This window comes from Amphibalanus amphitrite, unplaced genomic scaffold, assembly GCF_019059575.1.
Source record: "Amphibalanus amphitrite isolate SeventyFive unplaced genomic scaffold, NRLGWU_Aamphi_draft 000693F_arrow, whole genome shotgun sequence".
In the NCBI taxonomy this organism is placed as follows: domain Eukaryota; kingdom Metazoa; phylum Arthropoda; class Thecostraca; order Balanomorpha; family Balanidae; genus Amphibalanus; species Amphibalanus amphitrite.
In genome coordinates, this window is record NW_024882187.1 from 306,153 (window position 1) to 370,055 (window position 63,903).

Below are 63,903 nucleotides of genomic sequence, written 5' to 3' on the forward strand. Positions count from 1 at the left end.
TTTTAATCTTATTTTTTTTTTTAGAAATGTAGATCTCGTTGAGCCAAATCGAATGCCGTTTGAATTTTGAAAATCGGCCCGTTAGATCTCGAGATATCAAGGGGGGGTCGTAAACAGCCCCCCCCCCCTGCCACTAATATGGGGTAGCCAGGAGCCTGCCACTAATAGGGTTAAAACTGATGTGAGCTCTTGAGAGCGTTTGCCGTAATTCATTATTTTGCATGAAAATCGGCCGACATGACGTCACTCTGACGTCATTTCCGGCCAAACTATGGTAGCTAGAAAGTTGAAATTTTAACACAAGGTGTCAAATTGATGCCTCTGAGGGTACCGCAAGTTTCGTGTTGATCCGTCAAACGGTTTAGAAAATATTGCTGAAAAACGGGAGGGGGCTCTATAGACCCCCCCCCCCCAGTCATGCGCGGGTTAAGTGAGGCATTGAGACTGAAAACTGCTGGACTCATTCAATAGCAATATTGCCCTGCGAAGCGACACCATCCTTGTTACCCGGGCATGTCCCGAAGAGGTCGCCTAAAGGCAACCTCTATTTTTCATATCTTTTTACATTCACAAGTGCATCTTAAAGAGTTTAAAGTCCAAACGTTCACAAACCTAACATACATAATGTAACTACGTGAACGCAAATAGCCTTTTATTCCTCCGAACTGGAAACGAAAAGATGCTCATTTTGCAATAGGCTTTGTCTGTGGCAGACCACTACCTATTCAGCTGTGATCATCAGCTGTCGGGGAAGCTTATCCTCACTTAATGGGAAGCTCAATGTCCCAAAAACACCCATTTATGTGGCTTGAACACTTTTTTTCCCGGGGATAATAAGGCCAGCGCGTCTAGTCATCTTAGTGGACGATATACCTACATAAAACGTCGTTTTTAGCCAGCGTTTCATCAGCGTCGATGTTAGTAGCGACGGTGAATTTCTATTGATAGAAATCCCCAGAAATTGAAAACCACGCCGAGTAAAGTCTGTTGCTGAGATGGAGCTGTCTGATTTCGAATTTAATGTCGTGCCAGCAAACATTAGGGTGCTTACACTGATATTGTAAGTTTTAACATCCTCCCGTGTTCGGCTGCTAGGTAACGTGAAACAAACTAGCGGTAAGCAGCTCTCGAATCGAAGTGTGATTAAGGGACGGCCAGCCCGTTCAGGTGCCCGGTCCGGTCATGTCCGTCCGGTCCGTTCATGTCCGTCCGGTCATGTCCGTCCGTTCCGGTCCGGTCCGGTCCGGTCCGGTCATGTCATGTCCGTCCGTTCCGGTCCGGTCCGGTCCGGTCCGGTCATGTCATGTCCGTCCGGTCCGGTCATGTCCGTCCGGTCCGGTCATGTCCGGTCATGTCATGTCCGTCCGGTCCGGTCATGTCCGTCCGGTCATGTTCGTCCGGTCCGGTCATGTCCGTCCGGTCCGGTCATGGCTGATCGTCGCCGATCGTCGCCGGCCACTCGGGTAGGTACCGTCTGTGAGTGCCGAGGCGCCCCATCCTGGGCCAGCAGTCCTAGCCGTCGGCGGCCCGCCCGTTCAATGTCAATGGCGCAAACCAAATAAGTGATAGGCTACATATAACACGACAACGGTACCCATGTACAAATGCCAGATCAAGTCCGACGACAAACGACCTGTGGAACAATGGGCTGATGGTAATTCAGGGTATGAACTGAAGGGTGGATGCTTGTGTTTTGGTGATCTCTGCACGCTGTAGCTGAAAGGTAATCGAGCCGGCCGCACGTTTGTAGATTAGTACTGCGGATACTGATCATTGCTAGGTAGATAGGAAGGCGTATAATGTGAAAAGCGATAATGTGAACACATATATATATACATATATTGCACAAACCGGTTTCGATATCACTTCATCAGTGTGCAAATATATAAATAAAACACACAAAACGCAAAACGGAGACGAAAAATGTCATTTTTCGTCTCCGTTTTGTATTTTGTGTGTTTTATTTATATACTTGCACACTGATGAAGTGATATCAGAACCGGTTTGTGCAATATATATGTGTTCACATTATCGCTTTTCACAAACGTCAAACTGTCATACCACAAGGCGTATAATGTTCATGTGCACTGTGTAGGATGTTTAGAACTGCATTAACCGAAACAATTTGCAAGGATTGCATTGGCCGATCATTTGTAGGTAGTTTAGGACTGCGTTTGCCGTTTAGTGATCATTTGTATATACAGGTAGTTTAGGACTGTGCGTGCTGACACCCCGGCGGTGGAGGCGGGAGGGGCCTGCTGAGGCCCCCTCCCGCGTCCGCCCGATAACCGCACAGCGACTCACGATCTGATCTCAACTGCGGACGGTGCTATGGGACCCTGAGCAGTGTTACTTGGCCCCCGGTCAGTGTTACTGGGACCGCGGTCGGTGTTACTGGAACACCGGTCAGTGTATGGTACCATCTGTCCGTACCTCGGTAGGTATATGTTTTGTGGCATAGGTGTTACGTGTTACTGCGGCTGGACACGTGTCAGTGTTACTGTGACAAAGCCTGTGGCAGAGTCTTTTCGTAGTGTGAACAAGTGTTGGTATGCGGTACTTTGACGGGAGATTTGTAAGTGTTCCTGGGACCGCGTCCCGTCGGATCACAGTCAGTGTTACTGTGAACAGTAATTCCCGATCAGTGTCGCTGTGGCTGACGTCCCGGTCGGCTCACAGTTAAAGGGACCCTCCCACCTTAACATTAGATTTGAGTTGAGATAGCCAAAATGGGGTCCCTGGCTCACAATTACCGGTTTTGGCACTCACAACATCAAGAAATGCCTTAAATCGGAAATATTGAATTTCAAAATTGCAGCATTTTGATTCAGAGGGGCTAGTGCATAGGAATACCCCTCTGAATGTGTGACGTCAGCGCAGATATCTAACGATTTTTAAATGTTTGACTAAAACGTTTTGTAGCACGCGGTGGTATATGCTGCTTTGCGCGCAACAAGTGCCGCACTTTCAGCTGCCAAACTATTGCTTCCAAATAAAGTCGCTAGGAACAGCGGAGATCCCAAAAAGTATGCAAAAGTAAAAGTCTAATATCTTGAAAACCGGTGAATATTTTTCGGTGAAATTTGGTAGATATTCGTTTTCGCTCTTTCTGAACCGAGCGACATCACTTTCATGCCAATTCATAAACTTTTTTGAAGGTGGGAGGGTCCCTTTAACCCTCGCCCGTAAACGGCGATCTGCCACCTTCGCCCATGCAGGGGGGGGGGGGTTGGTGCGACCCCCCCCCCCTTGGCGTTTGAAAACGAAGCGTCGTAGAGCTTAGCGGAAAAGACCAACGGATTGCTCTCGCCGAGATCTCGCGATTGGTGGTATATTTTTTGGTCCTAGGTCAACATTTGACCTACTTTTGACCGGTCAAAGGTCAAATTTTCGGAAAAATAGACTTTTTCAAATTTTCCGCGGCGATTGCGGCAAAACGGTGGGAGATATCGACTTGAAACCTTCACTATCGTGTTCCTTGATCAATTCTCTATCGTTTGGTATGTATTTCGTTTCTCTAGCTCTAAAAATGGCGCGTTGGGAGCGCCGGAAGTCGGCAAGGTCACAGTCGGCGGCAGAAATTCGAAAAATCAAAATTTAAATTTTTGAAATCTGAATGTATTTTTGGATTTGGGAGGTCCATTTGCTCCCTATAGAAGCTAATATTGCTGCATATTCCCATTGAGGTGACAAGAATTAGCAAAATAGTGGTTCGGGCGCTTTTCAAAAATAGTACCGGACGCTGTTCCTCTTGTGACGTCATAACTCCGTGACCTGACCTGACCCGGTCAAGTTTCTTATACCATATGATAGCCAATACTTGCCCCAACATGCATGGGAAGTTTCATCACGATCCATCAACCGATGTCCGTACCACCGGCAGGAAACCTCGGGCGTTGGCACTCAGTTTGTGAAAATCCGGCCGGAGGCTGTTCCCTTTGTGACGTCATAACTCCGTGACCTGACATGACCCGGTCAAATTTTTTTTTTATCAAAAGATGCGCAAGGTTTGCCCCATAAGGTACCCAAAATTTGGCGGCGCTGCGCGCCGCCGTTTTTGCACTATTTCCGAAAAACCTCAGGGGGGGGGGGGTTGCACCAACCCCCCCCCCCTACATGGGCGAGGGTTAATGTTTCTGTGTATGGCTTATCGCCGTCCGCCCCGCGATCAGTGCGCTCCATACAATAGGTCCGGTACGCGGCTCTGGGCCGTTTGTGTGTCCACCGGTCGACTAGGTGTCGCGGGACTTGCCCGGCGGACGACTACCCTATAAAAGGCTGGCCTGTGGCTGCTCTGTGCTCCGCCCGCGTCCGTTTATGGACTGTATCAGCTGGCTAAGAAGCACCACTATACTACGCGCTGGTGCCGGACAAGGAACCCGCCGGTGTGTCGATATCAGGAAGATGCGCACAATATGTATACATATTGTTTGTATACACTTTACAGTATACACTGCACAGCAATTGTTCCTATCGTGTGAAATGTGGCACTCAGTGTGATTACTGTTCAATGTAATAAATAAAACAGTTTGTATGTATTTAAATACTCTACAGGGTGTCCCATAAGTTCGTTCTCACCTAAATTTTAGATAGCCTTCCTCCCATCGAGATCGAGAAATGCCTAAAATCGAAAATATCTAATTTCAAAGTTGCAGCACTTGGATTCAGAGGGGCTAAGGCATAAGAATGCCCCTTCTGAATGTGTGACGTCAGCGCAGATCTAACGATTTTAAATCATTTATTTAAACGTTTGGTAGCACGCGGTGGTATATGCTGCTTTGCGCGCAACAAGTGCCGCATTTTTAACCCGCGCCCCACTGGGGTCTGCGTATAACACGCCCCCCGGGGGGGCTCTTTATAGCCCCCCTCCTAACTCCGAAACTACTGGACCTATCGTCAAAATTCAAACGGCGTCTGATAGCCCAGGAAAAACTGTCCAGCGAAACCTAATTTCATTGACCTCGAGGTCACCGATGACGTCACAGGTTAGGTCAAAGTAAAAATTATTGGCATTTTGACTTGTTCACATTTTGGGCTCTGGCCGCCGTCTTAGAAGTCAGATCAGGCTCATTTTTGATTACACACTCGTGAACAGATGCTTTAGATACCCTGAGGGTACCAAACTTGTACTTTGATTTTCAGGTCAGGGTCAGGTCATCACAGGTCACGGAAATATCATATTATGCGTCGGTCACGTGACACATGTTTTATGGTCCATTTAGGCCATATATTTCGAATTTGATGTCGTTTGTGTCATTCGAGGTCATTTTGAGTTGAATTTAGCTTAGGTCAGGTAACTTTCAGGTCAAAAAGGTCAAATTTTGAAGTTGAAATTTTTCAACAAAAAAGGTGTCTATTTGATGCAGTTTGAGCTGAGGAACACGATGGTGCTATGTAGGTTTATTGGTGTACGATGTCAAATACGTACTGAAAAATTGATTTGGAAAATTTATAATTGTGAATTTTTTGCTATAATGCGTATAACTTGCCATTTTTGAAGATACTTAGCTAAAACTTGCTACAGTAAGTCATAAGCATGTGTTCTATCACATATATTCCGTTTTTTCGAAAAGTAAAAAAAAATTGAAAAAACATAAAAATATAAATTTTTAATTTTATTATGAATTATTTTCAAAAATTTCAAAATTTTGAAAATCCGAGATAGCAGTTTGATAGCGCAGTCTATTCTGAGTCCTCTCATGCAAAGAAACTGGATCTATGTAGCTTAAAAAGTGAGCTCTTGGGAGCGATTACCGTGGTTCAATGTTTTGCGTCGAAATCGGCCGAACATGACGTCACTCTGACGTCATTTCCGGCCGACCTATGGTAGCTACGAAGTTCAAATTTTGACACAAGGTGTCAAATTGATGCAGCCGAAGGTACTGAAAGTTTGGCGTCGATACGTCAAGCGGTTTAGAAGTTATTGCAGAAAGACGGGAGGGGGGCTTTGAATGGACAACACTATTCGACCGCCACCCTTGCAGCCATTCTATAACTCAGGAACTACTGGACCGATCGGAACGAGCGAAACACCATTCGAATTAGGAGGTACGATTTTATCAGCCGTTTCGAAGCTCGTGACCCCAGGTGACCTCGGTGACCTCAAGAGGTCAACTCGGCATTGACGCCTATTGCAACCATTCTATAACTCAGGAACTACTGGGCCGATTTTTTTTTTATAAATTTAGTCCGAACCTTTTGATAGGAAGGATTCACAAGGACAGAGCCACCGCTAAGCGATGCTTGTTGCGGTGACCCTGCCCTCTACCCTCCGATCGTGCAATTCCAGTTCTATGGCAGAATTTAGAGTCCAAAGTTTAACGTGCGCACATAGCCGCGCACGGCCGGTCCCCTCACTGACTTCGCCTGGCTACGGCCTGCCACCAACCGCAACCATACCTGTCAGGAGGCCCATAAATGTCAAGCGCCCGTCGCGCTTCGAACCCGGACTGTTTTAACCGGGAACGCGTGCTCTCACCACGCGGAGTCCAACGCTCTACCAATTGAGCTACGGGACCGGCCGATCGCGACGAAAACACCACCAGTCGAATCAGCGTGTGCAATTTCATCAGCCGTATCGAAGATGATGACCTCAGGTGACCTCGGTGACCTCAAAAGGTCAACTTTACGTTTTCGCCTATTGCAGCCATTCTATAACTCAGGAACTACTGAGCCGATCGTGACGAAAACACCACCAATCGAATCAGCGTATGCAATTTCATCAGCCGTTTCGAATATGGTGACCTCAGGTGACCTCGGTGACCTTGGGAGGTCACATGACCAATGTGGCCTATGGCAGTCATTCTATAACTCAGGAACTACTGGGCCAATCGTGACGAAAACACCACCAGTCGATTCAACGTATGCGATTTCATCAGCCGTTTCGAATATGGTGACCTCAGGTGACCTCGATGACCTTGGGAGGTCACATGACCAATGTGGCCTATGGCAGCCATTCTATAACTCAGGAACTACTGGGCCGATCGTGACGAAAACACCACCAGTCGATTCAGCGTATGCGATTTCATCAGCCGTTTCGAATATGGTGACCTCAGGTGACCTCGTTGACCTTGGGAGGTCACATGACCAATGTGGCCTATGGCAGCCATTCTATAACTCAGAAACTACTGGGCCGATCGTGACGAAAACACCACCAGTCGATTCAGAGTATGCGATTTCATCACCCGTTTCGAATATGGTGACCTCAGGTGACCTCGGTGACCTCAAAAGGTAAACTTTACGTTTTCGCCTATTGCAGCCATTCTATAACCCAGGAACTACTGGGCTGATCGTGACGAAAACACCACCAGTCGATTCCGCGTATGCGATTTCATCAGCCGTTTCGAATATGGTGACCTCAGGTGACCTCGTTGACCTTGGGAGTTCACATGACCAATGTGGCCTATGGCAGCCATTCTATAACTCAGAAACTACTGGGCCGATCGTGACGAAAACACCACCAGTCGATTCAGCGTATGCGATTTCATCACCCGTTTCGAATATGGTGACCTCAGGTGACCTCGGTGACCTCAAAAGGTAAACTTTACGTTTTCGCCTATTGCAGCCATTCTATAACCCAGGAACTACTGGGCTGATCGTGACGAAAACACCACCAGTCGATTCCGCGTATGCGATTTCATCAGCCGTTTCGAATTTGGTGACCTCAGGTGACCTCGGTGACCTTGGGAGGTCACATGACCAATGTGGCCTATGGCAGCCATTCTATAACTCAGGAACTACTGGGCCGATCGCGACGAAAACACCACCAATCGAATCAGCGTATGCGATTTCATCAGCTGTTTCGAATATGGTAACCTCAGGTGACCTCGGTGACCTTGGGAGGTCACATGACCAATGTGGCCTATGGCAGCCATTCTATAACTCAGGAACTACTGGGCCGATCGTGACGAAAACACCACCAGTCTATTAAGCGTATGCGATTTCATCAGCCGTTTCGAATATGGTGACCTCAGGTGACCTCGGTGACCTTGGGAGGTCACATGACCAAAGTGGCCTTTTGCAGCCATTCTATAACTCAGGAACTACTGGGCCGATCGTGACGAAAACACCACCAGTCGATTCAGCGTATGCGGTTTCATCAGCCGTTTCGGATATGGTGACCTCAGGTAACCTCGGTGACCTTGGGAGGTCACATGACCAATGTGGCCTATGGCAGCCATTCTATAACTCAGGAACTACTGGGCCGATCGCGACGAAAACACCACCAGTCGAAACAGCGTATGCGATTTCATCAGCCGTTCCGAATATCGTGACCTCAGGTGACCTCGGTGACCTTGGGAGGTCACATGACCAGATGTGGCCTATTGCAGCCATTCTATAACTCAGGAACTACTGGGCCGATCGTTACGAAAACATCACCAGTCGATTCAGCATATGCGATTTCATCAGCCGTTTCGAATATGGTGACCTCAGGTGACCTCGGTGACCTTGAGAGGTCACATGACCAATGTGGCCTATGGCAGCCATTCTATAACTCAGGAACTACCTGAGGTCTACCTCAGGTCACCTAAGGTGACCATATTCGAAATGGCTGATGAAATCGCATACGCTGAATCGACTGGTGGTGTTTTCGTCACGATCGGCCCAGTACTTCCTGAGTTATAGAATGGCTGCCATAGGCAACATTGGTCATGTGACCTCCCAAAGTCACCGAGGTCACCTGAGGTCACCATATTCGAAACGGCTGATGAAATCGCATACGCTGATTCGATTGGTGGTGTTTTCGTCACGATCGGTCCAGTAGTTCCTGAGTTATAGAATGGCTGCCATAGGCCACATTGGTCATGTGACCTCCCAAGGTCACCGAGGTCACCTGAGGTCACCATATTCGAAACGACTGATGAAATCGCACACGCTGAATCGACTGGTGGTGTTTTCGTCACGATCAGCCCAGTAGTTCCTGAGTTATAGAATGGCTGCAATAGGCGAAAACGTAAAGTTTACCTTTTGAGGTCACCGAGGTCACCTGAGGTCACCATATTCGAAACGGCTGATGAAATCGCATACGCTGAATCGACTGGTGGTGTTTTCGTCACGATCGGCCCAGTAGTTCCTGAGTTATAGAATGACTGCCATAGGCCACATTGGTCATGTGACCTCCCAAGGTCAACAAGGTCACCTGAGTTCACCATATTCGAAACGGCTGATGAAATCGCATGCGCTGAATCGACTGGTGGTGTTTTCGTCACGATCGGCCCAGTAGTTCCTGAGTTATAGAATGGCTGCCATAGGCCACATTGGTCATGTGACCTCCCAAGGTCATCGAGGTCACCTGAGGTCACCATATTCGAAACGTCTGATGAAATCGCATACGCTGAATCGACTGGTGGTGTTTTCGTCACGATTGGCCCAGTAGTTCCTGAGTTATAGAATGGCTGCCATAGGCCACATTGGTCATGTGACCTCCCAAGGTTACCGAGGTCACCTGAGGTCACCATATTCGAAACAGCTGATGAAATCGCATACGCTGAATCGACTGGTGGTGTTTTCGTCACGATCGGCCCAGTAGTTCCTGAGTTATAGAATGGCTGCCATAGGCCACATTGGTCATGTGACCTCCCAAGGTCACCGAGGTCACCTGAGGTCACCATATTCGAAACGGCTGATGAAATCGCATACGCTGAATCGACTGGTGGTGTTTTCGTCACGATCAGCCCAGTAGTTCCTGAGTTATAGAATGGCTGCAATAGGCGAAAACGTTAAGTTTACCTTTTGAGGTCACCGAGGTCACCTGAGGTCACCATATTCGAAACGACTGATTAAATCGCATACGCTGAATCGACTGGTGGTGTTTTCGTCACGATCGGCCCAGTAGTTCCTGAGTTATAGAATGGCTGCCATAGGCCACATTGGTCATGTGACCTCCCAAGGTCACCGAGGTCACCTGAGGTCACCATATTCGAAACGGCTGATGAAATCGCATACGCTGAATCGACTGGTGGTGTTTTCGTCACGATCGGCTCAGTAGTTCCTGAGTTATAGAATGGCTGCAATAGGCGAAAACGTAAAGTTGACCTTTTGAGGTCACCGAGGTCACCTGAGGTCATCATCTTCGAAACGGCTGATGAAATTGCATACGCTGATTCGACTGGTGGTGTTTTCGTCGCGATCGGCCCAGTAGTTCCTGAGTTATAGAATGGCTGCAATAGGCGTCAATGCCGAGTTGACCTCTTGAGGTCACCGAGGTCACCTGGGGTCACGAGCTTCAAAACGGCTGATAAAATCGTACCACCTGATTCGAATGGTGTTTCGTTCGTTCCGATCGGTCCAGTAGTTCCTGAGTTATAGAATGGCTGCAAGGGTGGCGGTCGAATAGTGTTGTCCGCTATGAATGCCCCCCCCCCCCCCCCCAGTGGGGCGCGGGTTAAACAAAGTCGCTAGGCACAGCAGAGATCCCAAAAAGTAAACAAAAGTATAAAAGTCTAATAGGGTAGAGTGGGGCAAAGCGCCCAGGGCGGGTAAAACGCCCACCCCTCTTATTTGTCAAATGCTCGACTTTTCAAAGAATTCTTGATAAAGTCAGGGTCATGACATTTTCAGGGTAGGTGTAAAATTGATCAATGCGAGAGTACTGAAAGTTTCGTCGCGATCGGCCGCTTTTTACGCGAGTTATTCGCGAAAAACCTTAGGGGGGTGCATCAACCCCCCCCCCCCTGTGCCGTCGAGGGTTAACCCGCGCCCCACTGGGGTCTGTGTATAACACGCCCTACTGGGGGGGGGGGCTATTCATAGCCCCCCCTCCTAACTCCGAAACTACTGGGCCGATCGTCAAAATTCAAACGGCGTCTGATAGCCCAGGAAAAACTGTCCAGCGAAACCTAATTTCATTGACCTCGAGGTCACCGATGACGTCACAGGTCAGGTCAAAGTAAAAATTATTAGCACTTTGGCTTGTTCACATTTTGGGCTCTGGCCGCCGTCTTACAAGTCAGATCAGGCTCATTTTTGGTTTCCACACTCGTGAACAGATGCTCTAGATACCTTGAGGGTACCAAACTTGTACTTTGATTTTCAGGTCAGGGTCAGGTCATCACAGGTCACGAAAATATTATAGCATGCGTCGGTCACGTGACACATGTTTTATGGTCCATTTAGGCCATAGATTTCGAATTTGATGTCGTCTATGTCATTCGAGGTCATTTTGAGTCGAATTTAGCTTAGGTCAGGTCACTTTCAGGTCAAAAAAGGTCAAATTTTGAAGTTGAAATTTTTCAACAAAAAAGGTGTCTATTGGATGCAGTTTGAGCTCAGGAACACGATGGTGCCATTTATATTGGTGTACGATGCCAAATACGTACTGAAAAATTGATTTGAAAAGTTAATAATTGTGAATTTTTTGCAATAATGCGTATAACTTGGCCATTTTTGAAGATATTTAGCTAAAACTTGCTAGAGTTAGTCATAATCATGCGTTCTGTCACATATATTCCGGTTTTTTCGAAAAGTCAAAAACTTTTTGAAAAAAATATAAAAATATAAATTTTGAATATTATTATATAAAATTTTCGAAATTTTCAACATTTTGAAAATCCGAGATAGCAGTTTGATAGCGCGGTCAATTCTGAGTTCTTTCATGCAAAGAAATTGGATCTAGCTTAAAAACTAAGCTCTTGGGAGCGATTGCCGTGGTTCAATGTTTTGCGTCGAAATCGGACGAACATGACGTCACTCTGACGTCATTTCCGGCCGACCTATAGTAGCTACGAAGTTCAAATTTTGACACAAGGTGTCAAATTGATGCAGCCGAAGGTACTGAAAGTTTGGCGTCGATCCGTCAAGCGGTTTGGATGTTATTGCAGAAAAACGGGAGGGGGGCTATAAATAGCCCCCCCCCCAGTGGGGCGCGGGTTAAGCTTCAGCGTTGCACGAATCATAATAAATCACGATTATATGTGTTTGAGATAGGATTAACGCATTTTTCACTTTCATGAATGTTCATGAACATTCACGAACTGTTCTTGAACAGAGACATGTTCGTGATCACGTGACCTTGAATACAGGAATTCGTAGGCTATCAGATAAACAAGCAAACATTGTTCACGAACTGTTCATGAACAAATTTACAAACACCAAACCTGAAAACTTCCACACAATGTGCTAGATTGACGTATGCTAAGCTATGCTAAGTTTCGCGGCACTACATGCCGTGGTTTCCTCTAAATACGCATAAATCTGGCGGGTGTGGCCAAAAACGCCCCCTCCCCTCCGCTACCAGAACGTTAGGATTTATGGCGGTGGAATTCTGTGCTGGACTGCTGGGCTGGACTTCTGGACTGGAGTCGCCTCAGCGAGAGACACCTGGAAAGTGTTGCGGCTTGAAAGAAAAAAATCGCCGTTCCCGGCTCAAGGAACAGTATTTGTGGTGTCAAGTTGTTGTTACGATAAAAATCACAAACAGATATCTAAAAGCATACACACATCCAACACCTTCAAAAGATACCAGCGTTCAACAAAACTAGATGAGTAATGATTAGACAATTGACTCAGTTCCACATATATTACTCACCGCACCAGCACACCACTTCGGCACAGCACGACCATCGTAAATTAGCAGCAACGACTGTCAGTGACGAACGATGCAATGGGATTGGGCCGAGCAACTATGGCATGACTCAACAAAAATGAGTGATAATTTTCCTCATATGCGTTCATCAATATTACAAACATAACAACCGGATAGGTGGGCATGTACCAAAATCCATTGATATTCCTAGTACAGCAAACCATACAAAGTAGTTTGCAAAAGAAATAAATACTATTGTTTGCAGACAATTATCAGATACTATTGCCACTACTGGTATCCATAGGGACTGATCAATAGGGAAACCAGTCCACCTGGGAAGCAGCCACTCAGAACAGGAGGAGGGGCGCCTCAGGCAGCCGCCGCGAGCCCCCACCGCTCAGCCCCTCACTCAGGGCGGGGTCAGGATACAGGGTTCACCTCAGGCGGCCGCGTGGCCCCACCGCTCAGCCCCTCACTCAGGGCGGGGTCAGGACACAGGGTTCTCCTCAGGCGGCCGCGTGGCCCCACCGCTCGGCGCGCTCGTTCTCCTTGATGTCGTCGATGATGAACTGCACCACGTTGGAGGTGGTTTGGCTGCCGCCGGCGTCCGGCGTCAGGATGCGCTCGCCGATGGCCCGGTCGATGGCGCTCCTGATGAGCGCCTCGTGCTGGTCGAGCGCCAGGTGGCTGAGCAGGTCGCAGGCCGCGTTCAGCATGGCCAGCGGGTTGGCGATGTTCATGCCGACCATGCCGCTGCCCGTGTTGCGGGTGCCCGGCTCGAACACGGCGTACTCGGTGCCGTAGTTGCGGCCGGACATGATGCCGGGCCCTCCGGCCAGGCCGCACGCCACGTTGGACACCACTGTGCCGTACAGGTTGGGCATCACCATCACGTCAAACTGCTCTGGGCGGGAGACCATCTGCATGCAGCAGTTGTCCACAATCATCCCGCTGAACTCAATAGAAGGGTACTCCTTGGAGATGCGCTTCATGGTCTCCAAGAAGAGGCCATCAGATAGCTTCATGATGTTGGCCTTGTGGATGGCTGTCACCTTCTTCCTGCCGTGCTCCATGGCGTAGCCAAAGGTGAAGCGAGCCAGGCGCTCACAGTTGGAGAGGGTGATCACCTTCAGGCTCTCAATCACCCCTGGAACATTCTCATGCTCCATCATGGCATACTCTCCCTCTGTGTTCTGCCTGATTATGACAATGTCAATGTCAGGGTGGCGGGTGGGAACTGTGGCATGGGAGCGGCAGTGCAGCACATATGCAAAGAGATCCAGCTGGTTGCGCAGCTCCACATTGTGAGAAATGGTGCCAGGCAGATTGGAGCGTGATTCAATGTTCCCCTTGATTGCCACCCCATTGCGGCGGATGGATGTGATGGCAGCCTTCATGGAGGCAGCATCATCACCACTGGTGTCCACATTTATCTCTTCAAAGTCAACAGGTACACCTGCATACCTGAACACTTCCTTCACATGGTTCATCATCTCTGGTCCGATTCCAGCTCCGGGAAGCATCGATACTGTGTACCGACCACCATACTTTGCCAGTACGCTTTTTGAGCCAAAATTCCTTTGATGTATATCACCTCCAAATGTGTTGATGGCAAGGGCCCGAGCACCAGAAAAAGTGCGCGACGATCGCAAAATAAAGCTACGAGCAAGCGATGCAGCCGCCATTTCCTGCCACTGCACAAATACTTTCAGAAATAAGTAGTCACTCAACACAGCTTACTCCTATTGTTTCCGCTTCCTACGCTCCTTATCACGTTATCTTCCCTGTGGTTTTGATTATCTGTAAGAATCTTGGTTTTGATAAAGCCTGTAAATATACCATACCAGTGATACACCACTGTGTGCAATGAAAAAGAAAAATTTGATTGTCCCTACAGCGCCGTTTATGAGTCGCTCGTGAATCTAAAACGCTGCAATTTTTTGACAATACTACTCGGCCGCCAACACGGACGCTGACGTATAAATAAATTGATGGACAGTCAGTTAATTGACTGGACTGACTGTAAGAATCTTGGAACTGACAATCTCAATAGGCAATGGACCTCCCAATGCAGTACAAATGATAGCAGACAGCAGTAGTTTCCCCTACCAAAGTGGTGGTTTTCAACCACAAATGCTCGTCGAGGTCGGAATTTCCAAATACGCCTTGCTGACGGCTATCAATTCAGCAGCAACGAATATCAGTCTCACAGCAGCATATTTCGGGGTCTTTCGATTTGGCTGAAAATCGGTATACAGGGCCTCCTCGATGCGCTGATTCCGAAAATGTACCTCTTTGGGGTGGTATTTTGCACCGTTAACGAGTTAACGACCAATTAACATTTTAACGGGAAACGGCGGGGTCTCTCGATTTGGATGAAAATCGGTATATAGGGCCTCCTCGATGCGCTGATTCCGAAAATGTACCTCTTTGGGGTGGTATTTTGCACCGTTAACGAGTTAACGGCCAATAAACATTTTAACGGGAAACGGCGGGGTCTTTTGATTTGGCTGAAAATCAATGTATAGGGCCTTCTCGATGCGCTGATTCCGAAAATGTACCTCTTTGGGGTGGTAATTTGCACCGTTAACGAGTTAACGACCAATTAACATTTTAACGGGAAACGGCGGGGTCTTTTGATTTGGCTGAAAATCAGTATACAGGGCCTCCTCGATGCGCTGATAACGAAAATATACCTCTTTAGGGTGATATTTTGCACCGTTAACGAGTTAACGACCAAATAACATTTTAACGGGAAACGGCGGGGTCTTTCGATTTGGCTGAAAACCGGTATACAGGGCCTCCTCGTTGCGCTGATTTCGAAAATGTGCCTCTTTGGGGTGGTATTTTGCACCGTTAACGAGTTAATGACCCGTTAACATTTCAGCAGCATATCGATTTCAGCAGCAAATTTTCGGGGTCTTTCGATTTGGCTGAAAATCGGTATACAGGGCCTCCTCGATACGCTGATTCCGAATATGTACCTCTTTGGGGTGGTATTTTGCACCGTTAACGAGTTAACAGCCAATTAACATTTTAACGGGAAACGGCGGGGTCTTTCGTTTTGGCTGAAAATCGATGTACAGGGCCTTCTCAATGCGCTGATTCCGAAAATGTACCTCTTTGGGATGGTATTTTGCACCGTTAACGAGTTAACGACCAATTAACATTTTAACGGGAAACGGCGGGGTCTTTCGATTTGACTGAAAATCAGTATACAGGGCCTCCTTAATTCGCTGATTACGGAAATGTACCTCTTTAGGGTGGTATTTTGCACCGTTAACGAGTTAACGACCAAATAACATTTTAACGGGAAACGGCGGGTCTTTCGATTTGGCTGAAAACCGGTATACAGGGCCTCCTCGATGCGCAGATTTCGGGATTGTGCCTTTTTGGGGTGGTATTTTGCACCGTTAACGAGTTAACGATCCGCTAACATTGCAGCAGCATCCATCGATTTCAGCAACAAATTTTCGGGGTCTTTTGAATTGGCTGAAAATCGGTGTACGGGGCCTCCTCAATGCGCTGATTCCGAAAATGTACCTCTTTGGGGTAGTATTTTGGACCGTTAACGAGTTAACGGCCAAATATCATTTTAACGGGAAACGGCGGGGTCTTTCGATTTGGCTGAAAATCAGTGTACAGGGCCTTGTCAATGCGCTGATTCCGAAAATGTACCTCTTTGGGGTGGTATTTCGCACCGTTAACGAGTTAACGAGCAAATAACATTTTAACGGGAAACGGCGGGGTCTTTCGATTTGGCTGAAAACCGGTATACAGGGCCTCCTCGGTGCGCTGATTTCGAAAATGTGACTCTGTGGGTTGGTATTTTGCGCCGTTAACGAGTTAACGACCAATAAATATTTTAACGGGAAACGGCGGGGTCTTTCGATTTGGCTGAAAATCAGTATACATGGCCTCCTCAATTCGCTGATTACGGAAATGTGCCTCTTTAGGGTGGTATTTTGCACCGTTAACGAGTTAACGACCAAATAACATTTTAACGGGAAACGGCGGGGTCTTTCGATTTGGCTGAAAACCGGTATACAGGGCCTCCTCGATGCGCTGATTTCGAAATTGTGCCTCTTTAGTCTTTCGGGTGGTATTTTGCACCGTTAACGAGTTAATGATCCGTTAATTTCAGCAGCAAATTTTCGGGGTCTTTTGATTTGGCTGAAAATCGGTGTACAGGGCCTCCTCGATGCGCTGATTCCGAAAATGTACCTTTTTGGGGTAGTATTTTGGACCGTTAACGAGTTAACGGCCAAATATCATTTTAACGGGAAACGGCGGGGTCTTTCGATTTGGCTGAAAACCGTTAGACAGGGCCTCCTCGATGCGCTGATTCCGAAAATGTACCTCTTTGGGGTGGTATTTTGCACCGTTAACGAGTTAACGGCCAATTAACATTTTAACGGGAAACGGCGGGGCCTCTCGATTTGGCTGAAAATCAGTGTACAGGGCTTTGGCGATGCGCTGATTCCGAAAATGTACCTCTTTGGGGTGGTATTTTGCACCTTTAACGAGTTAACGACCAAATAACCTTTTAACGGGAAACGGCGGGGTCTTTCGATTTGGCTGAAAACCGGTATACAGGGCCTCCTCGGTGCGCTGATTTCGAAAATTTGCCTCTTTGGGTGGGTATTTTGCACCGTTAACGAGTTAACAGCCAATTAACATTTTAACGGGAAACGGCGGGGTCTTTCGTTTTGGCTGAAAATCGATGTACAGGGCCTTCTCAATGCGCTGATTCCGAAAATGTACCTCTTTGGGATGGTATTTTGCACCGTTAACGAGTTAACGACCAATTAACATTTTAACGGGAAACGGCGGGGTCTTTCGATTTGACTGAAAATCAGTATACAGGGCCTCCTTAATTCGCTGATTACGGAAATGTACCTCTTTAGGGTGGTATTTTGCACCGTTAACGAGTTAACGACCAAATAACATTTTAACGGGAAACGGCGGGTCTTTCGATTTGGCTGAAAACCGGTATACAGGGCCTCCTCGATGCGCAGATTTCGGGATTGTGCCTTTTTGGGGTGGTATTTTGCACCGTTAACGAGTTAACGATCCGCTAACATTGCAGCAGCATCCATCGATTTCAGCAACAAATTTTCGGGGTCTTTTGAATTGGCTGAAAATCGGTGTACGGGGCCTCCTCAATGCGCTGATTCCGAAAATGTACCTCTTTGGGGTAGTATTTTGGACCGTTAACGAGTTAACGGCCAAATATCATTTTAACGGGAAACGGCGGGGTCTTTCGATTTGGCTGAAAATCAGTGTACAGGGCCTTGTCAATGCGCTGATTCCGAAAATGTACCTCTTTGGGGTGGTATTTCGCACCGTTAACGAGTTAACGAGCAAATAACATTTTAACGGGAAACGGCGGGGTCTTTCGATTTGGCTGAAAACCGGTATACAGGGCCTCCTCGGTGCGCTGATTTCGAAAATGTGACTCTGTGGGTTGGTATTTTGCGCCGTTAACGAGTTAACGACCAATTAATATTTTAACGGGAAACGGCGGGGTCTTTCGATTTGGCTGAAAATCAGTATACATGGCCTCCTCAATTCGCTGATTACGGAAATGTGCCTCTTTAGGGTGGTATTTTGCACCGTTAACGAGTTAACGACCAAATAACATTTTAACGGGAAACGGCGGGGTCTTTCGATTTGGCTGAAAACCGGTATACAGGGCCTCCTCGATGCGCTGATTTCGAAATTGTGCCTCTTTAGTCTTTCGGGTGGTATTTTGCACCGTTAACGAGTTAATGATCCGTTAATTTCAGCAGCAAATTTTCGGGGTCTTTTGATTTGGCTGAAAATCGGTGTACAGGGCCTCCTCGATGCGCTGATTCCGAAAATGTACCTTTTTGGGGTAGTATTTTGGACCGTTAACGAGTTAACGGCCAAATATCATTTTAACGGGAAACGGCGGGGTCTTTCGATTTGGCTGAAAACCGTTAGACAGGGCCTCCTCGATGCGCTGATTCCGAAAATGTACCTCTTTGGGGTGGTATTTTGCACCGTTAACGAGTTAACGGCCAATTAACATTTTAACGGGAAACGGCGGGGCCTCTCGATTTGGCTGAAAATCAGTGTACAGGGCTTTGGCGATGCGCTGATTCCGAAAATGTACCTCTTTGGGGTGGTATTTTGCACCTTTAACGAGTTAACGACCAAATAACCTTTTAACGGGAAACGGCGGGGTCTTTCGATTTGGCTGAAAACCGGTATACAGGGCCTCCTCGGTGCGCTGATTTCGAAAATTTGCCTCTTTGGGTGGGTATTTTGCACCGTTAACGAGTTAACGATCCGTTAACATTTAAGCAGCATATATTGATTTGAGCAGCAAATTTTTGGGGTTTTCGATTTGGCTGAAAAACAGTGTACAGGGCCTTTTCGATGCGCTGATTCCGAAAATGTACCTCTTTGGGGTGGTATTTTGCACCGTTAACGAGTTAACGACCAATTAACATTTTTACGGGAAACGGTGGGGTCTTTCGATTTGGCTGAAAAGCAATATACAGGGCCTCCTCGATGCGCTGATTACGATAATGTGCTCTTTAGGGTGGTATTTTGCACCATTAACGAGTTAACGACCAAATAACATTTTAACGGGAAATGGCGGGGTCTTTCGATTTGGCTGAAAATCAGTATACAGGGCCTCCTCGATGCGCTGATTCCGAAAATGTACCTCTTTGGGGTGGTATTTTGCACCGTTAACGAGTTAACGGCCAATTAACATTTTAACGGGAAACGGCGGTGTCTTTCAATTTGGCTGAAAATCGGTGTACAGGGCCTTCTCCATCGCTGATTCCGAAAATGTACTTCTTTGAGGTGGTATTTTGCACCGTTAAAGAGTTAACGACCAATTAACACATCAGACCCCGCCGTTTCCCGTTAAAATGTTTCAGACACTGCCGTTTCCCGTTAAAATGTTAATTGGTCGTTAACTCGTTACCGGTGCAAAATACCACCCAAAAAGGTACATTTTCGGAATCAGCACATCGAGGAGGCCCTGTATAACGATTTTCAGCCAAATCGAAAAACCCCGCCGTTTCCCGTTAAAATGTTAATTGGTCGTCAACTCGTTAACGGTCCAAAATACCACCCCCAAGAGGTACATTTTCGGAATCAGCGCATCGAGAAGGCCCGGCACACCGATTTTCAGCCAAATCGAAAGACCCCGCTGTTTCCCGTTAAAATGTTATTTGGCCGTTAACTCGTTAACGATGCAAAATACCACCCCAAAGAGATACCTTTTCGGAATCAGCGCATCGAGGATACCCTGTACACCGATTTTAAGCCAAATCGAAAGACCCCGAAAATTTGCTGCTGAAATCGATATAGGTATAATGCTGCTGAAATGGTAACGGATCGTTAACTCGTTAACGTTGCAAAATACCACCTCAAAGAGGTACATTTTCGAAATCAGCGCATCGAGAAGGCCCTGTACCTATACTGATTTTCAGCCAAATCGAAAGACCCCGCCGTTTCCCGTTAAAATGTTAATTGGTCGTTAACTCGTTAACAGTGCAAAATACCACCCCAAAGATGTACATTTTCGGAATCAGCGCATCGAGAAGGCCCTGTATACCGATTTTCAGCCAAATCGAAAGACCCCGCCGTTTCCCGTTAAAATGTTAGTTCGTCGTTAACTCGTTAAAGGGACCCTCCCACCTTCAAAAAAGGTAATGAATTGGCATGACAGTGATTTCACTCGGTTCAGAAAGAGCAAAAACGAATATCTACCAAATTTCACTAAAAAATATTCACCGGTTTTCAAGATATTATACTTTTACTTTTGTTTACTTTTTGGGATCTCCGCTGTTCCTAGCGACTTCATTTTGGAAGTGCGGCGTTTGCGGCAGATGTTGCGCGGAAATAGCATATACGCACCACTGCTTCACAAAGATGTTAGCATAAGGTTTTAAAATCGTTAGATCACCGCTGACGTCACAAATTCTAAGGGGGCATCCCAATGCATTAGCCCCTTAGAATCCGAAAACTGCAAGTTTGAAATTCCATATATCCGAATTAAAGCATTTTTCGATGTTGTGAGTGCCCAAACCGGTATTTGCAGGCCATGCCCAGTAAACATGCCGACGTCGGCCCAACGTCGGCCGACGTCGGGGTGACGTCGGCAACTCGGCATCGGCATGCCGACGTCGGCCCGACGTCGGTCCAACCTCGGCACGACGTCGGCTGGATGTCGGATATGCCTGCATGTTCCGACGTCCAGCCGAGGTCCAGCCGACGTCGGGCCGACGTCGGACCGAGATCAATTGCTGAGGTCCAGCCGACGTCGGGCCGACGTCGGGGCGACGTCGGACCGACATCGGCCGCTGTGTTGACCGTTAAAATAATATAAAATGCATGTTTCATGTTTCATAAAGAGCTTCTGTATTCAAAATATCCTCAGGAAACTCAAATCTTCCTCCACGCCGCAACCCCCTGATCCGGACTGGACGGGAAACTTTATCCCATTTGGGATTGCCCGTAAGCCGAGCTCGCCCGTAGCCGGGTGCGGTGAGTGCTTGGGGGCTGCTCGGCCTATCCTTTGGTCAGGCTCAGCCCCGGCAACTCACCAGGGCCGGGCCCAGTTCATATAGAAAGGCCAGTCGGCAAGTGTCACTTTGCCAAAGTGCCACTTATCAAAGGGACACTTTGGGAAACGTTGGTGCAGCCCTTTCCAATAAGTGTCACGTAACAGCAATGGGACCAGGGACTCTATATGAACTGGACCCAGGGTGCTCGCCAAGAAGACCAATGTCTCCATCCTATCATCCTTCCGGCTCTGAAATGGTCTTGTCAGACCGAAAGGGCATAACCCAACAAAACAAACTACATTTGCTATCTGGCTGCGTGGTGTAGTGGTTAGCGCACTAACCTCGCGTTCAAATGACACAGGGTTCGAATCCCATCGCCGGTTGATGCTTTTGGCGTGTTGACCCAGTAAACATGCCGACGTCGGCGACTGGGGGGCTCGAATCCCGCCGCCGGTTGATATTTTTTTGGCGCGTTGTCCCAATAAACATGCCGACGTCGGCCCCGTCGGTCCAACGACAAACGATCTCGTCAATCTCGGCAAACGACCTCGGCCCGACGTCGGCTCGACTTCGGCTGGACGTCGGAACATGCGGGCATATCCAACGTCCAGCCGATGTCGGGCCGAGGTTGAACCGACGTTGGGCCGACGTCGGGCCGAGCCTCGGGCCGACGTCGGGCCGACGTCGGCATGTTTACTGGGTGGCCACCAATTTGGCTATCTCAACTCAAAAATAATGTTAAGGTGGGATGGTCACTTTAACGGTGCAAAATACCACCCCAAAGAGGCACATTTTCGGAATCAGAGCATCGCGGAGGCCCTGTATACCGATTTTCAGCCAAATCGAGAGACCCCGAAATATGCTGCTGTGAGGCTGATATTCGTTGCTGCTGAATTGACAGATGTGCCTAGATGTGCCTTGCTGCCATTTTGCTGCCTTCAATATGGCAGGAATTTACTACAATTCAAAAACTGCGCAAAGACGACGAACGTGACGCAAGGAACCTTTTTTATATCAGGGCCCTGTTTCACCGGTGATAGCAGCACGCCACTATCAAATTGCGCGAGCTGACGTAATGTGATGACGTCATACTGCTGACGTAAGGGGCAATTCTGGCGCACGATTGCCGCAATATTGTTTTACGTCATCAGCTAAATGTTCGAAGTTAATGTCCAAATTTCTCCTAAACCCAACTTCTTTTAAATACATCATATTAAAAAAATATATATCAAAAATATATTTACTATCATGACTGCGTAAACTCTTACTTTTAGGTTCATACGTCACTTAATGCCGCCGCCAAGGTCGCGGCAATCGTGCGCCGGAACTACCCATTACGACAACAGTATGGCGTCACGACATGACGTCAGCTCGCGAAACGTGATAGCAGCTTGCTGCTATCACCGGTGAAACAGGGCCCCGGTTAGCACCTTGGTCCACTGGATGTGGTGCTTAAAGGGACACTCCCACCTTAACATTAGTTTTGAGTTGAGATGGCCAAATTGGTGGCCATGGCCTGCAAATACCGGTTTGGGCACTCACAACATCGACAAATACTTTAATTCGGAGATATGGAATTTCAAACTTGCAGTTTTCGGATTCTAAGGGCTAGTGCATTGGTATGCCCCCTTAGAATTTGTGACGTCAGCGGAGATCTAACGATTTTTAACTCTTTTACTAAAACGTTTGGTAGCACGCGGTGGTGTATGCTGCTTTGCGCGCAACAAATGCCGCACTTTCAAATAAAGTCGCTAGGAACAGCGGAGATCCCAAAAAGTAAACAAAAGTAAAAGTCTAATATCTTGAAAACCGGTGAATATTTTTCGATGAAATTTGGTAGATATTCGTTTTCGCTCTTTCTGAACCGAGCGACATCACTTTCGTGCCAATTCATTAACTTTTTTGAAGGTGGGAGGGTCCCTTTAACCCAAACCAACCAACCAACCTATATCTGTATAGCCTTGGTTTGATTAGCGCAATATGATTAGTGGGATCAGTGGTTTGATGTTTGATGCTAGTGGATGTAGCTGCTTAAAAAAAAGAATTTTAGTTCCAATGTGTATAACAGGAAGAAGAAAATATCTGGTAGAAAATAACATGTGTGATGTGAGCTTCCCACGAGCTATTTGATGCTACCCAGAAACCTGTTTCAGCCCCGGCAGAATATTCTGCCAGGTTGAGGTGTGATGTGACACGGAACTTTCAGTACCTACCGTACTCTTGTGTTTGTTAACTTACTCTGTGTTTAAGTGCCTTGTGTATTCATGCGTGGCATCATGGAAGACGCTCGATTTCAGCCTTCATACTTCATAATCTTCCTCAGACAAGGACTTAACTTTGGCTGGTGGATCTAGGATTCAGGGTTCCTGTTCCTCATACTCACTTCTCACTTCCTTCCTGACTTCCTAAACGACACTGGGAACCCAACCAGGTGACTTAACCAGGTGAGTTAACATCACATGTCTGGTGACATCGCAGTCCTCGGATGGCAGAATATGTCATGAAACACTCCGGCAGAATATTCTGCCGGCCAGCGAAATGAGAAAATCGTCTTTCATCAGTGCAAAACAATGTCACACGAAAGCCACTAGAAAATAACACACTTATGTGTTTCTCAAATATTCTGTAGGTGAGTAGGTACCTAACTCACCAATTCACGCTATTACACCTCCCAATACATCCCTGCAAGGAAGAAACACGCTACCTACAATTCAATCATTTGATGCTCCACGTTGAGTAGCAAAACCAACGGAATCACGAAAATCTGTTATGCCATTTTGTGGCAGAATATTCTGCAGTGGCGTCATACGTTAGAAGCTCAGCTCCTTGTTCCGCCCACTGTTGCCTACCTACTGCGCATGCCTCATGGAATAATATTCCATAATATTTCACGTTGAAACAGGCTTCATGTTACCTACTTTTCATATTGTATATTGTTACTTTTAAACTTGTTTGTGCAATTTGCCATGATTATCAGATATGAAATGAGGTCAAATGATATCAGTAAGTAAATTGGTGATTGGTTGTACCTAAAGTAAATAAATACTGATTTATTTTTATAGGCATAAATCAATGTTGAACTAGGTTGAATACAATTTGTGTGTGTTTTTTTATGATAATTAATGACAATAACTGCATTAGGCATTTAATTTTAATTTATATTATTCATCAGGTTAATGTATTTATGGTCCAACACATGAGCTAAGCCAGGGCATGGGTACCTAAGTAGTGTTGAGGTTGGCATGCTTTCACCATGGGATAGGTAGTAAAGTTGAATAAATTGCCTAATCTATGACATACCATTTTTCAGAAATGAGCAAACGGAAGCTGCAGCCTAGTGCTTCAAATCCAAATCAGGATTATTGTGAATTTTTACTTGGTGAGTATTCATAGCTTTGTTATCAGAACCTACTCATTGCTTGGCTTCATAGGGAAGTAAGCTGAGATAAGGGCGCTCTATTAGTTGATCCAGTAACCTCATCACCTTCCTCAGGGTCCTGTGTCAAACCATGCCTGATTGGGGGTTGGGGTGTCTGGACACCCCCTCTGGTTTTTGCAGATATCTTTTCTGCACATTTTAAAAAATTTCAGATCCAGGTCCCCTAAGGTCAGGTTGCTAGGTCACATCAAGTGACTTTACATCAGAAAAGGTCAGAATGCTCACCATAGCTACACTGACTGAGGGCTGAATGATCACTTTGAAACTTTCAGTAGGTAATTGACAAGGAACAGCAGTACCTATGTATGAAATGTATAAATTTGACATCAGTGGCCAAAGTTCAGGTCATTTTTGCACCCTATCCTTAATAAGTCAATGGAAGAAAGTTTAAACGCACTTCTTTTGGAGTAGCATCATTCTAAATACTCCCAAAATAAAATGTTAAATGTTGTTTCTGGATACAAGTTCTTCAACAATGTTGTTCTCGGTGCAATATCATATCTGCATGCATAGGTACCCAATGTAAGAAAACCAAAAGCCAGAAGGAAAATTTACATTTGTATATACGTATTTCGGACCGGTTTCAGTGCATTCCAGCATCATCATCAGCGATAAAATCACATCAGCGTAGAGCGTACATCAGCGTACATCAGCGTACATCAGCGTAGATCAGCGTAAATCACAAAAGAAGTAGAGAAAAACGGAACACTTGCTTTCTTGGATGTCAATATCTCTAAGGATGGGTCACGCTTGAGTACCTCTGTATACCGTAAACCATCGTTCACTGGTCTAGGTCTCAGTTTCTTCAGTAGTATTCCAAAGACTGTCAAGTTCTCAGTGATTAAGTCTTCCATCTTCCGAGCTTTCACGCTCTGCTCGAACTATAAGTTGTTCGATAACGAATTAAGCTTTCTAAAAACCTTCTTTAGAAACAATGGGTTTCCCGCCTACCTTGTCAACTTGTGCATCAAGAATTTCTTAAACCAGAAATACTCAAACACGCTACCCCTCTTCAACGTGCCAAAACTCAAAAGATATTTTGTACTTCCCTACTTTGGTGAACAGTCCCTGGGTATGCAAAAAGAAATGGTTGATCTCAGGGATGCGGAGCCGGAGCCGGAGTCGGAGCCGGAGCCGCCGGAGCCGGCATATTTTGCCCGGAGCCGGAGCCGGAGCCGGAGCCGTGAAACAATATAGACCGGAGCCGGAGCCGGAGCCGGAGCCGCCAAAAAAGGGGGCGACTCCGGCTCCTTTTTATTTTTTGAAGAGGAAAAAAAATAATTGACCTAGTTCGGTTTGACAGTACAAGGCAGTGAAACATATGGTATGTACTTACGTCATGTGCCATCAAGTGAATGAAAAAAGCCGAATATCCCCAGTATCCCACAGTACGCAATCAACTTCCTGTCTGCTCCTCCCCCCCCCCCCCACGTCTACTGCATCCCCAGAACATGAGGACCGGTCATCAGGTGACGGCCATTGTTTTCAAGCCAGTGCAGTGGACTGCGACTCCCAGCACCGTCCGTGCCGAGACGGGTGTCAGCTTACGATGGTTCAGTGAACTCCGATTCGCGGCGACTGCGTTTCCAATGCCATCGCTTCCTAGTCCCTTGTTGTGCCAGTTCTCTCCGAGGTGCGTTTGCGCGGGGACGCGGTCATGAGCCGGTCATGGCAAAGAGTAACGCGTATAACCAATCCATTTTTTCTTCCATCCGTATTTAATTGATTGCATAGGGGATGTACTGAGTCGGAGCCGGAGCCGCCGGAGCCGGAGCCGCCGGAGCCGCCGGAGCCGGACCATTTTACTCGGAGCCGGAGCCGGAGCCGGAGCCGCCATAACATTTCACCCGGAGCCGGAGCCGGAGCCGGAGCCGATTTTTTTCTCCGGAGCCGGAGCCGGAGCCGGAGCCGTCTGAAATTTCCACGGCTCCGCATCCCTGGTTGATCTACTGTCTAACTATTATCCGTATCTTGACCCCAGAATTGTTCTCCGTAACACATTAACTGTCGGCTCATTTTTCCATTTCAAGGATAGAGTCCCCAAGGCCTGCCGCTCTGGTGTTGTCTATAAATATTGTTGCTCCTCGTGTGGGGAGGCGTACATCGGTTCCACCCTTGTCCGACTTAAAACCAGAGTAGCGCAACACCTTGGGGTTTCTGACCGAACTGGAGAAATGGCTTTAACTCCCAGACAGTCTTCTATACGCGATCACAAACAGACCTGTGATTCACCTGTAACCATCGCTGATTTTACTATCATTGCCAGAAGTAGTATAGAGGTTGACCTACGGCTGCTGGAATCTTTGCACATTCATGAGAACAAACCTGCTCTGAATAATAAGTTCTCAGCAGTACCCCTCTATGTAGTTACTTAGTACAAACAGTGGGCGCTCATTCTTGTATGGAGTACACCAAAGTGTTATGCATGTGATGTACTTTTGTCGTGTATCGCTTTTCAAGGAAGATTTGAAAAATGTGTCACGAACTATGATGTTAATGCGAATTCGAATTGTTAACGATGTAAGTGAAACGATAAGTGTTTGTTTTATGTGATTTTATCGCTGATGTGATTTTATCGCTGATGATGATGCTGGAATGCACTGAAACCGGTCCGGAAAATTTACATACTAAGGACCTTAGCCTTTGCGATTATGCCTTTCACTCGATACGAGTGGGACCCATAGGCCGTGTAGCCTCATAAACCTGATGGCACTAGTATGCACTGCAGCTGAAAACAAAAACAAAAACGAGCTGTGGAAAAAGTACCTACACCTGCGCAAATAATCCAATTTATTTATCCCGATTTAGAGTGTCTCGCAACAAACTAAGAAATCTAACCAGAAAGCTTCGCCACGATTTTGAGCTCAGGCTGGGCGCTGATTTTAGAAATAATCCAAAGGCCTTCTGGCGCTATTCCAACACTCGCCTCAAAACAAAGACATCCTTAGGGAATCTTCGCTCTGCCTCAGGGGGGTTGGCCACATCAAAGAGTACAAGGCAGATGTTCTCAACTCCTTTTTTTGAAGTGTCTTCACTCGAGAAGCTCTTGACGATATGCCAACCTTGCCAACTAGAGAGTGGATTCCAGAGTTAGCGGACATTACCATCACTGCCTCGGTTGTAGAACGCAAACTGTCGGCATTAAACCCATGCAGTTCTCCCGGGCCCGATGGCACACATCCGTGTGTCCTACATGAAGCCCGTCAGGCTCTATGCAGACCACTTTCCTTGCTCTACGGTCGTTCAATTGACGCGGGCACGGTACCTGACGAGTGGAAGCTAGGAAGGGTGACACCCATTTTCAAAAAGACACAAATCTGATCCGAGTAATTATCGTCCAGCTAGCCTCACCGCCGTGACGTGCTAAGTTCTCGAATCCATCATACGTGACAGAATTCTGCAGCACTTGACAGAGGCTGACCTCCTATCTGACGATCAACATGGATTCCGGCCGAGGCGTTCACGGGCGACGAGTATACTTTTGTGTCGTCACTCGTCCGCGAACATTTTGATAAGGCCCTGAACACTTGAACAGCATTTGGTAAATCATTGACGTAAACGAGAAAGTAATGGGCCCAAGACAGATCCTTGTGGGACGCCACTATGGACGGCCGTCCATTCTGAGGAGCATCCCTGGACAACTACTTGTTCTTTCCTGCCACTGAGAAAAGACTTTCCATGCCAGCAGTCTGCCAGGCACGCCGTAGGTTTGTGGAGCAAGCGCTGGTGAGGGACAGAGTCAAAGGCTTCGCAAAAGTCTAAGTAAAGCACGTCTATTGGAGTCTGATCCTCAAACGATTTGCTCCAGTGTCCCAGGGCCCCTAATAACTAGATGGGTGCTGCATGAACCGTCGTCGATCTCTTCGCCTTGTAACAACTCACAGCTCCAAGCCGGACCTGGTCGTTTTAGTCAAATGGTCCGACACTTGCCAGCTCTCATTTAATGAGAGGAAATGCAAGGTTCCACACATGGGGCGCGCGAACGAGGACCACCAATACACGATCAGGGGAAATTCAATGTGCGACATTTCGCTAGATCGTGACCTAGGGATCCACATCGACTCGGAGCTGAAGTTCCGCCAACATGCGTCAGTGGTCGTTTCCAAAGCTACTCAGGTGCTTTCTGTCATTCGGCGCTCCTTTACCTTGCTAGACTGTTTCACGCTTCCCCTTTTATATAGGGCGCTAGTTCGTCCACACCTCGAATTCGACAACCTCGTTTCGGGTCCGTTCAACCGCGCGGACCAGAAACTGCTGCAGAAAGGGTACAACGAAGCGCGACACGTATGGTATCCAGCATCAGACACTTAAACTACGAAGAAAGCCTGTCGAAGCTACGTCTTCCATCACTTTACTATATGCGCAAGCGAGGCGACATGATTTTTCTGTACCAATTGTTCAATGGTGGAGTTGATATCAGTCCAGACAACTTATTCACGCGAGTCGCAAACAGTTACATTCGAGGCCACCCATTCCAGAGCGGTACCTGCAAAGCGAGGAGGTCGGCCATCTCTGTTCGCGCCGTGAATGACTGGAACTCGCTCCCTGCCGAAGTCGAATGCTCGGCATCGCTAAACACCTTCAAAGCGAGCCTGGATGCCCACTGGGCCCATCTCTGGTAGTACCTAGGCCCGGTACCTCCTGTGAACATTTTCCGTTTTATTGGTGGTTGTTGGGTGTGGGCTGAATGCGTATTGGCGTTTTTTTATAGCGTCAGAGGTGTAAGGTGCCTAATTAGCGACCCTTTCCGATTTGCGACCTACCTCCTTACAGAAAAAAAAACTGGCATGAGAAAACGGGATAAAAACATCGTCAAAAGGTCAGCCATACTTTGCTTATCAAATTAAATTATTTTACGGTTGTCGATGTTTCTGGTGGGACGTTTCAGGTGAGTTTAAATAAAAATGACGAGTTTCTTATCTAAAACGTGTGTGTTTGGGCCCTCTCTGATGAAAAGCGATGCACATTAGGATGATGCACATTTTTTATTCTGAATCGACATTCTTTTTTCAATTGATTGCCGTTTTCCCATAGTGAATCGCTTAACTGTGCGCAGCATAGCGGTTAAAAATGTGTCGCAACTCATATTTCCTATTTGCGCCTGACATGGTCGCAAATAGCTCAAGAAGGGAAAGAAAGGGGAAAAGTGAGAAATGAAAATGAGGTGTTGCTGAAGCTTGCAATGTGTGGCAGGGGATGCCAAATGTCGTCACCGACTGCAGGGGTGCCGAATCCAGCGCAGACCTCGAATATCATACGAGATAGCCCGCAAAATTTGGGTTTCCGCCTTCTTTTGGCCTTCGGTGCATCACGTGATCAGTTTTTACTTAGGTAAATGTGTTGGATAAACGTTCCTGTTCGAGTGATTGAGTGCTTCTCGTATAGGTTACCTTTTTGAGATCATATTTCATCTTTTCAGGCGTCGCATTTTTGGCCATTTTTAATATGGGGAAACCCATAGACTTATTAGCGACCCTCCCCGGTCGCTAATCGGGAAGAGTTCCCTATTAGCGTTTTTTGCAATGGTTTGCCAAAATGCTCACTACAAATAAGTTAGTGAATATTGGGGCAGAAAATGACTATATTTTAATGGAAAAATGAACGATCTCTCTGAAAATCAAGCCAGTAATACAGTGGCACCAACAGATCGTGAGCAATGACGGTTCAAATTAAGGGGGTCGCTAATTAGGCACCTTACCCTATAGAAGATATCCATGGGACCCAATAGTAATGAAATCTTGCATAGAACCCTCTTCCCAGCCGTCTGGCCCCTGATCGGACTAGAGATTCGCGGAAAAAAATCGGGCGTGTTTCTCATGACGAGAGGGAGCTGATGATTGCCAATTTTAAGATTCTAGATCATTGGTTGACCTTCCAGGTCAGGTCAATGCCCCAAAAGTCGCGAAAATCGGACCGTGCTAGAATTTCGTAATGTGAGGTTGTTGTGGAGTTTTTTCTTTTCGGGGTAGGTACTGATTACGAGTTTCGTTTGGGGTGGGGGTGGGGCAGATTTCGCCCAGTATAACTTTCGAACCGATGGTCGCAGAAAGAGGGAGAGGTCGGCAATCGAAAGCTCTTATCGAGGCGTACTGGAGCATAACATTTTTTTTTGCGAGCCACAGGTCATGTCGAGGTGAGGTCAGGAATAGAAACTGAAAATTTCAACATTTCCTAGTACTTCTGACTTTGGAGCCCAGTTGGCGAATAATGGACAGAGATTGGTCACCCAAAACGTGTTTCTAGGTACTTAGACAAGATGCATTGCATACAATACCTATCATGTGAAGCTAGAGGTCAGGTCAGGTCAACGAAGGTAAACTATCTACCTTCAACATGTGATATATATGCGACACATGTTTTATGGGTCATTTTACTTGTCATTTTACTCAATAAACATATTTAATTAGTGATATGGACCATATTTGGATGAAGTTCAGGTCGAGGTCAGATCAAAGTCAGGTCAAAAAAGGTCAAATTTTGAAGTTGATTGTTCAAGACTACAAAAGGTGTCTATCTGATGAAGTGTTGTTTATAGGTACTAGAGTTACAGGTTTACGCGATAACTGTATGTTTTGATTTATGTTATGTTACGGGTGCATTAGTTTGGGTGATTGACTTGTATTTTTAGCTGTATGATTTGGGTAGATTTGGGTAGCTGTTTTTAATTGAACTGTAAGGGATGGTGATCTACTTGCGGGATGTTCAAGTGTTTTGTATGTTGGGCCCTTTTAGAACTCAACCCTACCCCTACCCTACCCCTACCCTACGCCTACCCTACCCTCTACCCTACCTTACCATACCCTACCCTACCCTACCCTACTACCCTACCATACCCTACCCTACCCTACTACCCTACCCTACCCTACTACCCTACCCTACCCTACTACCCTACCCTACTCTACCCTACCTTACCCTACCCTACCCTCTACCCTACCCTACTACCCTACCCTACCCTACCCTACCCTACCCTACTACCCTACCCTACCCTATCCTACTACCCTACCCTACTCTACCCTACCCTACCCTACCCTACCCTACTACCCTACTCTACCCTACCCTACCCTACCCTACCATACCCTACCCTACTACCCTAGCCTACCCTACTACCCTACCCTACCCTACCCTACCCTACCCTACCTAACTACCCTACCTGACTCTACCCCCTACCCTACCCTACCATACCCTACCCTACTACCCTACCATACCCTACCCTACCCTACCCTACCCTACCTTACCCTAGTCCCTACCCTATAACCCTACCCTACTACCCTACCCTACCCTACCCTACCCTACCCTTCCCTACCCCTACCCCTACCCTACCCTACCTTATCATACCCTACCCTACCCTACTCTTACACTACACTACCCTACCCTACCCTTCCCTACCCTACCCTACACTACCCTAACCTACCCTACCCTACCCTACCCTACCCTACCCTACCCTATCCTACCCTACCCTGTCCTACCCTACCCTACCCTACCCTACCCTACCCTACCTACCCTACCCTACCCAACACTACACTACCTTACACTACCACCGACAGTCCAAGTTTCAGTTAAATCGGCCGAGAAACGGCCGAGATATTGCAAAAACAAATTAATTGTATTTACTGGCGAATCCTCATGGCGAGCGGTGCCTTGTGTCGGCCTTCGTTGTCAAAGGTCAATGACCTGCCGGCTCTGTTGCTTTCCACTCAGTTTTTTAAGCGAACAACTGAGCCTAAAGCACGTGCCCTCTGCTCGGCGCCGGTCGCGGCCCCGCCACGTGCACACCGCTGAACCCACACCGTCGAAAATTTAATACGACAAATGAGTGCACGCGATCGACTTGGCGTGAAAATTTCACCCCCGTAGCCCTTACCGTTTCCGAGCAATAGCCTGTTTTTGCCGATTCTAATGCTAACCCTATGGCGCACATGAGCACGCGCCACGGGCGCACCCCCGGCCGCATCGTGCCCAAAATTTAATACGACCTGTTTTATTACGTGACCCACGACTGGTAAAAATTTCACCCTCCTGCGTCAATCGACGGCGCCGCAATAAGCCTTTTAGGGAGTAACCCCGACGGCGTGGGCGGCGGACTTTTTAGGATTTATAATATAGACTAGAGGTACAGGTTTACGCGATAACTGTATGCTTTGATTTATGTTATGTTACGGGTGCATTAGTTTGGGTTTGTATTTTTAGCTGTATTATTTGGGTAGATTTGGGTAGCTGTTTTTAATTGAACTGTAAGGGATGGTGATAGTTGCGGGGTGTTCAAGTGTTTTGTATGTTGGGCCCTTTTTGAACTCAACCCTACCCCTACCCTACCCCTACCCTACCCCTACCCTACCCCTACCCTACCCCTACCCTATCCTACCCTACCCTTTACCCTACCCTACCCTACCCTACCTTACCACTACCCTACCCTACCCTACCCTACCCTACCCTACTCCTACCCTACCCTACCCTATCCTACCCATACCCTACCCTACCCTACCCTACTCCTACACTACCCTACCCTACCCTACCCTACCCTACCCTACCCTACCTTTACACTACCCTACCCTACCCTACCCTACCCTACCCTACCCTTACACTACCCTACCCTACCCTACCCTACCCTACCCTACCCTACTCCTACACTACCCTACCCTACCCTACCCTACCCTACCCTACCCTACCCTACCCTACCTTTACACTACCCTACCCTACCCTACCCTACCCTACCCTTACCCTACCCTACCCTACCCTACCCTTACACTACCCTACCCTACCCTACCCTACCCTACCCCTACCCTACAATCCCCTACCCTACCTTACCCTACCCTACAATCCCCTACCCAACCCTACCCTACCCTACCCTACCCTATTCTACCCTACCCTACCCTACCCTACCCTACCCTATTCTACCCTACCCTACCCTACCCTACCCTACCCTACCCTACCCTACGACTACCCCTACCCTACCCTACCCTACCCTACCCTACCCTACCCTACCCTACCCTACCCTACCCTACCCTACCCTACCCTACCCTACCCTACCCTAAACTACACTACCACCGACAGTCCAAGTTTCAGCTAAATCGGCCCAGAAACGGCTGAGATATTGCAAAAACAAATTTATCGTATTTACTGGCGAATCCCCTTGGCGAGGGGTGCCCGGCGCCGGTATTCGTTGTCAAAGGTCAATGACCTGCCGGCTCTGATGCTTTTCACTCAGGTTTTTAAGCGAACAACTGAGCCTAAAGCACGTGCCTTCTGCTCGGCACCGGTCGCGGCCCCACCACGTGCACACCGCTGAACCCACACCGTCGAAAATTTAATACGACAAATGAGTGCACGCGACCGACTTGGCGTGAAAATTTCACCCCCGTAGCCCTCACCGTTCCCGAGCAATAGCCTGTTTTTGCCGATTCTAATGCTAACCCTATGGCGCACATGAGCACGCGCCACGGGCGCACCCTCGGCCGCATCGTGCCCAAAATTTGATACGACCTGTTCAATTACGTGACCCACGAGTGGCAAAAATTTCACCCTCCTGCGTCCATCGACAGCGCCGCAATAAGCCTTTTTGGGAGTAACCCCGACGGCGGCGGCGTGGGCGGCGGCGGACTTTTTAAGATTTATAATAGTAGATTACAAAAGGTCTCTATCTGAGGCCTGTTTCACTAACAAATAAAGTGTGTAATTACAAAGAAAAAACTTGAGTTTAAAAGAAATAATTACCAACATTTGAAATTTGGATTTCACGAAACCTTCGGGCATGAATTTTGAGTTTAAAATTTACCAACTTTTTTACAAGAAAAAAGTTTGTAAGAAACATCGAAATCGCAAACTTTCTGTTTCACGAAGACCAAAAACTTGAAAGAAAACGTTGTACTTACAAACCCGAAATTCCAGTGGCCCTTACGTTCGGAATTTTATTACTTTTTGTGCAATGATGCAAAGCAATCAATTATTTAAAACAAATATGATATACAGAGTCATTATATGCTTTTTTCACTTAGCACATTCCCTACGAACCAGCTACGAGCAATAAATAAATATCGTCATGTTTTGTCATTCGCGCGCCATAATTGCATTCAACAGTCTTCTGCTGTCAAATGTTTTACGTGTTATTTTCTTTCAATAATAAGATGTTGTGAACTATAATTTATACCATTCAGAAACAGCATCATTATTTTTAATTTATTCCTGCAATTTCTGACATGAATACTAGACATAGTTTGATAAAAAGAAGCAGTATCTGTAACATGTTATAGTTCTTGATTAAAAACAATTTTACTGTTTACAAGTTTATTTACCAACTCTTTTTATCGGAGGTGCCGCTGGTGATGAAGTTTAGTGAAATCCGATTTTACATAGTTTGCAAAAATACTTATGAATTGTAAAGTTCAAACACTTGTAATCGCAAGTTTTTAGTGAAACAGGCCTATGCAGTTTTCGCGACAAATCGGATGGTTTTATTTTGTTTTATCTACGAGGTCGAGTACCTACTTCAACAAAAACAAAATTGAGATTGTTATACCCTGACACTACTAAATTTGAGGAAACTTCCTACGTTTAAACCGAATTTTCAAAACTAGGGATGTAGGTGCACAGACCTTACCTCTCTAACATATATTAAATAATCCGTTTTGTTTTTTGATAGTCAATTTTGGATTTATAACGATTCTCTCCTAAAGTATTTGGAAGATTTTCGGTCAGCATACAAAAATTTCAAATACCGAGGCAGCCCTTTGAAAGACAAACTTTACGCACATACATGCTTTCTATTACGCCTTGATTCCTTAACAACTTAACTCTTAAGATGTTAGAGGCGTTTAAAGTTGCAGTTAAGCGAAAATGGCGTGAGGTGACCTTTATAAAACGTCATTTTCTCCTTTTTCCGACGGATTTTGCTCCAATTTTCAAGGAACATGTCAAATTTATGTATGATAAAGTACTTAAAGTTTGACGTTGCTGGCTTAGCGAATTTAGAAGCCCTTGGTGAAAAACGGGAGGGGCAGATTCTCCCCCCCCACTTCCCCCCACAGTAGGGTGCGGGTTATGCCGAAGGAGTTATAGAGAAATTATTCAAGTATTTGGTGCTGTTTGGTGCTGAATGGTAGGAGCTCTGGGCGGCAAGCAGGCCGGCGCGTGGCCACGATTTGAAAATCGGGCAACTTTGAGACGAATGACTGGATTGGCGCCTCAGCCACCTTCTTCTACACGTACCTACACTGAATAACTTTGGAAGTTAAAGAAAAACCTGATGATACCTTTGATGATAAAAATATCAATGGTAATGTCACTATCAGTGTTTTCTCGAATACATAGGTAACTGAGATCAGCTTGTTTGGGCCGCATAGTTTTGTACCTATTGCCGTGTCATGTTTGGATTAATACAAATATTTATTAACTTTCCCAAACGAGTATACCTAAGACTGTGACGCTGTTTGTTTCTTTTCCAGAGCTAGCTGAGTTTGAAAAGAACGTATCCAGAAATATTTATAAACACAATGCCTACAGGTAGGTCAGGATGTTGAGCTAAGACATTGTTTCAGTTAAGGACATGATGTGGAGTTTGTTAATGTAATAAGTGAAACGATTTCTTGTGCAGTTAAGTCCTAATTCACTTATTACATTGTTTCAGCTCTTTTAATGCGTTTCCAGGCGGACAATTTTTAGCGGACGCTGGCCCCGATGGGAGCTGCGAGCTACACGTCCCCTCTCTGTACCTCCCACACTGACACCCGCCGGTGGTGTGTGCTGTCCCAGAGAGTATCTACTATCTACTGTCCCACACTGACACCCGTCGGTGGTGTGTGCTGTCCCAGAGAGTATCTACAGTCCCACACTGACACCCGCCGGTGGTGTGTGCTGTCCCAGAGAGTATCTACAGTCCCACACTGACACCCGCCGGTGGTGTGTGCTGTCCCAGAGAGTATCTACAGTCCCACACTGACACCCGCCGGTGTTGTGTGCTGTCCCAGAGAGTATCTACAGTCCCACACTGACACCCGCCGGTGGTGTGTGCTGTCCCAGAGAGTATCTACAGTCCCACTCTGACACCCGCCGGTGGTGTGTGCTGTCCCAGAGAGTATCTACAGTCCCACACTGACACCCGCCGGTGGTGTGTGCTGTCCCAGAGAGTATCTACAGTCCACTCTGACACCCGCGGTGGTTGTGCTGCCCTACTACCTACCCTACTTCTACCCTACTACCCACCTACCTCTACCGGTGGTGTGTGTGTTGTCCCAGAGAGTATCTACAGTCCCACACTGACACCCGCCGGTGGTGTGTGCTGTCCCAGAGAGTATCTACAGTCCCACATTGACACCCGCCGGTAGTGTGTGCTGTCCCAGAGAGTAGCTACAGTCCCACACTGACACCCGCCGGTGGGTGTGCTGTCCCAGAGAGTATCTACAGTCCCACACTGACACCCGCCGGTGTTGTGTGCTGTCCCAGAGAGTATCTACAGTCCCACACTGACACAGGCCGGTGGTGTGTGCTGTCCCGGAGAGTATCTACAGTCCCACACTGACACCCGCCGGTGTTGTGTGCTGTCCCAGAGAGTATCTACAGTCCCACACTGACACAGGCCGGTGGGTGTGTGCTGTCCCAGAGAGTATCTACAGTCCCACACTGACACCCGCCGGTGGTGTGTGTGCTGTCCCAGAGAGTATCTACAGTCCCACTCTGACACCCGCCGGTGGTGTGTGCTGTCCCAGAGAGTATCTACAGTCCCACACTGACACCCGCCGGTGGTGTGTGCTGTCCCAGAGAGTATCTACAGTCCCACACTGACACCCGCCGGTAGTGTGTGCTGTCCCAGAGAGTATCTACAGTCCCACTCTGACACCCGCCGGTGGTGTGTGCTGTCCCAGAGAGTATCTACAGTCCCACACTGACACCCGCCGGTGGTGTGTGCTGTCCCAGAGAGTATCTACAGTCCCACACTGACACCCGCCGGTGGTGTGTGCTGTCCCAGAGAGTATCTACAGTCCCACACTGACACCAGCCGGTGGTGTGTGCTGTCCCAGAGAGTTTCTACAGTCCCACACTGACACCCGCCGGTAGTGTGTGCTGTCCCAGAGAGTATCTACAGTCCCACACTGACACCCGTCGACCACACTGACACCCGCCGGTGGTGTGTGTTGTCCCAGAGAGTATCTACAGTCCCACACTGACACCCGCCGGTGGTGTGTGCTGTCCCAGAGAGTATCTACAGTCCCACACTGACACCAGCCGGTGGTGTGCGCTGTCCCAGAGAGTATCTACAGTCCCACACTGACACCCGCCGGTGGTGTGTGCTGTCCCAGAGAGTATCTACAGTACCACACTGACACCCGCCGGTGTTGTGTGCTGTCCCAGAGAGTATCTACAGTCCCACACTGACACCCGCCGGTGGTGTGTGCTGTCCCAGAGAGTATCTACAGTCCCACACTGACACCCGCCGGTGGTGTGTGTGCTGTCCCAGAGAGTATCTACAGTCCCACTCTGACACCCGCCGGTGGTGTGTGCTGTCCCAGAGAGTATCTACAGTCCCACTCTGACACCCGCCGGTGGTGTGTGCTGTCCCAGAGAGTATCTACAGTCCCACACTGACACCCGCCGGTGGTGTGTGCTGTCCCAGAGAGTATCTACAGTCCCACACTGACACCCGCCGGTGGTGTGTGCTGTCCCAGAGAGTATCTACAGTCCCACACTGACACCCGCCGGTGGTGTGTGCTGTCCCAGAGAGTATCTACAGTCCCACACTGACACCCGCCGGTGGTGTGTGCTGTCCCAGAGAGTATCTACAGTCCCACATTGACACCCGCCGGTGGTGTGTGCTGTCCCAGAGAGTATCTACAGTCCCACACTGACACCCGCCGGTGGTGTGTGCTGTCCCAGAGAGTATCTACAGTCCCACTCTGACACCCGCCGGTGGTGTGTGCTGTCCCGGAGAGTATCTACAGTCCCACACTGACACCAGCCGGTGGTGTGTGCTGTCCCAGAGAGTATCTACAGTCCCACACTGACACCCGCCGGCGGTGTGTGCTGTCCCAGAAAGGCGGCCTCTGTGCTGTCCCACCACCCGGAGCGAATCACCTCCGGAGAACAGGCCCGCCAGCTGGCCGGCATCGGGCGGAAAATCGCCGACAAAATCGACGAGTTTCTGCAGACGGGTCACCTGCGCAAGCTGGACAAGGTAGGAGGGGCAGGGGACGAGGTCACATGGGCCCAGCCATGTGGCCCAGCCGTACTAACTGCGGTAAATAGGATTTGGCAATACTGGCTACCAAACACTCTAAGGTATCAAACACCCTAAAAGGTGTCAAAAATGTTCTTTTAAAAGCATCTGACACCCTTATGATGCCTTCACAGGTGTTGCCATTTATTGAAGCGGAATGTTAAGAGTGTCCGACACTACTAGAGGTGTCACATTGACACTTGCAAAAGGATCTGACACCAAAAACAGCGTGAAAAAAATGAGGAAAAATATTCCCATGGGGTGTCTCACGGGTGTCGGACATCATTGCAGTGTCATATATAACGCCCAGATTGGTGTCAAAAATGTTGTTTTGGGAATCATGGAGGTGTACAACACCACGATGACAACCTTCAAGTGCAACGCGCTTTTAAACACACCATGATGGGATTCAGAAAGACACATTAATGGGTGTCCTACACCAACATCCATTCGGGTGTCAAACACCCTAAACCATCAACACTTCAAAAGGTGTAAACAAAAATGTTCCTTAAAAGGGATCTGATACCCTTGTGATACCTTCACGTGTGTTGTCATTTGTTGAGGAACATTCCAGCATGAGTCATGAAATGTTTGAAAGCTGTCGTGTATTCGAACCTAAATCATCACATAAATTGTTCTGACGTCACTTGTGTTAGGAACCAGGGATGCGGTGTCTAACGGATTTTCAGTGACTCGCACTCCCGCTCTGTCTTCCAAAATGGACTCCTATTCCGGCCAGAACTGCCAACTCCATCAGACTCCGACTCTGACTCCGTAGCACTGCTAGAAACCACAGCAGGTCCAGTGGTTTGAATCATTACCCAATCAGCAAGCTTCATTGTGTGACGTCATTTGTGTGCTAGTCACGGCGTCAACCATGCGAAGATCAAAAAGCGCCACCTTGCAGGAAAGCCGTTAGATTTCAGTTGGCGGCGGCGTGCCACGTGGTGCGTGTGCGGTGTGAGTGATGGCAGGGCTTTTTTTTTGAATTTATGTGGATATAGTGGCGCCGAACGTTGTTCGCAGTGTACTTCTTCAAGTGATTGTGCGTTAATGATAATGTTTAGCTTTATTTGTAGCTTGCTCCGTGTTTATTCAAATGACGAGGCGGGCGGTACTCGGTGAAATTTGAAGTCTGGAGTGAGGATGACAACACAGCATTGCACCATGGAAACGAAAGCAAGTGAACTGCGGAATAACATCTGGTTGGAGATAATCGACGGTTAATTATCATTGCTGAAATGCGAGCAACTTCTCACTGTGAATGGACCCGATGTGTTTCGGTGAGTTTTCATTGGATTTCTCCGTAAATATAGGGCCAATATTTTTTGTACTTTATAGTTTGTTGCTGTATACAAGATAGGAATGCCATTGTATGCGATATGCCTGTTTGAACCAATAAATGTAAGAATGTGTCGACACCTTTTTTGGCATCCAATGGACACTCTCGTAACACCTTTAAGGGTGTGTACCAAACTGCACCTCGCTGGGGTGTCAGACGGGTGTCACTTTTGACACCAATACAGGTGTCATTGGGAATCAAACACCGGGTGTCTGACACCCTTTTGGGTGTGCACCCAAAAGGGTATCAGACACCTAAAAGGGTGTCAGACACCCGGTGTTTCATTCCCAATGACACCTGTATTGGTGTCAAAAGTGACACCCGTCTGACACCCCAGCGAGGTGCAGTTTGGTACACACCCTTAAAGGTGTTCCAGGGGAATAATTTTTTTTCTCAGTGTACTTGTTGTTTCCTGCCACTGAGAAAAGACTTTTCATGCCAGCAGTCTGCCAGGCACGCCGTAGGTTTGTGGAGCAAGCGCTGGTGAGGGACAGAGTCAAAGGCTTCGCAAAAGTCTAAGTAAAGCACGTCTATTGGAGTCTGATCCTCAAACGATTTGCTCCAGTGTCCCAGGGCCCCTAATAACTAGATGGGTGCTGCATGAACCGTCGTCGATCTCTTCGCCTCGTAACAACTCACAGCTCCAAGCCGGACCTGGTCGTTTTAGTCAAATGGTCCGACACTTGCCAGCTCTCATTTAATGAGAGGAAATGCAAGGTTCCACACATGGGGCGCGCGAACGAGGACCACCAATACACGATCAGGGGAAATTCAATGTGCGACATTTCGCTAGATCGTGACTTAGGGATCCACATCGACTCGGAGCTGAAGTTCCGCCAACATGCGTCAGTGGTCGTTTCCAAAGCTACTCAGGTGCTTTCTGTCATTCGGCGCTCCTTTACCTTGCTAGACTGTTTCACGCTTCCCCTTTTATATAGGGCGCTAGTTCGCCCACACCTCGAATTCGACAACCTCGTTTCGGGTCCGTTCAACCGCGCGGACCAGAAACTGCTGCAGAAAGGGTACAACGAAGCGCGACACGTATGGTATCCAGCATCAGACACTTAAACTACGAAGAAAGCCTGTCGAAGCTACGTCTTCCATCACTTTACTATAGGCGCAAGCGAGGCGACATGATTTTTCTGTACCAATTGTTCAATGGTGGAGTTGATATCAGTCCAGACAACTTATTCACGCGAGTCGCAAACAGTTACATTCGAGGCCACCCATTCCAGAGCGGTACCTGCAAAGCGAGGAGGTCGGCCATCTCTGTTCGCGCCGTGAATGACTGGAACTCGCTCCCTGCCGAAGTCGAATGCTCGGCATCGCTAAACACCTTCAAAGCGAGCCTGGATGCCCACTGGGCCCATCTCTGGTAGTACCTAGGCCCGGTACCTCCTGTGAACATTTTCCGTTTTATTGGTGGTTGTTGGGTGTGGGCTGAATGCGTATTGGCGTTTTTTTTTTATAGCGTCAGAGGTGTAAGGTGCCTAATTAGCGACCCTTTCCGATTTGCGACCTACCTCCTTACAGAAAAAAAACTGGCATGAGAAAACGGGATAAAAACATCGTCAAAAGGTCAGCCATACTTTGCTTATCAAATTAAATTATTTTACGGTTGTCGATGTTTCTGGTGGGACGTTTCAGGTGAGTTTAAATAAAAATGACGAGTTTCTTATCTAAAACGTGTGTGTTTGGGCCCTCTCTGATGAAAAGCGATGCACATTAGGATGATGCACATTTTTTATTCTGAATCGACATTCTTTTTTCAATTGATTGCCGTTTTCCCATAGTGAATCGCTTAACTGTGCGCAGCATGGCGGTTAAAAATGTGTCGCAACTCATATTTCCTATTTGCGCCTGACATGGTCGCAAATAGCTCAAGAAGGGAAAGAAAGGGGAAAAGTGAGAAATGAAAATGAGGTGTTGCTGAAGCTTGCAATGTGTGGCAGGGGATGCCAAATGTCGTCACCGACTGCAGGGGTGCCGAATCCAGCGCAGACCTCGAATATCATACGAGATAGCCCGCAAAATTTGGGTTTCCGCCTTCTTTTGGCCTTCGGTGCATCACGTGATCAGTTTTTACTTAGGTAAATGTGTTGGATAAACGTTCCTGTTCGAGTGATTGAGTGCTTCTCGTATAGGTTACCTTTTTGAGATCATATTTCATCTTTTCAGGCGTCGCATTTTTGGCCATTTTTAATATGGGGAAACCCATAGACTTATTAGCGACCCTCCCCGGTCGCTAATCGGGAAGAGTTCCCTATTAGCGTTTTTTGCAATGGTTTGCCAAAATGCTCACTACAAATAAGTTAGTGAATATTGGGGCAGAAAATGACTATATTTTAATGGAAAAATGAACGATCTCTCTGAAAATCAAGCCAGTAATACAGTGGCACCAACAGATCGTGAGCAATGACGGTTCAAATTAAGGGGGTCGCTAATTAGGCACCTTACCCTATAGAAGATATCCATGGGACCCAATAGTAATGAAATCTTGCATAGAACCCTCTTCCCAGCCGTCTGGCCCCTGATCGGACTAGAGATTCGCGGAAAAAAATCGGGCGTGTTTCTCATGACGAGAGGGAGCTGATGATTGCCAATTTTAAGATTCTAGATCATTGGTTGACCTTCCAGGTCAGGTCAATGCCCCAAAAGTCGCGAAAATCGGACCGTGCTAGAATTTCGTAATGTGAGGTTGTTGTGGAGTTTTTTCTTTTCGGGGTAGGTACTGATTACGAGTTTCGTTTGGGGTGGGGGTGGGGCAGATTTCGCCCAGTATAACTTTCGAACCGATGGTCGCAGAAAGAGGGAGAGGTCGGCAATCGAAAGCTCTTATCGAGGCGTACTGGAGCATAACATTTTTTTTTGCGAGCCACAGGTCATGTCGAGGTGAGGTCAGGAATAGAAACTGAAAATTTCAACATTTCCTAGTACTTCTGACTTTGGAGCCCAGTTGGCGAATAATGGACAGAGATTGGTCACCCAAAACGTGTTTCTAGGTACTTAGACAAGATGCATTGCATACAATACCTATCATGTGAAGCTAGAGGTCAGGTCAGGTCAACGAAGGTAAACTATCTACCTTCAACATGTGATATATATGCGACACATGTTTTATGGGTCATTTTACTTGTCATTTTACTCAATAAACATATTTAATTAGTGATATGGACCATATTTGGATGAAGTTCAGGTCGAGGTCAGATCAAAGTCAGGTCAAAAAAGGTCAAATTTTGAAGTTGATTGTTCAAGACTACAAAAGGTGTCTATCTGATGAAGTGTTGTTTATAGGTACTAGAGTTACAGGTTTACGCGATAACTGTATGTTTTGATTTATGTTATGTTACGGGTGCATTAGTTTGGGTGATTGACTTGTATTTTTAGCTGTATGATTTGGGTAGATTTGGGTAGCTGTTTTTAATTGAACTGTAAGGGATGGTGATCTACTTGCGGGATGTTCAAGTGTTTTGTATGTTGGGCCCTTTTAGAACTCAACCCTACCCCTACCCTACCCATACCCTACGCCTACCCTACCCTCTACCCTACCTTACCATACCCTACCCTACCCTACCCTACTACCCTACCATACCCTACCCTACCCTACTACCCTACCCTACCCTACTACCCTACCCTACCCTACTACCCTACTCTACCCTACCTTACCCTACCCTACCCTCTACCCTACCCTACTACCCTACCCTACCCTACCCTACCCTACCCTACTACCCTACCCTACCCTATCCTACTACCCTACCCTACTCTACCCTACCCTACCCTACCCTACCCTACTACCCTACTCTACCCTACCCTACCCTACCCTACCATACCCTACCCTACTACCCTAGCCTACCCTACTACCCTACCCTACCCTACCCTACCCTACCCTACCCTACCCTACCTAACTACCCTACCTGACTCTACCCTACCCTACCCTACCATACCCTACCCTACTACCCTACCATACCCTACCCTACCCTACCCTACCCTACCTTACCCTAGTCCCTACCCTATAACCCTACCCTACTACCCTACCCTACCCTACCCTACCCTACCCTTCCCTACCCCTACCCCTACCCTACCCTACCTTATCATACCCTATACCCTACCCTACTCTTACACTACACTACCCTACCCTACCCTTCCCTACCCTACCCTACACTACCCTAACCTACCCTACCCTACCCTACCCTACCCTACCCTATCCTACCCTACCCTGTCCTACCCTACCCTACCCTACCCTACCCTACCCTACCTACCCTACCCTACCCAACACTACACTACCTTACACTACCACCGACAGTCCAAGTTTCAGTTAAATCGGCCGAGAAACGGCCGAGATATTGCAAAAACAAATTAATTGTATTTACTGGCGAATCCTCATGGCGAGCGGTGCCTTGTGTCGGCCTTCGTTGTCAAAGGTCAATGACCTGCCGGCTCTGTTGCTTTCCACTCAGTTTTTTAAGCGAACAACTGAGCCTAAAGCACGTGCCCTCTGCTCGGCGCCGGTCGCGGCCCCGCCACGTGCACACCGCTGAACCCACACCGTCGAAAATTTAATACGACAAATGAGTGCACGCGATCGACTTGGCGTGAAAATTTCACCCCCGTAGCCCTTACCGTTTCCGAGCAATAGCCTGTTTTTGCCGATTCTAATGCTAACCCTATGGCGCACATGAGCACGCGCCACGGGCGCACCCCCGGCCGCATCGTGCCCAAAATTTAATACGACCTGTTTTATTACGTGACCCACGACTGGTAAAAATTTCACCCTCCTGCGTCAATCGACGGCGCCGCAATAAGCCTTTTAGGGAGTAACCCCGACGGCGTGGGCGGCGGACTTTTTAGGATTTATAATATAGACTAGAGGTACAGGTTTACGCGATAACCAGGGGCCCGGGAACGATTTTCAAGTTGGGGGGGCGAGCCTAAAATGCCTGACATGATGCATATGAAGCAGTGGCGTAGTTAGGGGTCTAAGGGGACACGTACCCCACCCCCCCCACCCCCCACCCATCGGGTTGAAAGGGACCCTCGGGTCCGAGAGGACCTGCGGTGCCATTTGACCGCTGAGGGTTAACGATGGCCATATTTCGACTCAGAATGGCCTCATAGGTCTCGTTAGAGCACCTTATGGGCCCTAAATAACCACACTAAAATCTCAACAAGGGCCCCACGCCGGCTTCTGAGGGAATCTTGCAGATTTTAAGGGCCCCTCGGTGGTCTCCAAAGGCCCGTTACTGGCCTCTGAGAGTTCTTACCGGCCTATGAGGGGCCAGTTCTAGGGACATTTCCCGCCTGTGATGGTCACACACTTATTTTTCCGAGGGTCCCATAACGGCAACTTTGGGGGCCCTCATCGGCGCCTATGAGGGCCCACACCGGTGTCTCTGAGCGTTTCACACCCCCAACTCTGAGTGCCTATACCAGTGCCTTTTAAAGCCCTATATCGGCGGCTCTGAGGACCCAACAGTCAACACCTGCGCATCTAAAGGCCACCCACTGGAAACTTTTGAGGGCCCCACACCGGTGACTCTGAGCCCTGAGGGCCCCACCGGCGTCTGACAGTACCATGCCGGTCTCTAAGGACCCCACAAGACTTCTTCTGCCGGCCTAAGGGCCCCGTGCCGGTCACTGAGAACCCCCTGTTGGTTTGTAGAGGGTTCGCGTCAGCAGCTCTAAAGACCCCACACCCGTCTGTAACGGCTCCACACCAGCGTCTATGAGATCCCAGAGCAACGCCTGTAAGGACCCTCACCGGCGCCTCTGAGAGAATCACACTAGCACCTCTGTGCGCCCGAACCGGCACCTGCATGGCGGCCCCACACCAGTGCCTCCCTTACCGGCGGCTCTGAGGGCCCTACGCCATTGATTCTGAGGGTGCCACCGATAACTGAAGGCACCACACAAGCCCTTAGTGTCGCTGAGCTTTAATCCCATAGATACCGGCCTTCCGAGGGCGCCACGTCAGTGCACTCATTGCCCCACACCCCTCCCTCACACCCGGAGCGGGTAAACTGTGTTATACCTACATTATAGCAACGATTTTACCACCGTTGTACGTTATATATTTCTCAAAGTTTTCTCAAAATGGTCTAGTATAAAATCTGGCCTGCCAAACTCATGGCCAAGGCCAGGCCCAAACCAAAGCGGGATGACAATAGCAGATGTTGTGAAATCGATACTGTATCAGCAGAAACCATTCAGATGGCTAGGAAAATGCCGTGTGATGATGTTTAGATGGAAAACAAGAAGGAAAGAAGTCCGGAAAAGGGAAGAAAGATCCTTTCACGCTGCCTCAATGTTGAGGGGGCGCCGCCCCCTCGGCTCTCAAGTTGGGGGGGCAAGCGCCCCCGCTGCCCCCCCTGTTCCCGGGTCTATGGCGATAACTGTATGCTTTGATTTATGTTATGTTACGGGTGCATTAGTTTGGGTTTGTATTTTTAGCTGTATTATTTGGGTAGATTTGGGTAGCTGTTTTTAATTGAACTGTAAGGGATGGTGATAGTTGCGGGGTGTTCAAGTGTTTTGTATGTTGGGCCCTTTTTGAACTCAACCCTACCCCTACCCTACCCCTACCCTACCCCTACCCTACCCCTACCCTACCCCTACCCTATCCTACCCTACCCTCTACCCTACCCTACCCTACCCTACCTTACCACTACCCTACCCTACCCTACCCTACCCTACCCTACTCCTACCCTACCCTACCCTATCCTACCCATACCCTACCCTACCCTACCCTACTCCTACACTACCCTACCCTACCCTACCCTACCCTACCCTACCCTACCTTTACACTACCCTACCCTACCCTACCCTACCCTACCCTACCCTTACACTACCCTACCCTACCCTACCCTACCCTACCCTACCCTACTCCTACACTACCCTACCCTACCCTACCCTACCCTACCCTACCCTACCCTACCCTACCTTTACACTACCCTACCCTACCCTACCCTACCCTACCCTTACCCTACCCTACCCTACCCTACCCTTACACTACCCTACCCTACCCTACCCTACCCTACCCCTACCCTACAATCCCCTACCCTACCTTACCCTACCCTACAATCCCCTACCCAACCCTACCCTACCCTACCCTACCCTATTCTACCCTACCCTACCCTACCCTACCCTACCCTATTCTACCCTACCCTACCCTACCCTACCCTACCCTACCCTACCCTACCCTACGACTACCCCTACCCTACCCTACCCTACCCTACCCTACCCTACCCTACCCTAAACTACACTACCACCGACAGTCCAAGTTTCAGCTAAATCGGCCCAGAAACGGCTGAGATATTGCAAAAACAAATTTATCGTATTTACTGGCGAATCCCCTTGGCGAGGGGTGCCCGGCGCCGGTATTCGTTGTCAAAGGTCAATGACCTGCCGGCTCTGATGCTTTTCACTCAGGTTTTTAAGCGAACAACTGAGCCTAAAGCACGTGCCTTCTGCTCGGCACCGGTCGCGGCCCCACCACGTGCACACCGCTGAACCCACACCGTCGAAAATTTAATACGACAAATGAGTGCACGCGACCGACTTGGCGTGAAAATTTCACCCCCGTAGCCCTCACCGTTCCCGAGCAATAGCCTGTTTTTGCCGATTCTAATGCTAACCCTATGGCGCACATGAGCACGCGCCACGGGCGCACCCTCGGCCGCATCGTGCCCAAAATTTGATACGACCTGTTCAATTACGTGACCCACGAGTGGCAAAAATTTCACCCTCCTGCGTCCATCGACAGCGCCGCAATAAGCCTTTTTGGGAGTAACCCCGACGGCGGCGGCGTGGGCGGCGGCGGACTTTTTAAGATTTATAATAGTAGATTACAAAAGGTCTCTATCTGAGGCCTGTTTCACTAACAAATAAAGTGTGTAATTACAAAGAAAAAACTTGAGTTTAAAAGAAATAATTACCAACATTTGAAATTTGGATTTCACGAAACCTTCGGGCATGAATTTTGAGTTTAAAATTTACCAACTTTTTTACAAGAAAAAAGTTTGTAAGAAACATCGAAATCGCAAACTTTCTGTTTCACGAAGACCAAAAACTTGAAAGAAAACGTTGTACTTACAAACCCGAAATTCCAGTGGCCCTTACGTTCGGAATTTTATTACTTTTTGTGCAATGATGCAAAGCAATCAATTATTTAAAACAAATATGATATACAGAGTCATTATATGCTTTTTTCACTTAGCACATTCCCTACGAACCAGCTACGAGCAATAAATAAATATCGTCATGTTTTGTCATTCGCGCGCCATAATTGCATTCAACAGTCTTCTGCTGTCAAATGTTTTACGTGTTATTTTCTTTCAATAATAAGATGTTGTGAACTATAATTTATACCATTCAGAAACAGCATCATTATTTTTAATTTATTCCTGCAATTTCTGACATGAATACTAGACATAGTTTGATAAAAAGAAGCAGTATCTGTAACATGTTATAGTTCTTGATTAAAAACAATTTTACTGTTTACAAGTTTATTTACCAACTCTTTTTATCGGAGGTGCCGCTGGTGATGAAGTTTAGTGAAATCCGATTTTACATAGTTTGCAAAAATACTTATGAATTGTAAAGTTCAAACACTTGTAATCGCAAGTTTTTAGTGAAACAGGCCTATGCAGTTTTCGCGACAAATCGGATGGTTTTATTTTGTTTTATCTACGAGGTCGAGTACCTACTTCAACAAAAACAAAATTGAGATTGTTATACCCTGACACTACTAAATTTGAGGAAACTTCCTACGTTTAAACCGAATTTTCAAAACTAGGGATGTAGGTGCACAGACCTTACCTCTCTAACATATATTAAATAATCCGTTTTGTTTTTTGATAGTCAATTTTGGATTTATAACGATTCTCTCCTAAAGTATTTGGAAGATTTTCGGTCAGCATACAAAAATTTCAAATACCGAGGCAGCCCTTTGAAAGACAAACTTTACGCACATACATGCTTTCTATTACGCCTTGATTCCTTAACAACTTAACTCTTAAGATGTTAGAGGCGTTTAAAGTTGCAGTTAAGCGAAAATGGCGTGAGGTGACCTTTATAAAACGTCATTTTCTCCTTTTTCCGACGGATTTTGCTCCAATTTTCAAGGAACATGTCAAATTTATGTATGATAAAGTACTTAAAGTTTGACGTTGCTGGCTTAGCGAATTTAGAAGCCCTTGGTGAAAAACGGGAGGGGCAGATTCTCCCCCCCCACTTCCCCCCCACAGTAGGGTGCGGGTTATGCCGAAGGAGTTATAGAGAAATTATTCAAGTATTTGGTGCTGTTTGGTGCTGAATGGTAGGAGCTCTGGGCGGCAAGCAGGCCGGCGCGTGGCCACGATTTGAAAATCGGGCAACTTTGAGACGAATGACTGGATTGGCGCCTCAGCCACCTTCTTCTACACGTACCTACACTGAATAACTTTGGAAGTTAAAGAAAAACCTGATGATACCTTTGATGATAAAAATATCAATGGTAATGTCACTATCAGTGTTTTCTCGAATACATAGGTAACTGAGATCAGCTTGTTTGGGCCGCATAGTTTTGTACCTATTGCCGTGTCATGTTTGGATTAATACAAATATTTATTAACTTTCCCAAACGAGTATACCTAAGACTGTGACGCTGTTTTGTTTCTTTTCCAGAGCTAGCTGAGTTTGAAAAGAACGTATCCAGAAATATTTATAAACACAATGCCTACAGGTAGGTCAGGATGTTGAGCTAAGACATTGTTTCAGTTAAGGACATGATGTGGAGTTTGTTAATGTAATAAGTGAAACGATTTCTTGTGCAGTTAAGTCCTAATTCACTTATTACATTGTTTCAGCTCTTTTAATGCGTTTCCAGGCGGACAATTTTTAGCGGACGCTGGCCCCGATGGGAGCTGCGAGCTACACGTCCCCTCTCTGTACCTCCCACACTGACACCCGCCGGTGGTGTGTGCTGTCCCAGAGAGTATCTACTATCTACTGTCCCACACTGACACCCGTCGGTGGTGTGTGCTGTCCCAGAGAGTATCTACAGTCCCACACTGACACCCGCCGGTGGTGTGTGCTGTCCCAGAGAGTATCTACAGTCCCACACTGACACCCGCCGGTGGTGTGTGCTGTCCCAGAGAGTATCTACAGTCCCACACTGACACCCGCCGGTGGTGTGTGCTGTCCCAGAGAGTATCTACAGTCGCACACTGACACCAGCCGGTGGTGTGTGCTGTCCCAGAGAGTATCTACAGTCCCACTCTGACACCCGCCGGTGGTGTGTGCTGTCCCAGAGAGTATCTACAGTCCCACACTGACACCCGCCGGTGGTGTGTGCTGTCCCAGAGAGTATCTACAGTCCCACTCTGACACCCGCCGGTGGTGTGTGCTGTCCCAGAGAGTATCTACAGTCCCACACTGACACCCGCCGGTGGTGTGTGTTGTCCCAGAGAGTATCTACAGTCCCACACTGACACCCGCCGGTGGTGTGTGCTGTCCCAGAGAGTATCTACAGTCCCACATTGACACCCGCCGGTAGTGTGTGCTGTCCCAGAGAGTAGCTACAGTCCCACACTGACACCCGCCGGTGGTGTGTGCTGTCCCAGAGAGTATCTACAGTCCCACACTGACACCCGCCGGTGTTGTGTGCTGTCCCAGAGAGTATCTACAGTCCCACACTGACACAGGCCGGTGGTGTGTGCTGTCCCGGAGAGTATCTACAGTCCCACACTGACACCCGCCGGTGTTGTGTGCTGTCCCAGAGAGTATCTACAGTCCCACACTGACACAGGCCGGTGGTGTGTGTGCTGTCCCAGAGAGTATCTACAGTCCCACACTGACACCCGCCGGTGGTGTGTGTGCTGTCCCAGAGAGTATCTACAGTCCCACTCTGACACCCGCCGGTGGTGTGTGCTGTCCCAGAGAGTATCTACAGTCCCACACTGACACCCGCCGGTGGTGTGTGCTGTCCCAGAGAGTATCTACAGTCCCACACTGACACCCGCCGGTAGTGTGTGCTGTCCCAGAGAGTATCTACAGTCCCACTCTGACACCCGCCGGTGGTGTGTGCTGTCCCAGAGAGTATCTACAGTCCCACACTGACACCCGCCGGTGGTGTGTGCTGTCCCAGAGAGTATCTACAGTCCCACACTGACACCCGCCGGTGGTGTGTGCTGTCCCAGAGAGTATCTACAGTCCCACACTGACACCAGCCGGTGGTGTGTGCTGTCCCAGAGAGTTTCTACAGTCCCACACTGACACCCGCCGGTAGTGTGTGCTGTCCCAGAGAGTATCTACAGTCCCACACTGACACCCGTCGACCACACTGACACCCGCCGGTGGTGTGTGTTGTCCCAGAGAGTATCTACAGTCCCACACTGACACCCGCCGGTGGTGTGTGCTGTCCCAGAGAGTATCTACAGTCCCACACTGACACCAGCCGGTGGTGTGCGCTGTCCCAGAGAGTATCTACAGTCCCACACTGACACCCGCCGGTGGTGTGTGCTGTCCCAGAGAGTATCTACAGTACCACACTGACACCCGCCGGTGTTGTGTGCTGTCCCAGAGAGTATCTACAGTCCCACACTGACACCCGCCGGTGGTGTGTGTGCTGTCCCAGAGAGTATCTACAGTCCCACACTGACACCCGCCGGTGGTGTGTGTGCTGTCCCATAGAGTATCTACAGTCCCACTCTGACACCCGCCGGTGGTGTGTGCTGTCCCAGAGAGTATCTACAGTCCCACTCTGACACCCGCCGGTGGTGTTGTAGGGATCATCTATGCGATTTATCATCTATGCGATTTGTCATCTATGCGATTTGTTATTTCATGCTGTCATTTTCATTTATATTGTCACCGCTTTATTAATCAATCTGTTACCTGTTGTCAATTGCGCGTCAAGTTTGTTTGTTATTTGTAAACCGGCCTGCCGCTGGCCTCAACCTTCCTAGTAACCGCTGTGCCATACGCTATAGAACGTGTCGTGCAAAGGTCACGGCGGCACCCCTGAGGCGGCCGCTGCCCGTACGTTTAGGAGCCCATTGTCGTGACGTCATGACTGTGGACAAAGGTCGCGGTAGGGGCTCTCCCGGCAGCCCGACGTGATCTCCGTTGTTCGACCTTAGCCTCTCGTCATGCCCGCGGACAGCGCACAGTCCGGCGCCGCAGCTCAAGACCCAGCCAGCGTTCCAGCTTCAGCCTCCGAGTCAACTCATCGGCCCATGGCTAGCTTCCGGCTACCACCATACTCTCCGGAGGAGCCCGACCTGTGGCTACTGCAGGTGCAGTGCGCTTTCGACGTCAGCGGGGTCGACTCCGACGAGCTGAGGTTTAAGCTCCTCGTCGCAAACCTCCCCGCCAACATCGCCGTCCAGGTCAAGGACGTCATCCGGTCATCTCGGTCTTTTGACGTGCTGTGTGCAGCGCTCCAAGCCCGCCTGGCACAGTCACGCGCCGACCGACTACAAGCCCTGCTCGGCCGCCAGCAGCTCGGCGATCAGAAGCCGACGGCGCTGTTGCGCTCAATGCGCAACGAGCTAGCCGCAGCCGGGGACGCCCCGGTTGATACGGAGCTCTTCCGTACCCTATTTCAACAACGGCTACCGCAACCCGTCCGTGCTGCTCTCGCCCTCCTGCCAGCCGACAGTACGCTTGACGCACTGGCAGAAGCGGCCGACCGGTACCTGGAAGCTAGCGGACCCGACCCACGGCTATCAGCGATCGCGGCACAGCCGTACACACAGCCGGCACCGCCCATCGCTGCTGCAGTGACAGCCCCAGCGCCAGCTGCAACCCCTGCGCTGGACACCGTCATCGCCTCCCTGGTCGCTAAGATGGAGCGCCTGGAGGCCAGCAACCGACGACTCGAGGACGCCGTGCGGCGCGACCGCAGCCGTTCCCGGCCGCGCCAAGCGTCTCGCCAGTCACGCCGCCCGTCACCGGCTCGTCCTTCAACGCCGCCGCACGACGACACGCTGTGTTGGTACCACCAGCGATTCGGCGCCCAAGCGCGCCGATGCAAGTTGCCGTGCTCCTGGATCGCCTCGGAAAACTGAGGCGCCCCGTGCTGATGGCGCAAAGCACGGGCGCCCCTCCTGCCGCGCCACTCCTCTTCGTGAGGGACACGGAGACGGACCGGCAATTTCTAGTCGACACCGGGGCGCAGGTCAGCGTGCTGCCTCGCCGCTGCCTGCCCAACGGGTCTACGCTGACCCCTGCTCCTGTCGGCCAGCAGCTCGTCGCGGCAAACGGTTCACCGATCGCGGTGCACGGCACCTGCCTGCTGGACGTCACCTTGAGTCAGCAGCACCGCCTGAAACATCGATTCTTCGTCACCGACGTCACCACACCCATCTTGGGCACCGACTTCCTGGCCGCACATCACCTCGTCGTGGACGTTGCCAACCAGCGTCTCCTGCGGGACGGCACCGTCTGCGCCAGCGCCGAGCGGTCACGGCTGTGCTCCATCGGAGTGCGTCTCGTCCGGGAGCAGGCTGCTGCTCGCTTCGCAGCTGTCCTCGCCCGGTACCCGGATGTGACCTCACCAAAACCTGGACCGACACCGGTGAAGCACAACGTGACGCACCACATCGTCACCAAGGGTCCACCGGTGTACCAGCGGCCACGACGCCTCCCGCTGGAGCGCCTTCAAATCGCACGTGCCGAGTTCAACAAGATGCTCCAGCAAGGCACCATTCGACCGTCCAGCAGCAGCAACAGCGGCAACAGCAGCAGCAGCAGCAGCAGCAGCAGCAGCAGCAGCAGCAACAGCAGCAGCAACAGCAGCAGCAGCAGCAGCAGAGGCAACAGCAGCAATACCGGCAACACCACACTGCGGCTTCCCGGCGAGTTCTTCATCAGCAGCCAAGCCTCAGCAGCATCACCGGCCGGCTTCGTACAGGACCTGAAGCGCGCCATGTCTCAGGTGCGGCCGACACTCCCACGTCCGGTCCAGCGCGCCACGTACGTCCCGACGGCACTCCAGACGGCGACACACGTCTTCGTGCGCAGGGACTGTCACCGCTACCCGCTGGACGCTCCATACGACGGACCGTTCCCGGTTACCGAAAGGACCACCAAAACCATCACCATCGACCGTCGACAGAAAAAGGAAGTCATCAGCATCGACCGGTGTAAGGCCGCCTTCCTGGAGACGCCAGACGAATCCGGTCATCGACAGCCTGACCTGCCGACTGTGCAGCCGCACGGTACTCAGTCCAGCGGCCCGCCGGCCGCGCCACCGCTCAGCAATGAGCCCAGCGGCCCGGAGCTTCTGATCTACGGTGACGCACCAAATCGCCCGGCAGCCGTCGCTCAGGCTGACGCTGCACCATTGCAGCCTCAGCCGATACTACGGACGACCCGCTCCGGCCGCGTCGTACGACCTCCGGTAAGATATCGCCATGTCACTTTTGTCCGCGACATGTCTGGCGAGGGGGTACTGTAGGGATCATCTATGCGATTTATCATCTATGCGATTTGTCATCTATGCGATTTGTTATTTCATGCTGTCATTTTCATTTATATTGTCACCGCTTTATTAATCAATCTGTTACCTGTTGTCAATTGCGCGTCAAGTTTGTTTGTTATTTGTAAACCGGCCTGCCGCTGGCCTCAACCTTCCTAGTAACCGCTGTGCCATACGCTATAGAACGTGTCGTGCAAAGGTCACGGCGGCACCCCTGAGGCGGCCGCTGCCCGTACGTTTAGGAGCCCATTGTCGTGACGTCATGACTGTGGACAAAGGTCGCGGTAGGGGCTCTCCCGGCAGCCGGACGGTGACTCATACGTTGAGCTTGTCTCTCGCCGCGCCTGCGGGCATATTGGTAGTACTAGGGACGGCCAGCATGTTACCGCGGTTTTCGGCGACATTGTCAATTCGTTTTTCGACTCTGCTGTTCGCTGCAAGACCAATACACATAGAAAACGGCTCGGGCATTTGGAGAAGAGCGGCTACTCTGAGGCGAGGGAAGAACACGGAGATTCACGCAAACGACCTGACTAGGTTGCACCGGCCACAGTCGACCGAGGTGGGCTTCCGCGCCCTTAAAGACGCCTCTGACTGGCCATTGCGCTGACACCCTGGTCGGACCACGGTCATTGATCGGACCCTGCCACTGGTTCGTGCTCAGGCTGCCTTAGCGGGTAGACCTGCTCGACCAGACGCCCACTGGTGGGCGAGTGCTCGGTTCCGACTTTCACCGCCGGTCCAACAGCGTTCTGCTGGTTCCCGCCGATCCGGTTACGACACCGCAAGTGCCGTACCGACTCGGGCGTCCCAGGTGGGCGTAACGGTTACCACACCAGTTCGCGACCCCCAGGCTCTGTCAGCCGTCGTACGGCTCTCGGACGGACACTCTAATAGATCAGCCACAGATCAATAGATTGTCACGGACCGTCCGTCCAGCCACGCGCTACACACAGCGCAGTACGACAGTGTGTGCTGTCCCAGAGAGTATCTACAGTCCCACACTGACACCCGCCGGTGGTGTGTGCTGTCCCAGAGAGTATCTACAGTCCCACACTGACACCCGCCGGTGGTGTGTGCTGTCCCAGAGAGTATCTACAGTCCCACACTGACACCCGCCGGTGGTGTGTGCTGTCCCAGAGAGTATCTACAGTCCCACACTGACACCCGCCGGTGGTGTGTGCTGTCCCAGAGAGTATCTACAGTCCCACATTGACACCCGCCGGTGGTGTGTGCTGTCCCAGAGAGTATCTACAGTCCCACACTGACACCCGCCGGTGGTGTGTGCTGTCCCAGAGAGTATCTACAGTCCCACTCTGACACCCGCCGGTGGTGTGTGCTGTCCCGGAGAGTATCTACAGTCCCACACTGACACCAGCCGGTGGTGTGTGCTGTCCCAGAGAGTATCTACAGTCCCACACTGACACCCGCCGGTGGTGTGTGCTGTCCCAGAGAGTATCTACAGTCCCACACTGACACCCGCCGGTGGTGTGTGCTGTCCCAGAGAGTATCTACAGTCCCACACTGACACCCGCCGGTGGTGTGTGCTGTCCCAGAGAGTATCTACAGTCGCACACTGACACCAGCCGGTGGTGTGTGCTGTCCCAGAGAGTATCTACAGTCCCACTCTGACACCCGCCGGTGGTGTGTGCTGTCCCAGAGAGTATCTACAGTCCCACACTGACACCCGCCGGTGGTGTGTGCTGTCCCAGAGAGTATCTACAGTCCCACTCTGACACCCGCCGGTGGTGTGTGCTGTCCCAGAGAGTATCTACAGTCCCACACTGACACCCGCCGGTGGTGTGTGTTGTCCCAGAGAGTATCTACAGTCCCACACTGACACCCGCCGGTGGTGTGTGCTGTCCCAGAGAGTATCTACAGTCCCACATTGACACCCGCCGGTAGTGTGTGCTGTCCCAGAGAGTAGCTACAGTCCCACACTGACACCCGCCGGTGGTGTGTGCTGTCCCAGAGAGTATCTACAGTCCCACACTGACACCCGCCGGTGTTGTGTGCTGTCCCAGAGAGTATCTACAGTCCCACACTGACACAGGCCGGTGGTGTGTGCTGTCCCGGAGAGTATCTACAGTCCCACACTGACACCCGCCGGTGTTGTGTGCTGTCCCAGAGAGTATCTACAGTCCCACACTGACACAGGCCGGTGGTGTGTGTGCTGTCCCAGAGAGTATCTACAGTCCCACACTGACACCCGCCGGTGGTGTGTGTGCTGTCCCAGAGAGTATCTACAGTCCCACTCTGACACCCGCCGGTGGTGTGTGCTGTCCCAGAGAGTATCTACAGTCCCACACTGACACCCGCCGGTGGTGTGTGCTGTCCCAGAGAGTATCTACAGTCCCACACTGACACCCGCCGGTAGTGTGTGCTGTCCCAGAGAGTATCTACAGTCCCACTCTGACACCCGCCGGTGGTGTGTACTGTCCCAGAGAGTATCTACAGTCCCACACTGACACCCGCCGGTGGTGTGTGCTGTCCCAGAGAGTATCTACAGTCCCACACTGACACCCGCCGGTGGTGTGTGCTGTCCCAGAGAGTATCTACAGTCCCACACTGACACCAGCCGGTGGTGTGTGCTGTCCCAGAGAGTTTCTACAGTCCCACACTGACACCCGCCGGTAGTGTGTGCTGTCCCAGAGAGTATCTACAGTCCCACACTGACACCCGTCGACCACACTGACACCCGCCGGTGGTGTGTGTTGTCCCAGAGAGTATCTACAGTCCCACACTGACACCCGCCGGTGGTGTGTGCTGTCCCAGAGAGTATCTACAGTCCCACACTGACACCAGCCGGTGGTGTGCGCTGTCCCAGAGAGTATCTACAGTCCCACACTGACACCCGCCGGTGGTGTGTGCTGTCCCAGAGAGTATCTACAGTACCACACTGACACCCGCCGGTGTTGTGTGCTGTCCCAGAGAGTATCTACAGTCCCACACTGACACCCGCCGGTGGTGTGTGTGCTGTCCCAGAGAGTATCTACAGTCCCACACTGACACCCGCCGGTGGTGTGTGTGCTGTCCCAGAGAGTATCTACAGTCCCACTCTGACACCCGCCGGTGGTGTGTGCTGTCCCAGAGAGTATCTACAGTCCCACTCTGACACCCGCCGGTGGTGTGTGCTGTCCCAGAGAGTATCTACAGTCCCACACTGACACCCGCCGGTGGTGTGTGCTGTCCCAGAGAGTATCTACAGTCCCACACTGACACCCGCCGGTGGTGTGTGCTGTCCCAGAGAGTATCTACAGTCCCACACTGACACCCGCCGGTGGTGTGTGCTGTCCCAGAGAGTATCTACAGTCCCACACTGACACCCGCCGGTGGTGTGTGCTGTCCCAGAGAGTATCTACAGTCCCACATTGACACCCGCCGGTGGTGTGTGCTGTCCCAGAGAGTATCTACAGTCCCACACTGACACCCGCCGGTGGTGTGTGCTGTCCCAGAGAGTATCTACAGTCCCACTCTGACACCCGCCGGTGGTGTGTGCTGTCCCGGAGAGTATCTACAGTCCCACACTGACACCAGCCGGTGGTGTGTGCTGTCCCAGAGAGTATCTACAGTCCCACACTGACACCCGCCGGTGGTGTGTGCTGTCCCAGAGAGTATCTACAGTCCCACATTGACACCCGCCGGTGGTGTGTGCTGTCCCAGAGAGTATCTACAGTCCCACACTGACACCCGCCGGTGGTGTGTGCTGTCCCAGAGAGTATCTACAGTCCCACTCTGACACCCGCCGGTGGTGTGTGCTGTCCCAGAGAGTATCTACAGTCCCACATTGACACCCGCCGGTGGTGTGTGCTGTCCCAGAGAGTATCTACAGTCCCACACTGACACCCGCCGGTGGTGTGTGCTGTCCCAGAGAGTATCTACAGTCCCACACTGACACCCGCCGGTGGTGTGTGCTGTCCCAGAGAGTATCTACAGTCCCACACTGACACCCGCCGGTGGTGTGTGCTGTCCCAGAGAGTATCTACAGTCCCACACTGACACCCGCCGGTGGTGTGTGCTGTCCCAGAGAGTATCTACAGTCCCACATTGACACCCGCCGGTGGTGTGTGTGCTGTCCCAGAGAGTATCTACAGTCCCACTCTGACACCCGCCGGTGGTGTGTGCTGTCCCAGAGAGTATCTACAGTCCCACTCTGACACCCGCCGGTGGTGTGTGCTGTCCCGGAGAGTATCTACAGTCCCACACTGACACCAGCCGGTGGTGTGTGCTGTCCCAGAGAGTATCTACAGTCCCACACTGACACCCTCTGGTGGTGTGTGCTGTCCCAGAGAGTATCTACAGTCCCACACTGACACCAGCCGGTGGTGTGTGCTGTCCCAGAGAGTATCTACAGTCCCACACTGACACCCTCTGGTGGTGTGTGCTGTCCCAGGAAGGCGGCCTCTGTGCTGTCCCACCACCCGGAGCGAATCACCTCCGGAGAACAGGCCCGCCAGCTGGCCGGCGTCGGGCGCAAAATCGCCGACAAAATCGACGAGTTTCTGCAGACGGGTCACCTGCGCAAGCTGGACAAGGTAGGAGGGGCAGGGGACGAGGTCACATGGGCCCAGCCATGTGGCCCAGCCGTACTAACTGCGGTAAATAGGATTTGGCAGCACTGGCTAAAGTTCAGCTACAGCAAATGCTATTAAACACAAAATGATTTCTACGTATTTCGGTTTATCGTATATTGACGTTCCCGCGAATTAGCTCGTTCAGTTATGATAGACGCGTGTTACCGGCAGTGGTGCGGGCCGCGTGCCGCCGGGGGAGGGGAGTTGGTAGTGTCGCCGGGGGAGGGGAGTTGGTAGTGTCGCCGGGGAGGGGGCAGTGTCGCCGGGGAGGGGTGAGGGGGGCAGTGTCGCCGGGGAGGGGGGGCAGTGTCGCTGGGTAGGTGACCGGGGCGCGGGCGGCCGCCGGTAACCCGCTGACGCCGGCCGCGCTCTGCCGTCCGTCAGATCCGCGCCAGTGACGTAGCCGTGGCCACCGCTGAGCTGAGCCGAGTGTCGGGCATTGGACCGGCCAAGGCGCGCCAGCTCATCGACGGCGGCGTCCGCACCCTGGAGGAGCTGCGAGCGCGGCCCGAGCTGCTCAACCGCCACCAGACGCTGGGACTCAGGTGGGGGGCTCAACCAACACCAGACGCTGGGACTCGGGTGGGGGAGGGGGGCTCAACCGCCAGCAGACGCTGGGACTCAGGTGGGGGAGGGGGGCTCAACCGCCACCAGACGCTGGGCCTCAGGTGGGGAGCTCAGTCACCAGCATATGCTGGGACTCAGGTGGGCGCGGCAGGGCGCTGGGGCGGAGAGACGTACCCAGTCTGCCTAGAGTGGTGGGCCAGACTAGTCATTGTTAACCTTGGTAGGGGGGGGGGGGGAGATATTCTGGAATCTGGATAGGTTTAGAGTACAATGAGGATATTCAGCAAATGAGCAGTTGGGACGTACCGCTCCGTTACTGCTAGTTACCGCTCAGTTACGGCTCAGTTACGGCTCAGTTACCGCTCAGTTACCGGTCAACTACTGCTCAGTCACTGCTCAGTTCCCGGTCAGGCTAGCTGGCCGACGTGTTGTATATCGCGTGGCGCCTCCCCCGTTTTTAGCGCTCTGTCTGCTGTAGGTAGGTTACCGTTTTGAGTGCTCTGTGTGTGTCTGTATCTGTACAGGTACGTGACCGAGTTCGAGAGTCGTATCCCGCGCCAGGAGGTGGCTGCCATCGAGCGGCACGTGCTGCAGAGAGTGGCAGAGCTGGACGGACGGTACCGGGCCACCGTCTGCGGCAGCTACCGGTCAGTTACCGGGCCACCGTCTGCGGCAGCTACCGGTCAGTTACCGGGCAGTTAATGGTCAGTTACCGGGCCACCGTCTGCGGCAGCTACCGGTCAGTTATCGGGCCACCGTCTGCGGCAGCTACCGGTCAGTTATCGGGCCACCGTCTGCGGCAGCTACCGGTCAGTTATCGGGCAGTTAATGGTCAGTTACCGGGCCACCGTCTGCGGCAGCTACCGGTCAGTTATCGGGCCACCGTCTGCGGCCAGGCAGTTAACGGTCAGCTACCGGTCAGTTACCGGTCAGTTAACGCTCAGTTAACGGTCAGTTACCGGGCAGTTTCCGGTCAGTTACCAGGCAGTTTCCGGTCACTTATCGGGCCACCGTCTGCGGCAGCTACCGGTCAGTTACCCGGCCATGGGTGGAGAATCTGCCCCGGCCACCCCGGCCGTGGCCGGGGTAACTTTCAGGCGACCCCGGCGCGGCCGGGGTAACTTTTTCTACTTTCGTTAATCCTAAAAGCTGTCTCCATACGAAAAAAACTGTCATCTATAAAAGCGTCTCTCATTATTCTTATCTACCTTGAAAAGTTCTTGAAAATTTACTTTATTTTCATTTTGGAGCTTCTATGTTTTTAAGTCTTTTCATCGCGGAGCCCGACATGTTTCATCAAACAGAAGTAAATCATATTTAAGGGCCGTTATCGTAAGATGGCACTGTAATAACATCACAAGACAGGACGAGGGTAATATCAGTGAGATAGAAGGACGAGCTACTGGGGCTCAAGGCTCCCCCAACTTAACCGGCGCCAGGGTGGTGGCCTTATCGTAACACGTTGAGTCGAGAGGTGGGCTGTTCACGCTCCTTCTAGCTCGGCTACTGGGCTACGAGGCGAGAAGCGGAACGACGTTTGAAAGAGCGACAAACGTGATCAGCGAAATCTGGTCATGTTTTAGGCAAGGTCAATAATATAATCACCATAGATCATCAAAAGCCAAATTTCTCTGATTTTAGCGTTCTCCGACAACTTTTCTCACAGTTCATGAGCATAACGGAGCTTAACCCTATTCCTGGCGGGGGGGCCTCAGGAGCCCCCCCCCCCCCCTGAGGTTTTTTGGTTATATCTCCCAAACGCGTTGAGCTAGGACGCTCAAATTTTCTGACTTTTCCTAAAAGGCTTCTATGCAACATGTCTGAAAATTTTGAGTTGATCTGACCTCAGGTCAGGTCACCAGAGGCGGTTTGGTGACGCTACCTCAGAAAAGTTTGCAATCACGCCAGAGCTAGAGTTTTTGACCGATCAATTTCTTCTCTTCAGGGTTTAGTTAGGGTACCAGTATGTGCAATTTGTATATCTCGGAATTTTGATATCGGTGACCTAAGGTCAGGTCAATTTCGCGACCTCCCCATTATAAGTCAATGGGGGAAAAATCAACTCCCTGTTTTTACCACTAAAACGGGTCGGAATGGCCCCATATACCATACATGACTTCATATACGATCAACCTTCACTACCTTGAGGTCTGTTTTGCTGTTGGGCAGCTGTGAGGTCACGTGACGTCATCAAAGGTCACCAAAGGTTTTTGGCCAATAACTCCGTACAGGAACAAGATACAGACGCGTGGATGGTCTCATTGTGTTCAGCTCGTCAAGACGCATCGAATGATATACATGATGACCTCGAGGTCACGTGACCTGAGGTCAACCTTTGACCTTGACCTTTCGAGGTCAACATATATATCATTCGATGCGGATTGACGAGAGGATCACGATGATGCCCTTAGTTTGTTCCTATCTTGACTAATTCGAAAGTTATTCGAGAAAAACTCTCTCCATATCTAGTGCCGCCATTTTGACTTTTTCGACCACTGTGACGTCATCTTTGACCTGACCTGAAAATGACCTTTGTAAAAATTGTAGATCTTGGCCGTGCATATCCGATGCCGTTTACCGCTTGTCGCTATCTTGCTTCGTTCTCGAGATCTCAGGGGGGGGGGGCCGAATCGGCCCCCCCCCCGCCAGTTTCTTGTCCCGGCGGAGCCCGCCAGGAATAGGGTTAAACACTGCAAACAAAACACTCGATTACTCGTTTAAGGCTCGGTCGCGAATAATATTTTAGTTGCGAGCTCAAATCAATAAGAGGGTCAAAACGGTCAAATTTGACATTTTGTTTTGTGTCGGAAGGTTGCAACTTCCACGGAATAAGCTTTGCAAAGGGCATGATGGCAGTTTTGCACGATGATCCATCAAATTTGACCTGATGACCTGACCTAGCACTAGGTGACATGCGTCCGAAATTTTAAGGCGTGCCGCGTGTTGCAAAATTGTTGTTACAATTACAAAATCTTCCGCACCTGCGTTCATCAGTTTTCCCTATAAAAACATACAAACGATAGACATCCATTATTCTATGCCACAGAATAGGGGTTTGTTGATAACCGTTGACAAATATTTGAGCATCATCGTCTTTCTGACTTTCTGTCGCCGGCCGGGGTAACTTTTTCAAACATTCTCCACCCGTGTACCCGGCAGTTAACGGTCAGTTATCGGGCAGTTACCGGGCCACCGTCTGCGGCAGCTACCGGTCAGTTATCGGGAAGTTAACGGTCAGTTACCGGGCCACCGTCTGCGGCAGCTACCGGTCAGTTACCAGGCAGTTTCCGGTCTCAGTTACCGGTCAGTTAACGATCAGTTAACGGGAAGTTACCGGGCCACCGTCTGCGGCAGCTACCGGTCAGTTACCAGGCAGTTAACGGTCAGCTACCGGGCAGTTGCCGGGCAGTTAACGGTCAATTACCGGGCAGTTAACGGTCAGTTACCGGGCAGTTAACGGTCAGTTATCGGGCACTTACCAGTCAGTTACGGTCAGTTACCGTCAGTTATCGGCAGAGCTGGGCAAGTGCGTTCCTTTAGTGCGTTCCTGCGTTCTTCCGTACGTACGCACCGCCCTTTTTAGGAACGCAAGAACGCAGGAACGCAAAGTTTTTCAAAGGAACGCAAGTAAGAGGAACGCACCACCCAAAATTTTGAAGCGTTCCTGCGTTCTTGCGGAACCACCCGAAAAATCATATTGCTGCCAATGACCTCTGTGTCAAATGTTTGAATCTCGAGTACGTGTGTTTGCCGGTAGAGGCGCCACTTGTCGGTCGAATCGAGGAAGGCTTGTTTAGATTTAGTGGTGATGTTCACTATTCGATTCGGTTTCAGGCATCAAATGTGTAAAGGAAATATGATAACTTTTACTTAGATACATCTTTCAACTTAACCCTCGCCCTGGCAGGGCCTTTTTCATAACACGGCCTGGCCTGGCAGGGGGGGGGGTCGATGCGACCCCCCTCGCGATTGGCTCCTATGGCACCTAGAAACACCAAATTTGGTAGGTAGGTGGGCCCCATGGAGTTCTCGCCCCTGTGCAAATTTGGTTGTTCTAGGTCAATATTTAGGGGTTTTGGGGGTATAAATGTAAAAATTTCGCTAAAACAGGTCAAAGTTTTTCGCTTATAACTTTTGATCTAATTAACCCGCGCCCTGGTGGGGTCTGTTTATAACGCGACCTGGTGGGGGGGGGCTATTTTTTGCCCCCCCCCCCGTATCTCCGAAACTACTGAACGGATCCGA

The 63,903-nt window shown here is 49.7% G+C and overlaps 2 protein-coding genes across 7 annotated transcripts; one reads left to right on the plus strand and one right to left on the minus strand.

The window, feature by feature from the left end:
• Nucleotides 1–12,502: 12,502 nt before the first annotated feature.
• LOC122364714 (isocitrate dehydrogenase [NAD] subunit gamma, mitochondrial-like) lies at nucleotides 12,503–14,382 on the minus strand. Its single transcript, XM_043335370.1, has 2 exons — nucleotides 13,029–14,382; nucleotides 12,503–12,961 (listed from the first exon to the last, which is right to left on the minus strand). Exon 1 carries the CDS (start codon nucleotides 14,206–14,208, stop codon nucleotides 13,030–13,032), a length of 1,179 nt encoding a protein of 392 aa, XP_043191305.1. The 5' UTR covers nucleotides 14,209–14,382; the 3' UTR covers nucleotides 12,503–12,961; nucleotide 13,029.
• An 8,131-nt stretch (nucleotides 14,383–22,513) lies between these two features.
• Nucleotides 22,514–60,375, plus strand: LOC122364715 (DNA polymerase beta-like). Of its 6 annotated transcripts, none has more exons than XM_043335373.1 (7): nucleotides 22,514–22,523; nucleotides 23,399–23,519; nucleotides 24,386–24,454; nucleotides 35,953–36,010; nucleotides 38,534–38,675; nucleotides 59,476–59,636; nucleotides 60,183–60,375. In XM_043335373.1, the coding sequence occupies exons 3-7, from the start codon at nucleotides 24,388–24,390 to the stop codon at nucleotides 60,358–60,360; spliced, it is 606 nt and encodes a 201-aa protein (XP_043191308.1). In that variant the 5' UTR covers nucleotides 22,514–22,523; nucleotides 23,399–23,519; nucleotides 24,386–24,387; the 3' UTR covers nucleotides 60,361–60,375. The 6 variants fall into 6 exon arrangements, with proteins under 6 accessions (XP_043191308.1, XP_043191309.1, XP_043191307.1 ...); XM_043335371.1 differs by lacking the exons at nucleotides 22,514–22,523; nucleotides 23,399–23,519 and adding exons at nucleotides 49,720–49,777; nucleotides 58,911–59,052 and having other exon boundaries at nucleotides 24,390–24,454; nucleotides 38,538–38,675; XM_043335374.1 differs by lacking the exons at nucleotides 22,514–22,523; nucleotides 23,399–23,519 and adding an exon at nucleotides 23,140–23,160.
• Nucleotides 60,376–63,903: the final 3,528 nt, after the last annotated feature.

What these genes read in the sequence shown, in the direction of transcription:
- LOC122364715 (XM_043335371.1), top strand. An exon ending in ACCTGCGCAAGCTGGACAAG is followed by an intron (nt 38,676 to 49,719) that starts GTAGGAGGGGCA and finishes TTTCTTTTCCAG; the next exon opens with AGCTAGCTGAGTTTGAAAAG. An exon ending in TATAAACACAATGCCTACAG is followed by an intron (nt 49,778 to 58,910) that starts GTAGGTCAGGAT and finishes GTGCTGTCCCAG; the next exon opens with GAAGGCGGCCTCTGTGCTGT.
- LOC122364714 (XM_043335370.1), bottom strand. Translation starts at nt 14,208, where the DNA reads ATGGCGGCTGCATCGCTTGCTCGTAGCTTTATTTTGCGATCGTCGCGC.